General features: G+C 44.0%; 3 protein-coding genes across 3 annotated transcripts in view; 1 reads left to right on the top strand and 2 right to left on the bottom strand.

Moving 5' to 3' along the window:
- Window positions 1-33,424, bottom strand: part of dapk1 (death-associated protein kinase 1) — a 37,009-nt gene extending 3,585 nt beyond the window's left edge. Inside the window, exons 1-23 of the mRNA XM_058071856.2 lie at window positions 33,131-33,424; window positions 32,538-32,712; window positions 23,148-23,369; window positions 19,174-19,312; window positions 17,270-17,399; window positions 16,241-16,289; window positions 16,141-16,167; window positions 12,670-12,822; window positions 12,551-12,596; window positions 12,306-12,395; window positions 11,737-11,829; window positions 10,383-10,502; window positions 10,023-10,121; window positions 6,833-6,931; window positions 6,300-6,398; window positions 5,839-6,036; window positions 5,561-5,758; window positions 5,343-5,441; window positions 3,368-3,445; window positions 2,469-2,688; window positions 743-928; window positions 462-659; window positions 225-363 (exon numbers count right to left, since the gene is read on the bottom strand). Coding sequence (XP_057927839.2) covers window positions 225-363; window positions 462-659; window positions 743-928; window positions 2,469-2,688; window positions 3,368-3,445; window positions 5,343-5,441; window positions 5,561-5,758; window positions 5,839-6,036; window positions 6,300-6,398; window positions 6,833-6,931; window positions 10,023-10,121; window positions 10,383-10,502; window positions 11,737-11,829; window positions 12,306-12,395; window positions 12,551-12,596; window positions 12,670-12,822; window positions 16,141-16,167; window positions 16,241-16,289; window positions 17,270-17,399; window positions 19,174-19,312; window positions 23,148-23,369; window positions 32,538-32,599 — 2,744 coding nt within the window. The 5' untranslated portion in view covers window positions 32,600-32,712; window positions 33,131-33,424. The remainder of the gene's footprint in view (window positions 1-224; window positions 364-461; window positions 660-742; window positions 929-2,468; window positions 2,689-3,367; window positions 3,446-5,342; window positions 5,442-5,560; window positions 5,759-5,838; window positions 6,037-6,299; window positions 6,399-6,832; window positions 6,932-10,022; window positions 10,122-10,382; window positions 10,503-11,736; window positions 11,830-12,305; window positions 12,396-12,550; window positions 12,597-12,669; window positions 12,823-16,140; window positions 16,168-16,240; window positions 16,290-17,269; window positions 17,400-19,173; window positions 19,313-23,147; window positions 23,370-32,537; window positions 32,713-33,130) is intronic.
- Window positions 33,425-34,646: 1,222 nt separating this feature from the next.
- Window positions 34,647-54,281, bottom strand: LOC131128528 (phospholipid-transporting ATPase ID-like). Its single transcript, XM_058071448.2, has 28 exons — window positions 54,162-54,281; window positions 47,873-47,962; window positions 47,734-47,792; window positions 46,099-46,212; window positions 45,821-45,919; window positions 45,006-45,067; window positions 44,536-44,608; window positions 43,623-43,693; window positions 43,462-43,544; window positions 43,242-43,400; window positions 43,073-43,161; window positions 42,393-42,586; window positions 42,120-42,328; window positions 42,011-42,054; window positions 41,624-41,789; window positions 41,351-41,539; window positions 39,555-39,670; window positions 39,321-39,485; window positions 39,145-39,256; window positions 38,853-38,958; window positions 38,502-38,643; window positions 38,199-38,382; window positions 37,886-38,109; window positions 37,623-37,706; window positions 37,295-37,540; window positions 37,081-37,219; window positions 36,839-36,969; window positions 34,647-35,608 (listed from the first exon to the last, which is right to left on the bottom strand). Exons 2-28 carry the CDS (start codon window positions 47,913-47,915, stop codon window positions 35,276-35,278), a joined length of 3,636 nt encoding a protein of 1,211 aa, XP_057927431.2. The 5' UTR covers window positions 47,916-47,962; window positions 54,162-54,281; the 3' UTR covers window positions 34,647-35,275.
- A 3,775-nt stretch (window positions 54,282-58,056) lies between these two features.
- dmrt1 (doublesex and mab-3 related transcription factor 1) lies at window positions 58,057-60,314 on the top strand. The gene is made up of 2 exons (XM_078789540.1): window positions 58,057-58,309; window positions 60,102-60,314. Exons 1-2 carry the CDS (start codon window positions 58,085-58,087, stop codon window positions 60,312-60,314), a joined length of 438 nt encoding a protein of 145 aa, XP_078645666.1. The 5' UTR covers window positions 58,057-58,084.
- Window positions 60,315-71,434: the final 11,120 nt, after the last annotated feature.

The following is a 71,434-nucleotide window of genomic DNA, read 5'->3' as shown; positions in this document are numbered from 1 at the left end:
CTAAAATATATACATACATAAAAATCCTATCAAAAAAGTTGCGGGTCTTTTTTGAGATGAATGACGATGATGATGTGATGTTGACGACAATGATGATGTGATGTTGACGACGATGATGATGTAATGTTGACAGTGATGATGTAATGTTGATGACGATGATGATGATGTTATGTTGACGATGATGATGAGAAAGTGTTGAAAGCCAAGAAGAGAGCGAGTCTGACCTGTTCCTGACTTCCTTGAGGAGCCCCCTCTCTTTGCTGTAGCTGAACTCCCCGGAGAAACATCTGGGAACGTCGGCCAGGTCGGCGTGGGTGGCCACCAGGACCACCGCCAGAGGCCGCTGGATCCGGCCTCCGAAAACTGGAAGACACACGACGATACACGATGATACACGACGACGAGCGTAGAGCTGCGAATGAAGGTTACTGAAAAGCCGTGGAGGCGTGCGTGCCACCCACCAATGTCTTGGCGGGGCAGCGTGAGGGCCTTGAGCAGGTTGAGCCAGTAGGTGATGTGGCTCAGCTGGGTCTCGTACGGTTCCTCCAGGTTGAACAGGACCAGGTGGACGGCCGTGACGTCGTTGGCCGCAAAGTAGTCGTACGAGCAGTAGTAGACCGGGTTCCCCGAAAACTCCCACGTGCTAAAATCGCCCACACCTAAGAGGGGGAGGGGGAAGAAAGGAGTTGAGCCCACTCTCTCTCCCATCACGCCTTCCACTCGCCATGCATGAACGGCTCACCGTGGATGTTGGCGTGCTGGATGTCCACGGCTCTGGTGGCCTGGTCGTCGGCGGTGGACAGGGCGCTGTGCACGGGCGAGAAGACCTCCAGGACTCCTTTGGTCAGGCTGGGCTCGAACATCATGCTGCGACTCCGCACGCTCACGTTCTCGCAGCCCGGGTACAGGTTGGAGATGCTCACCGACACTGGGGGAAGACGAGGAAGAGGAAGGCTCACGAGAGCGCGCCGACTGACATCATCAAAACATTTACCAGGGACATGGAGTACTACTAAGGGAGTACTGTACAGTATTTGTACAGTACATATATTTGCATAGTACAGATGTTTGTGCAGTACAGACATTAGCATATTCGTCATTTAGCTGGATTTGACATTCGCATGTCAGTTACTTGTTTTCAAGAAAAACTTTAAATAGGAAATAAAAAATCTGTTTATTTTTTGGGAAAAGTATAAATATTTTCAAGATTTTTTTTTTATTTTGGGATGAGGGAATGGTATATTTTCAAGAAAAATATGTATTTTGGGGAGAAGTGGTATATTTTTGAGAAAAAAATATATTTTCTGGCAAAAGTGTTATCTTTTCAAGATGAAAATATTTTTTTCTTGGGGAAAAAGGAGCATATTTTCAAGAAAATCAATGTTAATTTTTTTTTGGGGGGGGGGGGGTATTTTCAAGAAGACAAAATATTAGTTAAAAAGGCTATTTGCATATTTCCAAGCATGTTCAGACAAAAGTTTTAGATTTTCAGGAATTACTTCAAAAGGGGGAATATTTTCTAGGAAAGAAGATGCAGACTTTTCCAAGAAAAAATGAAAAGAAAATCAATAGAATTATATGTTTTATGAATAAGTTTCATAAATAATTGACAGAAAAAAAAAGAATTCTTGCATTGACAAAGCATTTATTATTATTATTATTATTATTATTATATGTTTTTTTGTCCTAATCTTCCTATTTCAATAAAGCCTTCCGAATTAGGAAAAAAACCCACATTTTAGGAATGTGTTGGGCTAGGATTGGGTAGGAATAGGTTGGAATGGGTTGGAATGGCTAAGAATGGCTAGGAATGGGTTGGAATGGGTAGGAGTGGTTAGTAATGGGTTGGAATGGGTCGGAGTGGCTAGGAATGGGTCAGAATGAATAGCAATGGGTTGGAATAGATTAGAATGGGTCGGAGTGGCTAGGAATGGGTTGGAATGAATAGCAATGGGTTGGAATAGATTAGAATGGGTCGGAGTGGCTAGGAATGGGTTCGAATGGGTCGGAGTGGCTGGGAATGGGTCAGAATGAATAGCAATGGGTCGGAGTGGCTGGGAATGGGTCGGAGTGGCTAGGAATGGGTTGGAATAGGTTAGAATGGGTCGGAGTGGCTAGGAATGGGTTGGAATAGGTTTGAATGGGTCGGAGTGGCTGGGAATCGGTCGGATTAGGTTGGAATGGGTCAGAGTGGCTAGGAATGGGTCGGAGTGGCTGGGAATCGGTCGGAATGAATAGCAATGGGTCGGAGTGGCTAGGAATGGGTTGGAATGGGTCCAAATGGCTAGGAATAGGTTGGAATGGGTCGGAGTGGCTAGGAATGGGTTGGAATAGGTTGGAATGGGTCAGAGTGGCTAGGAATGGGTCGGAATAAATAGCAATGGGTTGGAGTGGCTAGGAATGGGTCGGAATGGGTAGGGATGGCTAGCACTGGGTCGGAGTGTGTCATAAACTGTCCCGTGTCTTACCGGCGGGTTTGGCGTGGACGGGAGAGTTGGGATGTCGCGTAGCGGCGGTCCCACGGGTGGTCCTGCGCCTCCTGAAGAAGCTGCGTAGGATACCGCACTTGAGAGACTCCAGCAACGTGCTCTTCCCCGTGGCCGAGTGCCCAAAGAGCTTGAGCTTGATCCGCGACTGGAGCGTCTGTGTGGGACGCAGTTGCTGGATGTATCCGAGCTTGTGGTTGTCCTGATGGAAAGGCAGCAACTTATTATTCCTCATCATGGCGTCGAACTGCAACTTCATTCCGCATGACAAAACCTCAAAACTCATTTGGTGGTTTTGGTTCTCATTTTTACGGCTTGAAAAAATATCTACCTCTTTCTTCAATATTTCAACTTGGTGCTACCAAAATGAGATGATTTGGCCTGGTAATATTCCAGCATTAGTTTCATCAAATTACAACCCCACCCCCACATTTTCAAAAAAATTGCCAACTTTATTTGGTTGTGTTTGTCATAATACGCCATCATAGGATCTATCCATTTATTTTCCACTGTATGCTACTAAAATAATTCTTGCTTTTTTCTCTCAATATTTTGACTTTATTCTCCTGACATTACTGATAACATTACATGGATGAGTCCCGGGGGGGTTGGCGTAGGCGGGCTCCAAGAGCCCTCCATACGCCCACCTCAGCTGTCCTCCAATGACAGCATGGTGAAGAAATGTCAACCTGGCTGTGGAATACGTAGACTTCCTGCTCAAATGCTCCTGCTTCATTACCAGCTTCTTGTCAATCCGCCGTACCAGACCTTTACACGTCTAAAAATGCGCCCTCACGGAGACAGGCTGCCAAATCGCCTCTTGCTGCAGACACTTGCTGCCTTCTCCCATCAACCACGACACCTTTCTTTCTTTCTGGTACCTTTTTTAGCTTCCCCAGCAAGGCTACGATGGCGTCGTGCTGCTCAGCTGAAGCCAAGTCCTCCGCAGTCTTCCCGTCCTGACAGAACAGCAAACATAAAGACACAGATGCTTCAAATGCAGACAATAAAAATAACTGTCTGGACCTTGCCGAAGAAAATACAGGATATTGTTAAGTCCTTATTATAAAGAAATTTCTTGGGGATTTTTTTAAAGTGTATTACTAAGAAAAAGTTGTCTGCTTTCAATAAAAAAAAATGTTTATTAAAGATTTTTTTATTAGGAAAAAGTCCTGTTTTTGGAGAAAAAAGTTGTTTACTTTACAAAAAAAACGTGTGTTATTGAGAGAAAAGCTTCATGTTGTTTGAAAAAAAGATTTGTATATTTTATTTGTATGTGTATAAAAGGTAGTTTACTTTAGTATTGAACTTTGTATTACTGAGAAAAAAGTTTCATATTTTTGGAAAAAAACATGTTAGAAAAAAAGTCATTTTGAGAGAAGAAATAAGAGATAAAAAATCAATAAAAATGTCTATTACTGAGAATAAAGTTGCCTAAAGAAGTTATTTAGTTCTGCTAAAAATGGGTATTCCTAAGAAAGGGGAAAAAAGTTTGCCTATTTAAAAAAAAAAAGCGGTGGGGGGATGCAATCATGACGTATAATAACGTAGCATATTGTGGGGAAAAAGAAAAATAGATACATTTTTGATATATCATAAGTTGTATCCTTTCATGTGTATTACTAAGGAAGTATATTTGTTGAGAATCATATATATAATGTATTTGTACATACAGTACATATTTTAGGAAACAGTCAAATATTTTTGTAGTAAAAACCTATACGTACATATTTTGAGGGGAAAGTAGTACATATACTGTATGTTTTAGAAAAGGTGTATATTCAATGAAGGATGTAAAGCTTGCCTGCACTGAACAAATTGATGAGGCGAGCTGTGTTTTTCAAGTACTACTAAGTACTGCGTATTCTTGTGTGTACTGTGTACTATTCCCTCTGCATGACGACCCTCATGTGACATTGACATGGCGCTGGCAGATAGACTGTGACAGCCCACAACTTCCATGCCTCCTTCACTAAGCGGCCCATCTGTCAGTGTGTGGGTGGGTGATGATGATGATGGTGGTTGAGACGGAGCAAACTGGACAGCCCGAGACGCCCACAGAGTGCCGCCCGCCTCCGTCCACGCTGCCACCGGGATGTGGTGGACGTGAAGAAGACGTCCTCATGTTTCATTTCACGACCAGCGAGGGCACATCGTCATAGCGACAGGAAGCCAGCGGCTGCTGAATTATACATCAGCTTGGATGAAGCACGGAGATCATGCAATATTCACAGCTGGAGAAGCCTCCATCTGCATCTTCACCACGTCTGGGATTGAGCTGATTTTTATCGCAACAAAATACTCCATTTTGAGAAAAACTTGAAAACTGCCTTTTATATTTTACAGAAAGCACGGTTGCATTTGAGAGAAAACATTTCCAGATTGGAAAAAAGTTATATGCTGTGTTTAGTTTCAATAAAAATGGCTGTTGCATATTTTGGGGGAAAAAGTAGAGTAGACTACTTAAAAGAAAAAAAAAGTGTACGACTGAGAAAAACAATGAGTATTTCAGAAAAAAGTTATATGCTTCAAATAAAATGTGTCATTTTTGAGAAAAGTATTTTTTTTTTTTAGCAAAAAGGCTTTTTTTGGAAAATAACAGAAAAAAAATTATTAAAAATACTTTTAAGAAATAAAGTTTTGTATATTAGTAAAAATACAAACCACTAATATAAAAAACACATCTTTGAGAAAACAGATGTGTTTTTTTGTGTCATTTTCTGTATGTTTGAGAAAAAAGTTGCATACTAACATAAATGTGTTACTGAGAAAAAAAAATCATAGTTTTGAAGGCTTGATGAAGGCATGATGAAGGCATGATGAAGATGAAGGTATGATGCGTGTGCGTCCACGTACGTTGGTGACGGCGTCTGTGTTTGCTCCACACAGGCAGAGGTGACGGACCACTTCAAGACCACCATTGGCGGCGGCCACGTGGAGGGGAGTCCTGCCGTACTGAAGTAAGACAAAAACAAGATGTGGCTGTAGGCGACCTTCAGCAGCTTCATCCGTCTCTGCATGCGCTTAAATATGTCAGAGAGATGGAGGCCCGGGTGCGGGTGTGCAAGGCTAACCTTGTTGGGGAGATCCAGGATGGCTCTGGCGCCACAGATGGCTGTGACGATGGCCAGGTTGCTGTCCTTGCAGGCGATGTGCAGCGGCGCGTTGCCGTGGCGATCCTGCCGGTCCAGTTGGCATCCTTGTCTGAGGAGGCAGTGGACGACCTCCACCTGAGACCTTCGCACGGCCAGGTGGAGGGCGGTGTGGCCGTCCTGGAGGGAGCAATGCAGTTACTCAAAAGCGCCACCGAAGGAGGACCGAGACTGGACGTGTCCTCCCTCCCCCACCCAACCTTGTCGCTGGCTTCCAGGTCGGCGCCGTGCTCCACCAGACACTCCACGATGTCCACAAAGCCCCGAGCGGAAGCAGTCAGCAGAGCGCTCTCGCCCTCGCGGTTCTTGCAGTCGACGTGGCAGCCGGCCCGGCAGAGCGCCCGGGCCACCGCCGAGTACCCATGCCAGGCGGCGCAGTGCAGAGGGGTCTCTTTCTCCTACAGAAAACCAGCCATGGACTTCACAGCACACCTTACAAATCATGTTCCTCTCAATTAACCGGAGTTCCCCGTCTGGCAGCACTCATGCATCCCTGCCATCTGATTATCTTGCGGCCTCTTTTGTTGCCTGCTATGCAGACATTATAATAACAGCAGTGTGCTGACTCCTTTTCATTGGACAGTAACGCCACACCGCTATACGGGCTGCGCACAGACTACTCTAAAGAGCAAACCCCTGCTTCCTTTCTACATGTTCTTACCCGGTCACTCAGGTCCGGGTTGGCCCGGATGCTGCAGAGGTAGCTCACCACATCCACGTTGCCGTAGCGAGCCGCCACGTGCAGGGCCGTCTCTCCGGACTGCAATCAGCAGCAAAGAAGGCAAGCATGTTAAGGTCACATAACAACAGCACGTCCACAGCCTGGTCTCTCAAGTCGGAATTTGAGCAAGCATGCGTGCTTGTACGTCCACCCATTCCAACCATGATCTCATTGTTGGTGCTGGAGTGGAGCAAAACGGAGCAAGAGTACAAGACAGTAAAACTCAAGAGTCAGGTGGTCAGGTGGAGGACACCACTGGATCGCAGGCACACACTGTGGTCGGCAAAAAAATTCCATGAAAAAACACCCTGAAGCCTGGTTTCTATGGCAACGGCTAGTGAACAGATAAAACGCACCAGTTTTCTCCTTAGATGTGTTCTGCAGTATTTAAGAGTGTGTGTGTGCCTCTCAGAAGATGTGATGGCTCGGCGTGTTGCGGTGGGAGGAGGTTGTGAGTTGTTAGTGCCTTCCACCTTATCTTGGACATCCAGAGGACACTTCCTGCCATGGAGGAATTTCAGGGTGTCGACGTGGCCGTGTCTCGCTGCGTAGTAGATCGCGTTGGCCCCGCTCTGATGGGAACGGGAGTCAGAGATTATTGCTAGGATGAGGAATGAACAAACAATTAGGGGCGCTCCCATCCATCGGCCACCCATCAATATGGGACCATTTCTGTGACAAAGCAGTGTATCGGCCTTGTGTGGCATTTGCGGGGCAGGCACTTGGCAGGGTGTTGTGAGCCATCGAGGCTCACCATGTGATCATCAGTCAGGCGGCGGCTAACGTAGCGCCCGTGTGTGTTCGTGGCAGTCGGAAATCTAATGGCCGACAAACAAGCACGACCGGCGAGCGACTCGGCCACATCTGGAGTCACCTGTACGAGTCTCCCATGGTTTCATAGGAGGACGACAAGTTCAGTGTTCGCTCTGGATGTGAACGCGTCGGCCGCCTCCCGTGTGTTGCGCCCATAAGGTGGATAGCCCGAAAAGTGACACAGCCTGGGGGTCCAACTGGAACGCAATCGAGCTGATCTCACATCAAATTCAGGATGGAGTCAGGACAAAAAATAGGCGATTACTCTTAAAATTAACAATAAAAAAGGAGGGGGCCTCTTTTATGTTTTTTTTCCTGGTTGAACCCCTGCTATTGACGACATGATATGAAAGAAGAAGCCATAAAATCTCCTTACATTAGGCAAAATCATTCTATCAATGGTAAAATGGGACATGTTCAGAGAAGCTGCAACATACAACCAATGTGGGGGAGTATGCTGCATCTGTAACAGGCTACATACAGTGGTGCATGGAGGAGGTCACAGTCACCAAGACGACCATCACACGGGCCAACCAGAAACCTTGGATGACTCGGGAGGTGCGTGAAAGACTAAGAGAACACAATGCTGCGTTTAAATCTGGTGATGAGATGGCACTCAGATCAGCAAGGGCAAATCTGAACCGTGCCATCAGAGTGGCAAAGCGTGCCCACAGCCGGAAGATCCAAAGTTTCTTCCAGGACCCCGGCAACACCAGACAACTGTGGCAGGGCATCCAGACTGTCACTGACTACAAAGCCAGACCTGCACCCTGCCAGGATGACATCAGCTTCCTCAATGAGCTAAATAACTTCTTCGGAAGGTTTGAGGCTCTGAACAATAACCCTGCTAGGAAGGCTACCCCCCACCCCGATGAACAGGTCAAGTTTGATACTGCTGCTGTGTGGAGAGTCCTGAGGAAGGTCGACGTGCGGAAAGCTGCAGGCCCAGACGCCATTCCAGGACGGGTTATCAAGGAATGTGCAGACCAGCTGGCCCACGTGCTCACGGACATCTTCAACACCTCACTGGCCCAGGCTGTCGTCCCCCCATGTTTCAAGACCGCCACAATGTTTCCAGTGCCCAAGAAACCATCTTTTACATGTCTGAACGACTTTCGGCCCGTTGCACTCACATCAACCATTATGAAATGTTTCGAGAGGGTGGTTAAGGACCATATCACCTCCATACTCCCCCCATCACTCGACCCTTTCCAATTCGGGTACCAGCCAAACCGCTCCACAGAAGACGCCATCTCCACTGCTCTCCACCTGAGCCTGGAGCACCTGGAGAAGAAAAACACCCATGTACGGATGCTGTTCCTAGACTTCAGCTCAGCATTCAACACGATCATCCCCCAGGACCTGGTACGCAAGTTGGAGCCACTGGGCCTCAAGACCTCCCTGTGCAACTGGCTGCTTGACTTCCTCACAGACAGAACCCAGTATGTCAGAGTGGGCAACAACACATCCAGTGTCATCTCCCTGAACACCGGCTCACCCCAGGGATGTGTTCTGAGCCCCCTGTTGTTTACCCAAATGACCCATGACTGTCGCCCCAGATACAGCAGCAACCATATCCTGAAGTACGCGGACGACACAACAGCTGTAGGCCTCATTCGGGACAACAACGAACTGGCTTACAGGGAGGAAGTGAAACACCTTGTGGATTGGTGCAAGGCGAACAACCTGATCCTGAATGTTGACAAAACAAAGGAGATCATCGTCGACTTCAGGAGATCCAGACCCAGCCACACTCCACTCAGCATCAACGACACAGCCGTAGAAGTTGTGAACACAACCAAGTACTTGGGGGTGCATATCACGGACAACCTCGGCTGGTCACTCCACACCTCCGCTCTGGCGAAGAAGGCACAGCAGCGACTGCACTTCCTGCGGCGGATGAGAAGAGCCTCCCTCTCCCCTCCTATCCTTACCACCTTCTACAGAGGGACCATCGAGAGCCTGCTCACCAACTTAATCTCCGTCTGGTCTGGGAGCTGCAAGGCCTCGGACTGGACGTTACTGCAGAGAGTGGTGAGGACAGCGGAGAAGATCATCGGGACCCAGCTCCCCCCCATTAAGGACATAGCAAACAGCCGGTGTGTATCTAGAGCCCATCGGATCTGCTCTGACCCCACACACCCCCAGCATGGACTGTTCTCTCGCCTGGCATCGGGGAGAAGGCACTGCAGCATCCGCTGTAGGACGACCAGGTTCAGAGACAGCTACTTCCCCCTGGCCATCAGACTGCTCAATGCCAAATAAGCCCCCTTACTTACATTATTATTATTTATTTAAATTATTTAAATTATTTGGGCAATTTACTGTTCACGCTGCACTTTACATTATGTTGTTCATATTTGGTGTCTATTCTATCTATTTATTCTCCACATTATTATTATTATTATTATTATTATTATTTATTATTACTTATCTTCTTTTGTGTCTGTTATTATATGGGAGCCAGGCAACGACATTTCGTTGGCAATTTCACTACTGTGTTTTTGTGCAATCACAATAAAGGGAGTCTATCTATCTAAAACCCAAGCTGGAGCTCCAGCAGGACTTGCAGGTGGAACGTAGGTGGGCTCCGAGTGAGAGAGTCGGTGAACCCGGTGTTTTCCACCGCCAACATCTCGTAATTCTATTATTTTTCGAGTTATCTGCTTAGCATTCTGACTGTGACGCACATTCAAACGAGTTTGCCTGATGATCACACCTTGGGCCTGAAAAAGCCACCATCCGCTGCCAGGTCCTCCTCCTTCTCATGCCGTATTCAATTCAAGCTTTTTGGATCGGTGGCCCATCGATGGGAGCATCCCTGGTCCAGTCCAAGCTCGGAGTGGTTACCTTGTCATTGGCCTGGATCTCTGCACCTTTTCTCATCAGCACCTCGATGATCTGGATGTTGCCGCAGCCTGCTGCAATCAGCAGAGGGGGGGTCCCGTGCTGCAATGCACACACCGTTGTGGTCAGCTGGCATGAAGTGCATCTTCAGTCATAGTTCTTATGTCATTTGCGCTTTCTCATGCACTCCAAATCATCATCAAAGTGCTTTTTGCGGTGCAGTCTGACAATAATGACAACATTCACAGTAAGTACAGTGGAATTCCACTCCACACACTTAATCACTGCCTGGACAGCAGGGGTGTCCACTTGCAGCCCACCTTAGTTTTTTAGTGCTCCCCCCATAGCAAACATGCCAGTCACCTTGTTGGGCTGATTGACGTCGTAGCTGTTCAGCGAGCCCAGCAGATGCTGCAGACCAGGAACGTTGTCGTCGTTTATGGCATGGATGATGGCTTTCATCACAAAGGAGTCTTCCTCATCCTGGATGGACGGGAAAGACAAGTTATGACACACATCACCCCCCCATGGAATCTACTACACAACAAACACCCAAACACTGAAACATGGCAAGGCTGAAGTCATGTGACCCGTCGAGCTACACCGCTCGGCTGCACAAAGTGACGAAGAGGAGGAGGAAGGCGGGGAGGAGGAGACAAGGTCAATGTGGAGTGAGCTCAGCCGAGCGTGACACGCCGGCTACATTCCAGAGCGTGACCTCCCTGCTGGGGGGGTGGGGGCGGGGGGTGTCAAGGCTAAAGCACCTGAGATCTCCACAACACAAACATGTCCTGGCACACGGCAACTCATTTCTCTCAATATTTATTCTACACTTTCCTTGGAGTTGCTAGGAAACAAATATATTGCACAGCACCGCAGCAACAGAACCAATGTTATGCCAACGTCATAGCGGTAAGGAGCAGAATGCTTAGTCAGCATCGAGGGCGCTGATGAGTATGTTGTAAACAATTATAACAATATTAATAATAACTAAATAAAACATAGAAATAGATACAGCTGCTGGATGCTGAACACTCATACTACACCATCAGGAGGTTGCGTCCAACATGCATTTGTATTTTGGTTCATTTAGTTAATTCATTCAGCCATTTTATGCTTGAAAGGCTTCATTTAGAATGCATCTATTAATACTAATAACCACAAAACAGCATTTATTCATTCTAAATTGTAGCTAGGGATGACATACTGCATGTTTAAGGATATAGAGATGAAATAAATCAGTTTAAGCACATAAACTTGCATGAACGTGTTATACTGTATTTCTCCCCTTCTATTCAGGACCCCCAGGGGGCGCACCGCAGCGTGTTCGCCACCCAGACATGAGGAAGTTGCTGTGCTGTGCCTCATCAATGATTAAACCTCCCCAAAGCCAAACTGTTTACGTCTATCAGCTTTGCTCGCTCCCAAACGTCTCGACAAAAGCCGCCTTTGTGTGGCTATCTGCGAGCGCCGCGTACGCGTAACGAGACACGCAAGCTCCGGACAGGCATTCCTGAAGGTTCCGTTTTTAAGTAACACACAGAGAAATCCCTCCTGACTTGTGGCAATTAGCGGCTAAGAATACCGTAGCTGTAATTTCCAGTGGGGTGAAAAGGTAGCAGTGTGAGGCCAGTTACTCTGCTGCCGTATCATATCACTTTTGTCTGCATTTGGCACAGGAGCAAAAGGTGTGAAGACGGGCAAAAAGCCGTCCTACCAAGGTGTCGTCGCTGCGTGCCACACTCATGTTGCTTCTGGACAGGAAGGAGCGGGACAGGCGGTTGCATAAGGAGATCAGTCGTACGGATTGCTGGAAAACAGGAGGATGAAATGGGTCAGGAATGTACTGTAGAACGGGTTCTTGTCTGCTGGATATCTTCTGACATGTTCCACGATGATGGGACAAAGATCTTTCACACAGAAAGCACAAACATCTGCTTTTTACACAGAACCAACTTTGCACTCGCTAACAATTGTTTTCAACAGAACAGGACCTCAGAAGTGGCGTTGACCCTTGAACACAAGCACTGTCCTGCCTCCGTTATTGCAGAAGCTGGAAAACTGCAGGTTTTTTGTACAGTAAGGCAGGCAACCTCAAGCATCACCACGTAATGTGGGAAGAGCAACAGAGGTGGGAAGACAGCTGTGTGAAAGGGGTGTGATGTTAGACACGCCAGGCGCACCCTGTTGTGGCAAAAGGTAGATCTATTGGCGGGAAACTGCTGTGTGAAAGCGCACGCGTGTCCCACTGCGCTGGGTTCTGTGCGAAAGAGACACACCACTTACCTTCCATTTTCGCCGAGCGGCGAACTTCTTGAATTTTTCCATGTTGACAGCCGACTCCTTTCTGCTCAGCGCTTGTTGTGTGTCTTTTGGCTGAGATACAATAAACAATACACAGAATATCTGACAAATCATTTTGCAAGATACAAAAAAGACTACATACATATACATATACACATATACATATACACTGTATATGTATATACACTATACACTACTAATACACTATTTGTATTTTCAGGGCTCACCTTGATCCAGGGGTGCTGAAGGCTGTCCTCAATGGTCATCCTCTTCCTGTAAAAGCCACACTTAGGACTTTAAACGTCTACGCTTCTTCGAGCATTATTCATCTCTACTTCACACGTACTTGGGGTCTTTCACAAGAAGCTTGGCGATGAAGTCTTTGGCCAGAAGGCTCGTGCTGCTGAAGAACTCCTCGTCAAACGTGTAGTCCACGGCCGACACGTTGGCGAGCGTCTCCTGTTTGTTGTCGCCCAGGAAGGGCGATGCGCCGCTCAGCCTGTGACGAGCAGACGACAACACGTGTTATGGGGAGCGCATTGCAACATGCATGTTCATGCGCTTTGATAACGTCTTGAAGACAACCAGCAGCTTCTCCACAAAACGCAGGAATTGGAAAAAAGGGGGGCTTAGTACATCCATTATGAGAATACATAAAGTCAGAATTTGACAAAAAAATTTCACAATTTTCCAGCATGAAGTGCCTTTTAAGGTCATGCCACAGCATCTCCTTAGGATTCAGCTCAGGACTTAGACTAGGCCGCTCCAAAGTCTACATTTGGTTTTTCTTCATCCATTCTGAGGTGGACTTGCTGGTGTGTTTTGGGGGATCATCAAGGTGTTTTTTGGCAAAACGTCACCAAGTCTGAATGTTCTTTTTGTTCAGCAGTGGTTTTGGTCTCGGAACTCTACCATGCAGGCTGTTTTTGCCCAGTGTCTTTCTAATGGTGGACTCATGAACACGGACCTTCACTGAGGCAAGTGAGGCCTGCAGTCCTTTGAATGTTGTTGTGGGGTCTTTTGTGACCTCTTGGATGAGTCATGGCTTTGCTCTCACTGTGGTTGGCTGGAGTCCCAAAACTTTAGAATTGGCTTTATAACGTTTTCCACACCGATTGATCTCAATTCATCACTTTCTCATTTCTTTCTTTAGCTCTCGGAATGATATCTAGCTCCTGTGGATCTTTTGGTCTCCTTCACTTTATCCGGCAGGCCCTATTTAAGTGACGTCTTTATTGAGAACAGGTGTAGCAGTATCAGGCCTGGCTGTGGCTAGAGAAATTGCGCTACATTGCCATTGGGAATGATTTTTCCACACAGGGCCAAGAAGGTTTGGATTTTTCTCCTCCCTAAATAATACAAAGTTTCATTTGAAAACGGCATTTTGTGTTGAGTTGTGTTGTCAATGACTAACCTTTAAATGTGTTTGATGATCTGAAACATTTAAGTGTGAGAAAAAATCCGAAATCGGGGAGAGGGCAAACACTTTTCCACACCACTGTATTTAAAAAGTCCTAATGTTTTGAAAGAAGGCTCTTTTCAATACAAGCACTGGCATCGGGGTTTAAGATTTTAAAACCTTCTGAGCTTTTGAAACAGAAGCAAAATGAAGCAAATGATGAACCTAAGCAGTGCCTAAGTAAGGCTTGATGTCGTTGACGTGCACTACAACACACATTAAAAAAAGTAGAGAGAATTAACGAACTATAAATGGCGGTGTAGCACACAAAGCACGATGCAGCTCAAGCTTCCCTCTCCAGCTCGTCAGCACCAGCCGCTAATTAACACGCCAGCTGCAGCCGACATGGAGGCGGGTCACGGTCACGCTCCAAGGCCAGCTAGAGTGGAAATGGGACGGTTGATCCAGTTTATCACATGTGCGTATGTGTTAACATAAACAAGGCGGAGGCTCACAAGAAGTCGATGGCGAATGAAGAAGGAGGTTTGGAGACACTTTTTCTTGCAAATGACAAAGTGTCTCCAAACCTTTGACCGGTACTGCAAGATGTGGACAACGGGAATGTCACCATGGCAACATAAAACAGTAGCAGCAGTGCCTTGAGAGGACTTTTGGTGATACTTCAGAGAAGAAAGCGTCACCACCACAAGCTGGTGCAACACACAAGTCCAGAAAGTCTTTACAGACAAATTGGTTGGAGCAGGAGAGCGCCAAACCCGCCTCACCACCCAGCAATAACATGGAGAGCATAAGCTATTCCATTTTCTCTGTTATGTGGGCGGAGAACATTTAACGGGCGCATTTGCATTAGCGACGCATTTACATAAGACAAAATGATGACATGCCATAAAATGTTCATCTTGCCAGTTATTGCGTAACAACCGCCACTAAATGGCTTCACTTCACAACACTTCGACCTCTTCCTTCTGCTTCTGCGGACAAAACGCACTTACAGGAAGTGTACACACTTCTGTGTGTGTTTGTGTAGGTGTCTCCTCCCTGAAGGCTAACGTTGTGCGTGGGAGCCGAGCAGGAGGCCTCGGAAGGAGCACAGCTTTAAAGAGGGAGTCATCGCCTGGCCGACAGCGGTTGAACTTGACGGGCGCCAGCTTTGACTCCGCCGCTTCAACTGAAGCATGTTGACGTGTCTGCAGGCAGCTTATGCCATGATTTTCTTTTCACAATTTCGAGAATGAAATACGAGTGAGTGACAAGCATGATGCGTGCAGGTATTGCTTCTTGGTTACAAAGGAAAAAGTAGCATTGTATGGTAGAAACGTGTGATAAATAAAACGGCAACAAAAAGTCACTGAATTACAGCGATTAAAGTTGAAATAAAATACATCTGCCCAGGGTATGGAGCCAGAGTACTTAAAAAAACCTTTGAACCCTGTGGCTTATACAGCAGTACAGCTAATTTATGGCTAAATTCTAACCTGGCGATATGATGACGAGCTTGTCAACCCATTGGAAATCACAGGTGGTCATTAAAATATACCATGATACCAACATAACAGTATGTGGCAACACTAAATTCATCACAAAGCAACTTAAGACTTAAAAAAGGTGTGCCTGACAGACATACAAACATGTCCCAATATGAGTTTTAATAAATCCCAACATTGTAAAGTTTTCCTGTCTGAGAAACTCATTCATTGGGCTGCTGCAATGACATCAGCCTCCGTCTGGGCTTTGGGGTCTGAGTCCTCTGGCTTCCTCTGGTGGACAGATGCTGCTTCACAGCGGCCATCCACCATTTTCTATGCTCAACAATTATTTTTTTTTCCCCCATTTTATACTCGCACTGGTGAATGTTTGTATATTTCTGAGGTTGCATGTTCATGTAATTACAGCTTTTCTACAATGCAAAAAAAAGTAAAGTTGTACTATATTTTTCAAATAATTAGATTTTTGTTATGTTCCAAAGGATTAAAAAAAAGACCTTTCATTTTATTTAGTGCAGCAATGTTGCCAGAATAAAGTCGTCATAGGACCACAATTTTAATAATAATGTTATCAGAAAAAGTAGTTTTTATTATTATTATTATTTTTTTTTACAGAATGTTGACATTATTCGACCATAATATGCCTCAAAAATCCTCACAAAAACTTGGATTAATTATAGCTGGCATGTTTAATTACCTAAAGCGGCTCTCATTATTGGAAACAAGCTATAATTGGAGAGAGGCTGTTATTTCTGAAACTTGACATAACCAGGAGGTTGTCTACAGCCACAAAAACAATAAAATCACATTAAAAGAAAAAGTCAAAATTTCAAGGTCCACAAACCAAAACAAGTCTGACATGTGCTTCATCCTATTGAGAAATGAGAAAAGGAGCCAAAGGAGCCATACTTACAGAATGTAGGTTATCACGCCAACGCTCCTACAAGAGAGGAAGCAGTGAAGAGTTGATGATTACGTGCAAGAAATGTTGACTTAATGTTTACACGACATACCACATGTCGGCCTCCAAGCCCAGAGGTTCGTAGTTCACCACCTCAGGAGCTGCAGGGGAAAATGTGCAGAGTTAGTGTTGTTAAACGTCCCCTACGAGGCCGAAGGGACTTTTTGATGATGCTGTAAGAGTCATATACATCCAGAGGTCCTGTTTATGAACACAAAATGTGAGAAAAATATAATCGCCATTACTTTTGAAAACAAAAAACAAAACATGCCTTCACTACACATCTTAAAAAAGCTTTGCCAACTATCCGTCAGTCAGCCGCAGACATGGGAGCTTTAGATTGTATAGTTTACTCTAATAGGCTAACCTAGCATGATGTTGCTGTAAAATGTGAGCGTAAGACAGACGCAGCTCCTTTGCATTAAAGCAGGGGGGTCCCCAAATACAGCCTGGGGGCCATTTGTGGCTGGTGGTAGATTTTTTTTATAGGCCCGCTGTATATTTAAAAAAACATTTCAATTTCAAAATAATGTCCGCTATAATCTTGACAACAAAACAAAGAACAAAGTTGGACGTTATGGAAAATTAGGTTGGTAAAAAGTTGGGATGTTACAAGAACAAAGTAAAAAAAAAAGAAGAGAGCTTAAATTATTATAAAATTGAACAGAACGGCCAAAAATAGAAAAACGAGTAAAAGTAATCCAGTTGTCCCTTGCAGTTCCGACATCATTCTCTCACCCTATATAGTTAAAAAATAACAAAAAAAATAATAAATGCTCGCAGTTTTGTGGTTGACTTTTGGCTGCTTATATTTTGTCCTTCTTCCACACTCAGTTTGAAACCATTAGCAATAACATAACATTCTTATGTTTAGAATAAATAAATACACTTCATTTGCTGTAACACAGTCTATCAAGATAACGTGCTCCCCACTAGGACTTACTAAAAGCATTTTTAAACTGTCTAAATAAAAATTCCAGAACACCGCCGTTGTGGACTTTCAATGCTTCCCACACACGTCTTCCAGACAGAGAGACAATTTGCAACAGCAACAACCCTGAGCTCCCGGTGGGATACTCACCTACAAATTCTGGAGTTCCAAAAATGTTCTTAAAATCATTTCCGAAATCGATCTTGTGGGCCAGGCCAAAGTCAATGAGCTTGATGCGCGGGTGAGGCACTGAGCGGCTGAGCAGCATGATGTTCTCCGGCTGCAAAGACAGCCAGAAGGAAAGAAAGACAACATTTGGGGAATGCTTCTTTGCAGATTGTCACTGTTAGCCAGAGAAAAGCAACACAAGCCAAGGATACGTTCCTTTGTTGAAGACGGCAAAGGAAGCAACACATACTGCAGACGAGGGTGGCGCTCACACAGCTTTTCCAGACTGAAGTTTAAGGATTTTGCACAACAAAAAAGGGTCTTATTTGAGACGGCAGGTGAATGAGAGGTTGTTTATCAACATGGACGCAGAGTGCAGTGGTTGGTAAAAGCTTCGACCATCGATTAGAAGTGCTTGGCCCGCCGGGCACGGAGCTTTTATGATGTCCTGCTCCAAAAATATACACCATATTTATGGTCTGCAAGCACAAAAGTAAGTCTGGACTCTTTCCAACAGCGCCGTGCTCATCATGTGCATCCTGTATCCATGTCGGGAACAAGCCATCAATGACAGACTCTCATGTCATCAAATAAACACCAAAGAGCAATCTACAGAGTCGCATCTCGCTGTCCTTTTTACTGCTGACCGAGGGTGTACAACTCCCCGAGCATAATCATGACCTGGTGTTGCACCATAAAAACATTAGTCATGCTCATCAGCCCGCGGTCAATGAATAGAAGATGAGAAAAAAGTGGCCGTGAATGCGATACAAGCCTGCTGGTTCACATCAAGCAGCGAAAGCTGACCTTCAGCAAGAGGATGAAATCGTTCAGGGGCAACGCTTCTCTTTTAAACGGGCCTTGGGAGAAAACTGCCCGGATTCTTATTACTGGGAGTCTCACAATCGTGAAAGAAACGCGCTTTCAATGGATTTTATGGTGAAGGTTCGGGTCTGTCCAGGCTGCTCAGCACAATGAGGATGACAATAACATTGTTTAATGTTATTGCCAAAAATGATGCATCTCTTTTTACATATTTCCTTTTCAAGCCTAAAAATTGCTACATGAAGTAAAACAGAAATACAAGCATTCTAACTGTGAATGTAGCGTTCTACCTTGGCCACTAGGTGTCAGTAGTTATTCGGCGAGAGAAGCACCAGACATGTCCGGAACAGGCATTTGTTGCAGGTTTATAACTCATAACAAACACAATAATAATCATCATAATAATTACACGGGCTACTGTTGATAATCATCATAATAATCATCATAATAATTACACGGGCTACCCCCCACCCAAGCTAAAACTCAACTCTGAACCTCCAACGTCCCTTCCTGTCCTGTCCTCCGCCACTAAGGCCCCTGGGGGAAAACATTTGCTGTGATAATGCTCAAGCAAGAGTTTTATTTCCTCCTTATGTACTGTTATCATGTCTACTAGCTTGGGTGATCGGAGTGTAAAGCCATTTAAAGCCACCATTACAATATATTGATGAGATGGTAGCCACCTCAGGAAGCTTGTTGTCCTTAGAAAAACCACAAAGAACTGATAATGTGGGAGATTTATGTGTAATGTCTTATTTTCTCTTGAATAGTGGGTAGTAGGAGTGTAAAGGTGACTATTGGGCTGTTATTACATGTTGAGAGGGCTCTAATCATGTTCAAAACTGTATTTAGAAGACTGTAAAAAGGAAAATATTCCATTCATTAATATCGAATCCTATTGTGCAGCAATTCACTTATTGCGGTGCAGTTCCGAACTAAAGAACCATGATAAGCGAGGGACGAGTAGATGTGGATGTGGAATGGAATGTAAGCAGAGTCCAAGGGAACTAGCGCATGCAATGTAAATAACACAAACACAATCTGGTGTTGCATTCAGGTACCTTAAGGTCAAAGTGAGCGATGTGTTTCGAGTGCAGGTAGAAGACTCCATCGAGGATCTGCTTCAGGAACTGAGTGGCTTCCTCCTCGCTGAGCGACTCCTTCTCTGCCAGGAAGTCAAAGAGTTCGCCTCCGGCCACGCTGAGGAGGCAAAAGATGGAGAATGAAAATGGCGGGAAATCTTGGCTGAGAGGCGGCGATAAATCCCTTTTTAATGGAGCTGAGCCGAGGTAATCTAATCACCCAGGTGCATTAAGAGTCCCGTCAATTTATACGAGCTTTTAACCAGCTCTGCTATTGACGCACCGCTTTAGACGGCTCGTTGAACCAAAACATTCAGGCTGGAAGATGTCTGCATTAGGGATTGTTTAAGTGCTGTCATCGTTTGCACTGAAAGCTTCATGAAAACGTTTGTGTTTGGATATCCGCTTCGACAAGTGTGAGATCGGTAGCAGCCTCATGGATACAGAGGAATCCGCTGTAAATCCTGAGATGTATTGGGTTATCGCAGGACTAGCCACCGGGTGACTGGTGACGGGTCTTAAATGAAAGAATTGACGGAAAAACCTCATCCTCGTGGATATAATCCCGACAGGCTTCACAACACATCTTAAAAGCCAGGAGGACTAAATAAACAGCCAGAGGAGGACTATTTAAAATCTCTGTAAAGGTTAGATATCATGCTATACATGCCCCTGTATGGGTGGAAGGATAATGCTGGGATTAAGGTCAAAGATTACACAGATAAATATCTTGCTCCCCTTTTCCAGTGCGGGTGCTCCCTTTTATTGATTAAAGTGAATCGGCCACTTCGACGTACGAGAAGCCCTGTGCTAATCTTGCTAGCACGTGCCCCCATTTGGTCAAACATCGGGATTATTGATGTCATTCATCTGGTGCCGAGATTAGAAAATCCACACACCTTTGTCTTCCAAAGGAACGCTTTTCATGACCTCCTTTCTGATGGACATAACCCCCCACCCCATATTGAGTTAAAAAAAAGAGAGATCTTAAAATAGCACCTGCTTATAGCTACGAACATGGGAGCTGTAAGTTTGATATAATTTTTCTTCAGTAAGTGTGAGTGTAATGTTAGCTGCCATAGCTCTGCTAGCGTCGCTGACGTTGGTGCTCTGTAACTCATTCAATACCAAAGACATATTTATACCTTTCCATACCCACAACGTGTTGATTCGTCTTTTCCGTTTTTTCCGTGTGAGAGGCAAAACGAGGTGATGATGCAACTCTCCCCTAATGCATTCAAGTTCAGAGCAATTTGAAGCCGTAAAAACGGCCACAAGGTGGCAGCAGTGCATCTGATGAGAGCTCGGCAGGAGTCATGTGAATGGACAAATTACACATGACAGGAAGGAGCAAGTGAGAGAGTGTGGGGGAGTGGAGCGTGCAGAAGGTTACGCGTTGTGGGGACATAACGCATGCGCACACACGTGCATGCACATAGTTCAGTTCCAAATGTGAAAAGTGTACATAGTTCATGTTGTTATACTGTAACTATATTGTTTATGTTGGCATAGTTATTTAGATACTTCAGCCGTCACAAAAACAAATAATTTGTGTGCGAACAAAAAGATGGTTTCCTCCCTTTTTTAGTCAGGAACTGATATTTTCCTGAAATATCTATATATCTGAAATATAATGTTCTACTGCTGATTACAAAAAAAAACAGAAAAACGTAGAAACAAAGCTTTATTTTCTGAGGAAAGAAGGTAGGTTTCTTGGTTTATATAGCCCTACAACACAATCTTCTGTGTGCCTTGAAAGATCAGTCAAAGTGGTCTAAAATGGACGCACTTTTGTGGAAAAATGTCTGGGATTGAATTAGTTCCTGCTATCATTATCCGCCATTTCTTACGGGACCCTTGATACGCCACAATTCCATTCGACTTTTTGGTATTAGGCCCGATTAAGCCGGATAATTCCAGTATCGCCGCTCGCTAATCGCTACCAGGGCTGTGACCTTTCTGCTAATCTGTCCAAACATAAAAAATGCGGGTGGCCCAGATTATGCCATCAATGCCTGGCATGAGTCAGGCCCTTTGATGCTCAAATGGTTGGTACCAGCCTCTTCGTCATCGCGATACGATAAAACGGAAGCTGTTTGAAGATCAAAGGCCCGCTGCGAGAGGAAGCGTGACAAAGGGAGCTGAAGAACGAGGACATGGAAAACATGGAAAACATCCCTGGTTAGCCCATGTGCCAGGCGCACACGAACAAAGTGTAGCTGTGATTTAGTCAGATGTGGGTGGACTTTTAGTGGCTCATCTTAATGCAGCTCAACATCCGGAATAAGTAACAATTAGAGGAACATTTTTTGAAATATTACTGGCAGAAATTTGAAAGAAAATAGGTATTCATGTTTTAATGAAGGCCGAGTGGTTAGCGCGCAGGCCACACAGCTAAGAGACCCGAGTTCGATTCCCCCCTCGGCCATCTCTGTGTGGAGTTTGCATGTTCTCCCCGTGCATGCGTGGGTTTTCTCCGGGTACTCCGGTTTCCTCCCACATTCCAAAAACATGCTAGGTTAATTGGCGACTCCAAATTGTCCATAAGTATGAATGTGAGTGTGAATGGTTGTTTGTCTATATGTGCCCTGTGATTGGCTGGCCACCAGTCCAGGGTGTACCTCGCCCCAAGATAGCTGGGATAGGCTCCAGCATACCCCCGACCCTCGTGAGGATAAGCGGTAGAAAATGAATGAATGAAAGTTTTAATGAACTGTGCAAATGTTTGTGTCTGTTCCTGCTAGTCACATGACCTAATTCCTAGATAGCAGGTCTGGAGGCGTGAATTATGATTATTATCAATTATTATCACAATTATTAGGTGGGTGATTGGTTCCAGACCTGAACGTGATAAGTGAAGTTCTGCAAATATGGAATATTTTCGTAGTTATGCCATAAAAAAAACTGTTTACAATTTTCTCGTTACATTTTTTTACATGATTAGAGTCCTCTAGACATCAAATAACAGCCCTACAGCCCTAGTCATCTTTGCATTCGTATTACCCAATTTAGTGGATAGAATCAAAGAAAATCATCCATTTAAAGGGGTCGCGTTCCCTCATGCGTCCTGTGAGCCCGGTTCTGGTCGGATTTCGGTGAACATAGTACCGGTTCGTTGACGGGCCAGTTAAGTAAAGCGGTTGGCTTCTCAAAACAACATGCGTTCAAAAGAGAACATTTACATCATAAAAACGCCTCCTCAAAAACATGGACCCCACAATCGCTGGGCGTTACTTTCTCTCCTGTCGTATCACTGGGCGTGTTTACATGCGCGTTGTGGCCTTCAGTCACTGTGGAACACATACACAGCAACAAACGCCCAGTGATACGACGGGAGAGAAAGTCTAGTTTGCTCTTGTAAGATTACGTTATTTTTTCTTGTAACATCGGGATCATATTTCCATGAAAAACAGCCTTTAATCCAGCCTTTAAGTCAGGGTGCAACCTTGTCAGGTTGTTGACTTGTTGGAGGTATTTTTAGGGGAATGTGCACTTGAAGGACATTTCCAAGTGGACGTGTTGTCGGAGTCTGGCCAGATAAAAGTGTCCTGCAATGACACAATGATTCTAACTCCCGGACAAGAGATAAGACGAATATAAATAAATATTACAGTTCGGTTGAACGGGCCAGCGTGAGAAACGGCCAGTGAGGCTCCTTGTTGGTTTCTTTGTGTTAAAGCAGCGTGATGTAAGACTTTCATTTCCCAACATTTCTTCATGAAATGCAGCACCAGCATTTGCACGTTAATGAGACAATGCCTGCACTGTATGCTTGGACTGTTTTTTTACCCGATGTCATCACCTGACTGGAATGCGGTCTAACAGGTGCGACCCGAAACCTCGTAGTTGCTGTTTTGGTTTTTTTGGTTGCAGTATTAAATATCATGTAAACATCAGCGGCCTCGCTGGCCTGTTGTGGCTGGGCTGACTGCTGCTGACTCGGCACTACTCACAGCTCCAGGATGAGGATGACCTCGGCCTTGTTCTCAAAGACCTCGTGGAGCGTGATGATGTTGGGGTGCTGGATCTCCTTCAGGATGTCCACCTCGCGTTCGATGTCCTCCCTGGTGACCCCCCGGCGGCTGGACTTGCTGCGCCGCTTCTTGATGAACTTGGCGGCATACTCCACAGCCGTGCTCCTGTGACGGCAGCGTCTGACCACCGCAAACTGGCCGCTGTGGACGACAGAGAGCGAGGACAGGGTTGTGAGTCAGGGGCGTGCTGCGGCGTCAAAGTCAACCACCTGGAACATCCCATCATGACTGACAAAAGGAGGGAAGATGTGTTTTTCAACTAGAACTAGAACTGCCAACTGTGCGCCAGCGTGCCTCGAAGAACTGAGTTCTGAAGGCAAAGGGGTGGTCACACCAAATGACTTGATTTACATTTCTCTTCCGTTCAATATGACTTTTTGTAAATAAATATTGCCTGCTTCCATTTGACGCGCCATCCCTGCTGTGCTTCAGCTAAATAAACAACCTGGCTATAATTAGCACAGTGATGCTACATGGACTATAGATACAAATAAGATGTCTCCTTGCAGCCTCAGGACCGGAACACTTCTCCTCGGCTGCCTAGCGGCCTCATGAGCCGTGGCAGCCGTGAAGCACTCATGAAGCAAACGCCCACAAAGCCAAGAAGAGAGGGACAGAGCAGAAAAATACAACAAGAACAAAAAACCCCAAATGCAAGACCAAAATTGTCCAATATCTGGCACGAGAGCTCCTGCCTTGGCAATAAAGCGCTCTGCTATTATCTGCTTCCTGCAGCCGTGCCAAGACGAGAGAGAGCGCAGTCGCCGGGCAGCTGCTCGCCGGTAGTTGAGCTCCAGCATCCCCAGTGTTATAGCCATCTTGGTGTGGGACCCATCTCAGGAATGGGAGCAGAAAAAGGGTTGAGGAGAACACCATGTCTTGGCGTCATCTGCTAACAAGAAAGTACATTGCGTGCCGACCTGGTATTGCAGGAAGTTTAACCACCAAGAGTTACTCGTTGGCTGACTTAACTCGGCCATCTGGTGGAACATAGAATAGCCATTTCTGTCTCAAGAAGCCGTTGTTACATAACGAGCCAACTACGCCAAAGTGTGTTAGTTAAACAGGCATGACTGATTGCATCCACACTGACGTAATTGGCAGCTGAGACAGGGCGTGGAAGGAGCCCGGGAAATAGTAGCTTTGGTCAGAGGCTGTTGAAGGCAGCAACTGGCTGGGAAAAACTTGCTTACGAAAAGAACAGGAACCAAACTCACTTTCTTAACTCTAATAATGCTCTGGAGTGCATGAGAAAGTGGAAAGGAAAACCCAGCATCAACAGAACCAATGTTGTAATAGCGGTAAGGAGCAAACTGCTCAGCCCGCGTTAACACGATGAGGTAACAACAGTACGACAGAAGCAAGACGCACATGCAGAGCTAGATAAAGCTGACTGCTGATCACTCATGCTACTTGAAATGAAGCTAACAATAAGGTCGCTTTCATGTTGTTACATCGATATGATGTTTATTTACCAACAACGGCAAGAATGGGAAATCCCTTCCTTCCTTCTCTTTGGGGGGCCAGGGGGTACTTCAAGGAGACTAGCACAATGCTGCAGAGACCCGGGCCAGAACCAAGGAGGAAGAGCCCTTCACGGCATGGGCTAACAGATAAGAAGGGGTGAGGCTGTTTTCCAAGAGCTGCTCTCCTCTCAGGCCAGATAGCAGGAAGTGGGATCGAATTGCGCGGGTTTCTTTGTTGTGCTTTAAAGCGCAGACAGGGCTTCCCGCTTTTGGCCTACATGCATCTCTACAAAGCAAAAAAAACCAAAACAAAACAGAGGGGGGTGCTGGGAAAGGGGTGTTATATTACTTAACACTTGCAGCCGCTAACAGAAGCAGCAAAGCATAAATCGTTGGAAAAGTCGATTTATCCATGACCTGGACAGGCCTGTTCATGAGGAACAGTTTAGGGCTTCAAACTAAAAATGAAAGTTTGTATTACCTGTCAGTGTAATACCACAGGATAGTGACATGGCCGTATTCCAGCTAAAAGTCAACTGTGAATCACAAGTCAAAGTGTGAAGTTGACTCTAGGGGTGTTATTTCATGTCTAGAGGGCTCTAATAATGGCAAAACATGTATTTAGAAAGTTATAAAAGGGTTTTCTATGCTCCGACTAGAAAAATATTGCATTTCTTAAGATGAAATTGACTTGGAAGCAATTAACGGCGCTAAAGGAAGGATTACTGTATATTTAGGGCTTCAATCTGGATTGTGCTGCGAGCGAACAATGGCAACAGAAGAGAGAAGGGGATGATTCAGGAGATTAACCTAATCTAATAATTACAACAGTAATTTTGATCTCAAAACGTTGATCCAAAATTGGAAGAGAACGTCAACGTCGAGCCTGGGGAGCAGCTGTGTGTGAAAAATGTATTTGAGTAGTTTTCTGTCCGCATTAATTACTGTCTGTTTTCCGCCATTTGCTGCTGTTTCTCTTTGACCTTCTGACTCGGCAGCTGAAAAAGACCAAACCTTTGCGGCATCCAAGTGTTTTTAGGAGAAACAACTCAAGCGAAAGAGCTCGTCATGCCACTATTGATTGGCTGCTGGTGCTACTGTGAAAAAGGAGAAGGTGCTGAAAAGCTGAAAAGTGTTAATATCAAGATGGCTGGCTGTCTTCACACACATGAAGAAGGAAAATAGCTCATCAGTCAGTGGATGCAGGCTGATGATGGATGACAGGCTGGTGGTGGGGGGTGGGGACAAGGGGTGCACAATGAGTGTGATCTCACCTACAGCTGAGTGTGATAGTGCTTTGTGTTTGAAGCACTGCCTCATCACAAGATGCAGCAGCTACTTCACGCACCCCTGCTGCTCCTAATCTCAGCAAAATACCTAATGTCCGCCGCTGCCTCGCATCTGCCGGATAAATCCCACACACTTAAGCAGAGATGTGCCCCCCCCTCCCGGTGCAACGGCTGCCGTTAAGAACAGATCGACATCTCTGCTGCATGATAAAAGCGAGGTGCTATAATCTGGCCGTGTCAGCCTGGTGACAAAGCCGATTTTGTGCAGCTTGAGGCTTTGGTTGATGGGATCAGTGATCATCACGTCAGGACGACAGCGGGGAAAGCCGCGTCCTAATGGGACATCAATGGCGGTCTGGATGCCGTGCGTATGGCATCATGTACTCGCTGTCTATGTTGGGTGTCTTAAGTCTCAGCGAGACCGCTCCAGTTGGCAATCAACAGGCAATCATTGCTGGATAGGCTGCTGATTCTCGATTTTTCTTCCTGCAATTTAATGGACAATAGAAAACAATAGAAAAGAGGAAAAACAGGTGTACAGTAAGATATCTTTTTAAAAACGATAACCAATTTCAAAACATTTTTGTTTGAGCGTAGTTTGTGCAGACCTACATGTAAGGACTCCAGCAAATTAGGATTTGACCCAATCAACTACTGTATCCTGACATTACTACCAGCACATCTCTACCATCAGGAGAACCAGCTGACACGTGCTCCATAAGCCGGTGTGCCGCTACGTACCATAAGTCCATTTCCGGAAAGTACAATTTCACGTTAATAAAATGTATATTTTGCTAGTGAGAGCATAAGAAACTTGTTTATGACTCTCTAAATGGGTTTTAGCACTATTAGAGCCCTATAGACATGAAATAACACCCCTATAGTCACCTCTACACTTACATTACCCAATATAGTAGACATAATAATATAAAATAAGCCCTTTGTCATAAGATAAGATCACAAGCTAGCATGTGGCTACATTAAAGCACAAAGCAGCCATTTTTTATGAATTCATTAATTTTTCAAAAACTGCTAGTAGGACAGGGCGATATAGACCAAAACTCATATGTCGATTATTTATAGGTTGAATATCAATATATATCCCAATATTTTTTCCACAAAGTGTGTTTAGGCAAAAGCCAAAGCCAAATATGAGTGCAAAGTTTGACTAAAATGTAAACAATCTTATAGGAAAAATAACCGCTGAAATAAAATAGTATATTATCTTGTTAAAATAAATATAGAAATCTTCAGAGCAACCATGCTGCAGTCAAGGTAGTCTCTGCAGTCGGGTTAGTCCCGTTAGCGCTTCCATCTCATGTTCCCATGACGACAGACGGTAAAGATGGTTGATAGCGTCTTTACACAGCAACCTTTATACCGTCTTTTTGGCGCTTCACTCCCGCTAGGCAGCCTCTCCGCAGGGATCTCCCTCGCTCGGTGTAGCAAAGGCGTGCTACAAACAGCTGCTCCCCGAGTGGAAACAATGGAGCGAGAGGCGAGCTATGGACGTAACACTTGCTGGAGGGGTCGGTACGGTACAAAAAACAAGTCAAAGAAATATCGATATTATTAAAATATCAATATTTGGCCCAGCCCTATGTGATAGAGTGAGAATGTGATGTTGGAAACCGCGATGCAGCGAGGGGCCGCTGTAATTTGCACAATGTCGTAATGGAGTAACGTTTTAAAGCGCATACAGGAGGTACTGCCATCTTGTGGAGTTGTTTTGAATAAAAATACCTACATCAGGGATTGCCTACAGCCACAGTTTTCAAGTAGACCACAAGTACTTTCCTGCCCCTTTAAAATAAACCGTATTCAGTGAAAGACGCCCCCACTGCAGACTGCATGCTACTTGGGCAACATTTGAGCTGCTGACAAAGCAGGAAGTCAAACAGGACACGGAAGGGTTTGTGAAGAAAAAGCCACGGGATCTTGAGACGGAGACCATGCATTATTTGACTGAATGACTTCATGCTCGTCACTACATCAGTAGACCTCAGAGTCACCTCGCCAGAGTAAAATGTACATTTCAGAAGCCGCCACACTCGTCTCCGGGTCAGGGCCCCCCCTGTTGTCCAACGTGATCCTGTGAGAAACCCGCCCCCCCCCACGGTGTGGCCAAGCTTTTCATTCAGCGCAGTGTGGGAGGGCGACGCGGAGTGTTCCCGGCCCACTCCAATACAGTGTGGGCCACAAACGTTACGCAACCGCCGCGCCATTGTGTATCGTGGAAAGGTAACCACGACGACGGCACTGAGAGAGAGCGAGAGAGAGAGCAGGAACCAGCACTGCTTGGAAGATAGGTGGTAGATTATTATCCCACCAAAATAGTGTGTGTGTGTTTGTGAAGAAATAAACAACAGGTTCCTATCAGATTTCTTGACTTCATTATTACCATACAGGCACATTTCAGCAAGCCTTTGTCTTGACAAAGACAAGACATTATAGACCAGCAGTGTCCAAAGTGAGGCCTGAGGGCCATTTGCAGCCCACAACTGTTTGGTATTTGCTCGTGGCACATTCTAAAAATTGAAGAAATTCAACAAGAAAACAGCAAAAAATGAAAAAACCTGCAGTAACTTTACAAGAATACAGTCAAAATATTGCAAAATATTAAAGTACATTTACAAGAACAATTTAAGAGCCTTTGATTTAGTCAAAAATGGAGGGTGCGCCTTATGTGTGAAAGCAACGAGGCCTTGGCCGGGGTCCCACAAGGGACCCATTTGTGGCTTCCGCCCAAAGCAAGCGAACACGCTGACGGACGGAGAGCGGAGTGAAAGCTCAATGAGACGTAAGGAGGTGTTTGCGCTGGTCTCCTGGCCACGGTACCCGGCCATTGAAGGCATCACAGGAATGTCAATCACCCTCCTTCCTCCTGTGCCAACAATGGGGGGCATTGTGCTCAAGAGGTCAGCTTCCTTTACCATCTTCAGGGTTGTTATGATACACAGCCGCCATGGTTCCCCGCTCATTGACACATTCCGGCCGCCGCAATGAGTCATGTCCCAGTGGAGGATCCTTCCTTACGATAAAAACACCACCGCCAGAGTCTGTCTGCTTGATGGAGATAACCATGCCGCTTGTCTTGGTGGTGACCTTCTATCTGTGTATGTTCCTGCTCTCGGAGAAGGATAGAGGGGGGTTGTGGCATGCTTCAGGACTGACTGGAATGCCTTCAGACATGTCAGGGTCTCGCCGCACAGTAGCGACCCCAATGGCCGGCTCACAGCGAATCACTGTGACTCGTTTTCTGGAGCGGTCTGGAACCATCATATGGTTGGATATGATGGATATACAGCTGCAACTATTAATCAACGATTAATCAACAAAACGCCGTAACTTTTTAAGACTAAAGTAAAAACATTAGGAGAAAAAATAAGTTCGAAAAAAAATATTTAGAAAATTTTTTAAAAGAGCAAACATGGCAAAAACGTGTGGACACCGCTGCCCTTCGACAGTGCTTCTCCCACATATGAAATACTATTGAGAAGCTGATAACTATTTATTTATCGTACTGTGCGGACTCGCCTGGAAATTGAAAGCAGCCAAATGCAGGAAAAAGGAGAGCAGTGACGCATGCCAGCGTATTGACGAGTCACACTGCATGCTCACTACGACTAAGTCATACATGTTGGTGGCTTAACGGTGCTCAGACAGTGTTGCAGCCGCACGGATGCATCGGAAAGCAGACCGCCATCGTGCTTGGGCTGACATGAGAACATCACGTCTCCTTGCTCGCTCCTTGCTCGCTAAACACAGAAGCCAGCGTGGTTATTCCGCTCTGCACACAAATTGAGGGAAGTGCAAGGTTGCGTCTTTGACAACTGAAGAAGATGTGGTGCTGCTGGTGGGAGGTGAGGAAGGAGAGAGGAGGAGGAGGAGTAGGTGCTCTTCAGCTGGTCCATCTATCATCTCCCGGTTTGTGCTGATATTCAGGAGAAACAGACATTCTGTTTTTCTTTTTACGTGCTTTTGTGATGTCACCACAAACAGGCGGTGCACACACACACACACACACGCGGGTTTAACATGCAATGAGATCATGTGACACACGGCTTAATCTCGAGTGGCAGTGGGTTCAGTGTGTCCTAGACTCGCTAATAACCACCAGGACCATCTTTTCCTTTCCACTTTCTCAGGCACTCCACATCATTATTAAAAGTTACTCTCTCCACCATCCTCTTTTGCAGGCAAGCAATTCCACACATGGCCACAAGTCTTAGAAGAAGTTGAGAAGAGCAGACCCACACTTCCCTCACTTGACTGACTGTCCTAATTAACTACAAAAGGATGTGCCTTCCCCTCATAACCCTTACACACACACACATGCGCACACACACGCAGACCCACACAAACACAGAGCATGCCTCGCCAGCCATTTACCCACTAACACAGTTGGCAGGGATCCAATTATCCTCCCAAGCCCGCACACATGAATTGAAAGTATCCCCCAGGACCGCCAGGCTCAATCAATTGGATTTGACTGGTAAGGCCTGACGGGGACCACAACAAGGTCAAATCATTAGGTACACCTGCTTGCACCCACTAACACGATACATCAACTACAGCACTATCTATACAGTCCAATGGGGGGACAAGGTTGGATGATTCGGAAGTGGAACGAGATTTTGGATGGAAAAAGGTGAGCAGGAAGGAAAACCGCTCATATTCACATGTGGAAAAATAAGTTAACCGCTGTTGAGTGAAATTTACTCCGGTCTAAACTTTAACAACGTAAGGCAGTGATGCAAAGCAAACATCCATGGCCGAGACGAACATGCTGAGATGGACGCGCCATGGCCGAGACGTGTTATGGCCCAGAGGGGCGCGCCATGGCCCAGAGGGACGCGCCATGGCCCAGACGGACGCGCCATGGCCGAGACGGACGCGCCATGGCCAGTTAATTCATATTGAATCCTACTTTCTACTATCCTCCAGTCTGGAACCAATTAACCGCCATAAAAATGTATTGCAAAAATGTATATACATTTTGGAAACATGGGTCATTATTTTCTTTAAAAAATAATATTCAGTGACTAATCCCCTAGTGAGCATGTTTATGTTGCTTTGTTTGGGCAAGCTGACACACACTTTGTTTGACGGTCCTGGAACGTGCCACAGTTGGATGAGTGTGCTAACTTTCTCCCACGGTGCACAGATAGACTACAAGACTTCATTTTTTATTTCACCTCACTTGAGTTTTGAGAGCTTATTTGTTAAGAGTTGTGCTGTTTTTAAATGATGTGCTGCAAAAATGCTAGTCAAAGATCCTCTATACGACAGGAGCATTGCTGTTTTTAGGAATCGCTTGCAAAAACTGCTCATCAAATCTTCAGTAAGACAGGAAAACGCTGCTGGTTTTAAGAATCTCTTACCAAAACCCAAGTCAAAGATCCTCTATATCATGAGGTTTTCATGAAGTACCTATTGCATCCTCTACTTCCATACTTCCATACACTTCCATAAGATCCTCTATTTGACAGGAGGACGCTGCTGTTTTCAAGGACCTAGTTCAAAAATAGCAGTCAAAAGGTCCAATTGGTTGCAAAATGTGCTAATCAAAGATCCTCTCTTTGACAGGAACGCTTTACTGTTTTTAAAGGGGACCTGTGATCCTTTTTCCACTTTGCTGCCCTATAAATGTCATTAGAATGTTGGATTGTGGTGTTAAACCAAGCCAAGTGTCAAGTAATCAGGTTTGCGCATTTGGAAGTGATCCCTGAAAGACGTTTGGGATGGCTCCAAACGCTCGGTTTCAGAGGGCGTTGGAAAGCTGTACTTTTGTGATGTCACACAAGGACGGGCTTCCTTAAATGGGCGTGGCTGTAGACGAGATACGCATGCAGGAAGTGCTGACTGCACTGTTCCTTGGGTTGGTGGGGGGAGGTTTAAGAAAGAGGGGGTTGGATGAGTGACATGTCTCGTCCAGGCCAGTCCACCCCTCCATCCCAGTAACGCCAGCGAGGGTAGTCGGGGGTAGATGTAGGTCAGCGGCTGGGACACAGCTCAGCTCGTGCGGCCATCTTGGTCCCGTCTTTTCTGCTTGTATTATCCTGCTTTGCATTCATAGAACATTCTGGTCTTTGCAGTTCCACTTTTATGCACTTGATGCTCATTTGCATTTCAGACGCCATCCACACTTCCTCATCACGAGGGCATGGACACACACAACAACACAAACACCAGTGTGACATCCATGCAGATCAACAACAAAGGCAGTGCAATCCAACTCCCAAGGTGGAACACAATCCATTCTGTGACTGGTCGACTTCGAAGTTGTTCTCATTTCAAAACTCAAATCACTCAATCATCTGTTCCGGGGTCAAGCTGTCGCCATCCATGAAACAAATGTGACCAGCACTGGCCTGGCCTGGCATGGACTGGCCTGTGTGGAAGAGCTCCAGGGAGAAGCATCCTCGGGAGCAAGCGGTGCATCATTGACAAGGATACATCATGGCCTGCACCACTGAGTGGGGTGGGGTGTGTGTGTGTGTGGAAGCATGCTTCTTTTTTGGAGAGGGGGTCGAAACCCTGACAGTACTCACCTGCCCAGCTCGTCTCCAATTTCATAACACTCCTCGACATTCTCCTGTTTGAAAACAGTCATGTTGCTGCTCTTCCTGGAGGGGGGGGGGGGCTTGTCACAGGGGCGCCATGCCTACCAGCAGCCTCCCTTCTGGGCACGGTCACAGCCGGCAACGTCCCCCTTCATGCTCGGCCCTGGCGAGAGGTGACAAAAACCCCAAAAGCTAATCACACTGCTTTTCCAACACACGCTGTGACGACTCTTAAAGATGGCAGTTTTGCTCGTTTTGTGTTTGATTGGAAGGGGGTGGGTGCTGGTCAAAATGTGGCCGAAAGGGGCGACAGATGAGCGGGCTGAGTGTCGCTTGGCGGTGTCGCCATGGGAAACAAGAGCGGTACTACTCCGCCTTCTTACGTCTCTCTGGCGAAAGTCAACGATATGATTTTGAGGGTGAAATCATGTTTCCAAACAAGCTCGTCTATGCTACAAAACGAAACCATATAAAAATATGACATTTTGCTTGCGTGGAGGCAGCCCGAGCGGCAACATTAGCAAGGAAACGTCGAAGCTAAATGTGTTCAATTAAGAAGGGAACAGCGTGAAATATTTTACCGGTGAGCTGGAGTGTCCCACGGCCGAGTCAAGCGATGTTTGGGTGGGTTGAGTGCGAGCAGGAGTCGCCGGTTGTCTTCTACCGGAGGACAAAACGCCGCCTTGGAAGAATCAACATTAACAATGTAGGGCTACCGATGGTGCGTTCAGGTGACCGTGGGGAAAACTGAACGACCACGACGCTCAAGCCAACGTCAAAACACCCCCACCCCCACGAACAAAACCACGCCCCTCAATCCGTGTTTTGTCGCTATAAAAAGTCGAATGTCGACAAATGAGGCGCGAAGAGATAGACAAGTGGAATTTTCAAAGCCAAGGCTGTGATCTCAAAGGGAAGCTACGAATTAACGGCTATTGCATGTGTGCCATAAACGCAGCACCACAAGACAATGCACCCGCTGGACACTTCATTAGGTACACCTGTGTAGTCTCTTCACAATCAAATGCATCAAATGCCTTGATAAGAATATTCTCGTATTTATTTAAAACACTTCCGTTACGTCATTTCAAATGTCATAAAATAATAATGCAATGCATTATTTGCGTCACATTTTATTGCCTTGAAAAAGCCTGCCTGGGGGGGGGGTATTGAGGTAAATTAGGAACTATATAAATGTGTCATTAAATAATAAAAACAATCAATATTACTATTTAACTCAACCTTATACATTAGCTGTCTCATAAAAAATATTCATTTATTAAAGACATTAAAATTAATAGTAATGTCACAAACCCCATGTCTTGATAAACTGTTCATTTATGCTATTATTTTTGGTGTGGACCTTTCTGACAAAAATATTAAATGCATGTTGAATTTAAAAATGCTTTACCAATTCTAATGAATTACAAAAAAAGTTGCTTTAGAGGGTTATTCTGCCCTCTGCTGGCCAGAAGTCATAATAAACAAATTATTGCAGAGGTTTGTATTTTTTAATGCAGTTCTTGCAGGTATAAAAAAAGAGCACAGTCACATGATTTTACCCTCAGGGTAACCACCCGTCCATAGTAATGCATATAAAAGTTCCAATACATTGATTGATACATACAGCAGCGTCTATAGTGGCATTGAAGAGCTAAACGGAGCAAGGCAAATATGACATCGCATACTCAATTGGGTTATTTTTGGATTATATGTTACATTCAGGGCGGCACGGTGGTCGAGCGCGCAGACCTCACAGCTAGGAAAGCAGGGTTCAATTCCGCCCTCGGCCATCTCTGTGTGGAGTTTGCATGTTCTCCCCGTGCATGCGTGGGTTTTCTCCGGGTACTCCGGTTTCCTCCCACATTCCAAAAACATGCTAGGTTAATTGGCCACTCCGAATTGTCCATAGGTATGAATGTGAGTGTGAATGGTTGTTTGTCTATATGTGCCCTGTTATTGGCTGGCGACCAGTCCAGGGTGTACCCTGTCTCTCGCCCGAAGACAGCTGGGATAGGCTCCAGCACCCCTGGCGACCCTCGTGAGGAAAAGCGGTAGAAGATGAATGAATGAATGAATGTTACATGTCTTCAGATGTGACATTTTTAGGTCCTCAAATGCATCGTGAGGCATTCAATGCATCTTCCACGCATGGATTGGTATTGTAGACACCCTGTCATGTTGAATGGTTTGCTTCATCAGCACCTTTTTTGCTTTTATTTCCAGCATGAAGAAGAAAAGAATGCAGCTTCTTGGTCCATCCATCCGTCCATCCATCCGTCCATCCGTCCATCCATCCATCCGCCCATCCATCCGTCCATCCATCCAGCCGTCCGTCCATCCGTCCGTCCGTCCGTCCATCCGTCCGTCCGTCCGTCCGTCCGTCCATCCGTCCGTCCATCCGTCCGTCCATCCGTCCATCCATTCAGCCATCCATCCATCCATCCATCCATCCATCCATCCATCCATCCATCCGTCCATCCATTGTGTGGAATTGATTATTGATGTCTGAAAGCCCCAGCATGAGGTTAGCTTAGTGCATCATGACTCAATCGGACACTCTTCGGGAAAGACGAGGTTCTCCTGTGACTTTAAAATACATAAAAACGTTTTAAGGCAACATGGCTTTGAAGTTGTGGACTTCCAGGATTTCCTAGCTTGTAAACACGGTGCCACTTCCTCTTCTAAGATTCCTCCATCTTTGGTTCTTCCAAATCCCCTTTTGCTCAAAGAGCAGCATCCCTGATGGTCCTGTACATCTGCAGCGAGGTCACCTCCACCTCCTGGGCCTTCTTCACGTTCTGCGCCCGCCCCGTGGGGCTGTACCCTGCCGAGCGCCCCATGGGGCTGAAGCCCGTGGTGGCACGCCCCGTGTGGGAGAAGCCCGAGGGGCGCGGCACGGCCGGGCGCCGCAGGAAGCGGCCCGACGTCACCAGGTCGCCGTAGCCTTGCGCGTGGGAGAAGGCGTAGCCGGAGCGGCGGGAGCTGGTGCGGCGGATTCGGGTGCGGCGAGGCGGTGGGGGAGGCGTCGCCTTGGCCTGGCGGACCTTGAACATCACCTGAGAGAAAAGGAAAGATACCAAAGTCATACCAAGTCTTCAGATGGATTTGGAATCTTTGTCTGCCATCTCTCCCTGTCCTTTCCTGTCTAAGAACACTTCCATTAAAAAAAATAAAAATTTATAAGCTGAAGCTCTGCTGCCCTCTAGTGGTTCATGGAGTGCGGGTGTGGAGATGGAGATTTATTACAGGATGACAGTACATGAAATAATACCTGAATGTATTCATAATGAGGGACGATGGGAACAAATCTACCAAATTGCATCATAAATTGACGTCTATTTTTCTTGTAGATTTACAACTTTATTCTGGTAAACTTATTTACCATTTATACATTTTACAATATATATACGTACATATACAATATACATTTTTTTCTCATAAATGCATACGTTTTTTTTCTTATAAATGTACAACTTTATTATTGTAATCTTAAGACTTTTTTCTTGTAAACGTAGGACTTTTATCATAAATGTATGACTTTATTCATGTAAATGTATTACTTTTTTCTCCTGAATTGACATATATTTTTCTTGTAGATTTACAACTTTATTTTCGTAAACGTATTACTTTTTTTCTCATAAATGTACAACTTTATTATTGTAAACTTAGGGCTTTTTTTGTAAACGTAGGACTTTTATCATAAATGTACGACTTTATTCATGTATTTGTACTCATGAATTTACATCTCTTTTCTCAGAAATTTCAGGCTGGGTTTTCGATTTTATATTATTATTATTATTATTTTGATACTTATTTTTTCCGACTTTATTCTCGCACAACTTTATTCTCCTAAATGTACAACATTTTTTTAACTGTAAATCTTATTCTAATAAAGTTTCTCTCATTTTACGATACATATATACGATATTTTACGATATATCTCTCAACTTTACGATAATCTTTTCTCTTAGATTTATGACATTATTCTCGTAAATTTGCATGTTTTTTCTGGTAAATTTATAAAAAATGTTCTGGTAAATGTATGACTTGTTTTGTCATACATGTATGACTTTTTAATGGTATATTTATGATTCTATTCTCATAAATGTACAACCCTTATTCTTGTAAATGTACGCCTTTGTGGTGATGAATTGAAGACTATGCCGACTTTATTCTGCTCATCTTAGATGTTCTTTGAGGGTCCGTGAGGGTAAAAGAGGTGCAAGTGAATTTGCTGATGTAACCGTGAAGAGTCCGGGTGGTTTGCAGTCTGTGGGGCGGCGTACCTTGTCGTTGATGGTGGGGCGGAGCTGGATGAACAGGAAGCGGTATGTGAGCACAGGAAGGATGCAGAGGATGGAGGTGAGGACGATGGTCAGCCACACGTTGGGCTGGCTTAGGGAGTTCCTGGCCGTGCCTGATCACATTTGAAGGAATGACATTTCAACAGCATTTTGGAGGTTGCCTACAGCCACGGCTGTAAACGGTAAGTGAATGGGAGAGCAGGGGGGAAGTAAGCGGGCCTCACCTACGAAGGGGAAGGCGGCAGGCAGGATGAGGAAGAGGCCGTTGCTGTGCATGGTGAAGGTGACGGCAAAGTACATGAGCAGGCTTCCCGCCACAAAGACGGTGTTGACGGCCGTCCAGTAGGACATCTCCAAGCCCAGCTACAGCGACAGCACACAGCCTTACGTCATCGACACACCCTTACACCAACGAACACAAACAACCCAAAAGAAAACCTGGATGGTGACGGCAAAGAGCAGGCAGGTCTGTGTGAGGACGGCGAAGGACTGGTAGTCCGCCACGTCCTTGGCGTCGCCACGCACGGCGTCGTTGACGGCGGCGTAGGGGATGAAGAAGAGCACCAGCGAGCTGTAGCAGCTGTGCAGGGCGCACTTGAAGAAGGCCGTCTTGCTGAAGTAGAGGTTCTGCTGGCCGGGGACGTACAGCTGCGGGTGCTGGAAGCTCCACATGTCATTCACATCCTGACCGGCAGGGGAAGACAAAGACATGAGTTCGCCTTTGTCTTGTCTCGTCCAAATAACAACGTTTGCTTTGGCACAACACCTGATCAAAGAGGCTCATTCCCAGCACAGGTAAGGCCGTGTACACCAGGTTGTAGAGCGTGATGAACCACTCGTCATAAACTGTCTAAAAAAGAGCAAAGAGCTGAGATGAAATAGCGTACTATGGTATAGAAGATGGATGGATGGATGGACAGTGTTCAACATCTACATGTGTTCATCAACGTTGCATCCCTCCATTTTCTTCCAAAGTGGGACGGCCCTGACATAGATTTTGCTGACATAGAATCAGAGTTGGTGTCTTACCTGGGCGGAGAAGCCGCAAAAGAAGGCGTACCAGAAGTGGACGAAGGTGAAGGTGAAGTTCTTGTAGAAGAAGTAGCGCAGGAACTTGCACATGCGCAGGTAGGACCAGCGGCCGTGCACCAGCAGGAGGCGCTGCAGGAAGCGGAACTGGGCGAAGGAGTAGTCGCTGGACAGCACCGCCTGCATGCCTTCCTGGCCCGAGATGCCCACGCCGATGTGGGCCGCTGCGGGGGTGGGGGTGGGAGGGAGGGTTATCATAGAAATAAACTTGCCTGCATCCACCAGAGGGCAGAACGACAACAGGAAGTCAAACCTTTAATCATGCTGACATCATTGGCGCCGTCGCCGATGGCCAGTGTGACGGCCTGCTTGTACGTCTTGACCAGCTCCACCACCTGAGCCTTCTGCAGAGGGGTGACACGGCAGCAGATGACCGCCTTGCACATGCACGCTGTCCTCAAAAAGTCCAGCTCCATGCTGCGCTCCAACGCGTAGGCCTGCCACGCAAAGCAACCACTTAGACCAGACTGCATTCATGCAGTAGAAGGTCAGAAGAAGGTGGGGGTGGTACAACCCCAATGCTCCAACTAACGCCTCACTCGGCGCCAACGCTTACCAGACTGTGCCCGTTGATGACCAGGCCGTACTCTCCGTTCACCGCCTCGTCCGTGAGGGCCACCACGCTTTTAGCAAGAGTCCGAGGTGGTAAAAACACTGGATCCTCGATGGCGTCGGGTTTCATGGAGGTCCGTGCGTTTCTGCAACATGGAACAAATCCAAATGAATGGAAGCAGGGCCTGTGACGTCAATAAAAGTTGAATCTCTGCTGTCATCGTCAGGAGAAGGAACCATCTCAATCTCATCTACACAAAGCTAAACGTTCACAAACGACATTCTAATCGTTGTTAGCCAAGTTAGCCAAGCTAGCCAAGCTACATCCAAATGATATCTCTCTAATACGTCTCACCTCAGCTCCTGCCTGACGTCCTCCGGCGAGTTGCCCGAGACGATGAAGACATCGTTCATCTCCTCGCGCAGTAAATTAGCCGAGTAGCCAATGTTTTCAGCCGTTTCTGTGCAAAAAGAAAATACCGTGTGCTTTATCTCTTCACGGAACAGAACGACGACCGACTCTGTGTCTGTCTCTGATGAGGTGTTCAAGCGCACTGTGTATTTCACAGCCCATTGTTGGAGGGTGCCACAACTTTGCTAACACTGAGTAGCGCATGCAGAGCTAGACAAGGCTGACCCCCAGCTACCTTGCTTGTCCCCAGTCAGCACCCAGATCTTGATGTCGGCTTTGGACAGCTGCTCAACGGTCTGAGGAACGCCGTCCTGCAACTTGTCCTCTATAGCGGTCGCCCCTAGCAACTGGACACACGTCGATTACATCCTGGTCCGAACCACCGTGTGCGCCGGCGCTCACGCCGCCTACCAGCAGGTCTTTCTCGATCTCCTCGTACAGCCGGTCCAGCTTGCCCTCGCGGTCGTCCAGTGAGGTGCTGGCTTCGTGGTGGCGCTGTTTCCACTCTGTGAAAAAGTCCTGGTCCAGGTCCCTGTAGGCCAGAGCCAGAGTCCGTAGGCCTTCCCCCGCAAACTCCTGCAGGGAGCAAAACACATAGGAAGCCGTGCAGGCCAGGTATGTCATGCAACGCTTGCGGGGACTCACATTGAGGTGCTCCGTGGTGACGTCCATCAGCTTGCTGCAGGACTGGTGCAGCCTCTCGTAGATGATGGTGTCCGCCCCTTTACAGTACAGGGACAGCTTCCCCTCCGGGCTGCGAACTGTCCGCAAAGACCACACAGATTGGTGTCAACGCCGTTCGCGGGGACTGACGCTGTTACAAAAAAAACATCCTCTTCCTGCCGACTCTCCCTGTCCTTTCTCTGCTGTGTGTGGCAAAGCATAGCCTTCGGCCCGAAGTTAGTGCAACCCAGCCCCCCACAGTGCAACCCAGCCCTTGACCAACCCTTGACCAACAGAGCCCAGAAGGTAGATGTTAGAATAAAATGTAAATACAATTATATTATAGTATAATTATAGTGGTAGTTATCACCCTTATATCCATTTGCTTAGATAATAGAAAAGTGTCTTGAGTGTTTTAAGGGAGGAACATTCCGTGACCCTGACCAGCAACTCCCAGCACCACTAACCTTGGAGGTGCCAAGGAGTGCCAGCAGTGACCTTGAAGATGTTCCTGGTCATCAAAAAAAAATGTGCCAAGATAAGAACACATGCACAAAAAGTAATTACTCTCACATGTTGCATGACCATGCAGGGACCACCTAAAGAAAATAAAAAGTGTGTAGACATTGAAAGGGTGAAGGAAAATACATTTCTGGGGATCACAATAGATGAAAATATGAGCTGGAAACCTCATATTACAAATATACAACATAAGGTGGCCAGAAATATTTCAATATTGAACAAAGCAATATTTGTTCTCAATCAGAAATCACTCCACACTTATTGCTCTCTGGTTCTACCATATCTTACTTATTGTGTGGAAATATGGGATAATAACTATAAAAGCAATCTTCACTCGCTAAATGTACTGCAAAAAAGGTCAGTAAGGATAATTCATAATGCCGCCTACAGAGAACATACTAACTCCTTATTTCTAAAATCACAAATACTTCAACTTGCTGATATAGTTCATCTTCAAACAGCTAAAATAATGCATAAGGCTAAAAATAACCAATTACCTAAAAATGTCATCCAATACTTCTCTACAAGAGAGGAGAAATATGATCTCAGGGAAGAACTAAATGTGAAACACTTATATGCTAGGACTACGTTAAAAAGCCATAGCATTTCAGTATGTGGAATCAAACTATGGAATGGATTGAGTAAGACACTCAAACAATGCACAACGATGAGCCAATTCAAGAAACAATACAAGCAGTTGATGTTTGCTAAATACAAGGATGAAGAGTCTTGAACCAGTCATGATGTGCTATATATATCACTATATTGACACTTACTATGGTACCCATTATGTCATTGGATGCTCATATCACCTCGTACTTCGGTACGTGACAAAAAAAAAACTTCAACTACATTAGGAAAGCAGGAAGTGAACAAATGTAACAGTTACGGATTGTAAAAGTAGCAGATGGAGGGGTAGGATTTAATAAGCTTTGCTTCTTCCTACTCCTTTTGGACATGTGGAACTGTGAACTGATTATGGGATGCACTCAATTGTAATCTGATGCATGTTCAAATGAAATGAAACCATGACCATTACCATGACCAAAAGAGAGGAGCATGAATGGCATATTATTTCATTCTCCTCGCTCCGAGAAACATAGAATTTTATTGTCTGTCTCTTCTGTAATTAAATGTTTTTAAAAGTGTCACAGGAGTTAGAACCTGACAGTAGAGCTCCCCTATTGGCTGGCATGCCCAGGTTTTGCATAAACAGGAAGATGTACCACGCCCGCAGACTGTTTCAGGGTATTTACCAATGACGGACATCCTCTTGCGGACGTTGTTAAAATCCAGGATGGCCAAGAGCTCATAGGTGCGCTGCTGTCCCATTTCCACGATGGAGACACTGTCCGGCGTCCTGGAGCGGAACACAAAGCCAAAGTTCCTTGCGGCCGTGACGAGCGCGCCCTCATCAGGAGACTGGGCCTGGTAGAGGAGGTCCCCTGCAGGACCAGCGAGGATGCTTTTGAACGGGTAGAGAAAAACAATGTATGGTGTCAAACGTTCCCGACCCCGTCCCTCGTCACCTTCTTTCTTCTCTTCTGCCATGACGGTGTGGCAGAGGGCGAGCAGTCGGAAGAAGGCGTGGACCTCGGGGGTCTCCAGCTTGACGGCCTCCACCAGGGCGTGATCGTGGAAGGTGAAGCGGGGATCGGCCAGCGGGTTGAAGGAGAAGTCCACAGTCTCTGTGTGCTAGCAGACACAAAAAGGGACAACAATGGCCGACCATCTTGACGACCAAAAGCATCAAAGAACGATGTTGATGACAACTAACTAGGCCAACAAAGCTTTTGGGCATCAAAGCCTTACCGCTCACAGCCACCAGGGGGCATAGAAGCCCACAAGTCAACCTGGAAGTCAACTAGTCTTAAATGATTCTTACAAGATCAAGAGATTGAAAGAGCGGACCTCACCTCATTGACTTCTAGTCTTTCTCCTTTGTAGTCCAAAACATCACCTGGGAAGACACACCATCAGACAAATGTTCTCCCTCGCCTCCACGGCGTCTGCTGCTTTGCTTACCGTACGACTTGCCATGGATGGAGCACTTGTTGAAGGTCATGATGTTCTGCGTGAGCGTGCCCGTCTTGTCGCTGAAGACGTACTTGATCTGGCCGAGCTCCTCGTTCAGCGTGGTGGTGCGCGCCTCGGCCGGGGTGTCGCTGCGGGCGTGGTACATTTTCCTATCCCAGTCGATGTAGAAGCTGTTCCCCAGGCGAATGATCTCCACGCTGATACGCACGCATCATCTCAATGCTACAAATCACACAAATACTCCCGTGGCCGGGGGCTTACCTGACATAGAGCGAGATGGGCACCACGGTGTTGAGGATGATGAGGTAGGACCAGAAGGTGAGGAAGGAGGAGAAGGCGGCGTCATCGCCCTTTTGCCTGGGGAGGAAGGCCGTGAACGGAGCGCCCTCGTCCAGCTCCCAGCAGTAGTTCCCAATGGCCAGGATGGTGCACATGAAGGCCAGGAAGCCAAAGATCTGCAGCGACATCAAGGCGCGTTACATTTATGTGAAAAATGCAGCCTTGTGATGGACGGGGTTAAATAAAAATAAAAATAAAAATAAAAATAAAAATAAAAATAAAAATAAAAATAAAAATAAAAATAAAAATAAAAATAAAAATAAAAATAAAAATAAAAATAAAAATAAAAATAAAAATAAAAATAAAAATAAAAATAAAAATAAAAATAAAAATAAAAATAAAAATAAAAATAAAAATGTTTGTATGAAACACTAAAGTAGATAAAATGATAAAATAATAAAAACTATATAATAATAATAATAAATTCAATCATTTTCTGTACCGCATATTTCACAAATTGAAATGAAATTCCCCCAATTGGCCATAAAACTAAAAGTAAAACTGACCAAATAAATAAATAAAACATTTTCTATGCTGCTCCCAGCTTCCTGGGGGGAAAATGAAAAGGAAAAACACAAACGGACAATGGTGAAAATGCTCACACAGAGGACGAGCACGTTCAGCAGACGGTCCACGCTGGTCCTCTTGAAGGTGCTCTTCCCGCAGTTCTGCATCAGTTTGGTTTCTGGACCTGCAGGAACGGGGAGGGTGGGAGTGGGTGTGTGTCTTCCTGTTGGGGATGATTGCGATGATGGGAGTCCTAGGTCCCACCTCCAAAAAGCACCAAGCCAAAGCACCACTCCGTGTTCCTCAGGGTGCAGCCTCGCAGCAGGATCTTCTCGTTGTCCAGAGCGTACTTCTGCCCCGCGTAGCTCAGCGTCCCCGTGAAGCGGTCCAGGCGGTTGTTGGGGGGCTCGCAGTGGACTTCGCCTTCACAGAAGGGTTGACACCTCAGGTCTGGGACTAAATCTCGAGGATAAATCTCATGTACCGTTAAAGTCTGCTAGCTTGTTGACATCGTCGCAGAGGTCGCCCGTCACCGGTAGCGCCTGCCGCACCTTCAGGTTGGTCTCGCTGAGGGAGGGGGAGGGACAAAGTGGCACACAGGAGACCAGCTGGGGGGTGGCGGGGACCGGCAACAAACGTACGTACCCATCCAGCTCGGCTGTCTCGATGTACACTAGGTTGAGCGGTTCACTGCTGGACAACAGCAGGAGGTCGGCCTGGAGGGTGGAGGGTGGTTTTGAATTAGTGGCTGTAGGCAACATCCTGCCTTCAGCTATGCTTACAGTTACAGTTATCTTCCAACATTGGTTCTGCTGCTGCTATGTTGTGCAGTACTTGTTGATAAATGAGCATGTGGTTTCCACTTTCTCATGCACTCCACATCATCATTTGAGTTAAAAAATGAACTTGTAGACAATGGTAGAAGATGTATTCATTTTTGCCCTTGCTGTACGGCTGTATGACCATGTTCGTGTGCTGGATGACTTGGTCGGTCTAAAGTTGGGGTGTCCAAAGTGTGGCCCAGGGGCCATTTACAGCCCGCTGCGGCTCCTTTTCATTGGCCCCCGGCACATTCTCAAATATGATTAAACATGATACTCGACAAAAAGGAGCAGTAAATTTACCAGAAGACAAAATATTAAGAAATACTAAAGATATTAAATAAATATAATAAATATATATAAATATATTTGGAAAAAAACTGAAAAAGTGACAATATGAGAAGCAAACAATTTTAGTGAAAATTAGGTAAATGTTATCATGGTATGAATATAAAGTCAAAATATGATGAGAATAAAGTCATATGAGTATGAGGGAAAAAATGTAAAAGAAAAAGTAATGTGATGTAATTATGAAAAATATGCTATATAAAATCAATAATGACTACATATTTTTCTAGTAAATATGTGTTATGCCTAAATATAAAAAGGATATAAAATATAAGATAAAAAGTTGAAACTTGATTTTGGTCTTCTAGAGCGGGGGCCACCCCCCACTGGGGGACACAGGGCATACGTCAGCTGAGGGGAAAAAAAGAAAACAAAGCAAGAAGACTCACGGTGACAAACTGGTTGTTTTCCAGCTTGATGATGTCCCCCACCTGCACGTCCATCCACTTCTCGCTGCGCAGCCTGGCGGGAGGAAACAGGACGTTGTGTTTGTGCTTCCGCCCAAATATGGACGGCGGGTAGCAAGGCGGTATTGCCCATTTCCCCCCATTGAAAGTTTCCTGAATGTCTTCCTGATGTAAGTTGGATGAAATGCTGAAGAATCGGCGTCAGCAATCCAACATGAAGAGGATAGGCTGGCCTTGGATTGTCTCTTATTTCAGGCCTAGAGGGCTCTAATGATGTTAAAAACACATTTAGAAGGCCGTCAACGGCTTTTCTTTCCCCACGCTGTTTGTTGGGGGGGGGGCATTGTAAAAATACATAAAAACAACAACAACAACAACGGCAAAAATGGAAAAAGAATAAAGTCAAAAATGTGAATTAAAAGTTGCAATTATTACGAGAATAACGGGCTTACCTTCCATCGATGAGGACTTGGACCCTCCGGTTGTTGACGTGATTGTCACTCCTGTGGCGATTCTGCAAGCGAAGCAAAAACCAGCCATTGTTTTTAGAGGAAAAGTCCACTTTCCACTTGTCTGTGCTTTCTAAAGATATCAAAACAGCTAAAAAGAGGCAGCTCTTGAACGCACGTAATGGGACGCACCTAATCCGCCTTGGAACACCTCCAACAAAGCTTTATCGTTTTCTAAGCGTGTAGTACATTCATGGTAACATGTAATGGTGACGGTATTTTGCTACGTTTGGTCATTTTTAAGCATTTCTACATAGGAACAAGGAACTTTACACCGCAACTCCAAAACAAAAAGACAGTAGCAATGGCGGCAGCTCCAATATGTTGCATTACCTTTCGATCGTGAAGCTAGGCGCTAGCGGGCTAGTCGCTAGCCAGTCTAGTCTAAATTCGTCAGGTACGTCATCCCTACCAGCACCACCATGGTCTTACGTGTTAACGTTTAAGCTAATCAAGTTAATGAGTCTTTTTGCGTAACCTTGAGAGCCAAAGTGGCTCCCATTCTTTCTCAAGTGCTTTGTTTGCGCTCTGAAGTCATTAGCAGTAAAACACTAAAACGCTTTGAAGGTCAGTCGTGGGTGTCCAGAAGGGAAACTCAAGCATTTCTTCACCCGTGTGACAACATCAGGCACCACAAAGAAAAAGCAGAAGGAGCAAATTGCCAAAGTGAGGGTGAGGAAATAGCTGAGGCGAATCCCACGGGTCGGGCCATGGATTTCTTTCTCCAAAAGATGAGGTTTCTTGGCAATTGTGCTCACAATGTCATCGGTGGCGTCCTTGGCGGCGGTGACGGACAGCACCAGGACCAGCGGCACCACGGTGGTGAACCAGGACAGCGAGGAGATCTCGGGAATCACCTGAAACATAGACGGCGTCCTATAAACTATCCAATCATCCTATAAACTTCATCTCACTTCATCTATCGCCGTGTTGGTCTGCGATATGACGTATCTACACGCCCCCACAGAGAGGAAGCGCGCCGTCACACATTCATGTTGACGTCAACAGACAGTGTGGTGTTTTTTTGATGACGTACCTGGAGCACCAGCAGAAACAGGAAGTAGGCATTGGCGATCCTCTGGAACTGCTCGAAGAGGTTGAGAGGTAGGAAGGTGAAGAAGTTGTACTTGGAGGTCTTGATGGCGTTGGTCTTGGGAGGAAAAGGAACCTTGTTGCTCAATGCTTTTCCCGTAAAGGCGGACCTTGGCTGGTCGGATGTTGAGGCCTATCAGCGTATCTTTTTACGGAAACACCAGCTGCTTCCAAGCAACTAAAAAGCTGCACTTTGTTTGCGGAGCTCTTGCAAATGTTTAACCGGCGGGACACTTAAATGTCCGTAAGCTTCTGATGAGGACAGCCGGACTGTCTCTGGACCAACTCCAGTACACGCTCCAGTACACGCTCAAGTACACACTGAAAAAACTCTAGTCACACTTCCTCGGGGGGCTCTGCTGTGTCTCAGCAATACTGCAAAATCTTAAGTCAAAGATCTTCTATGTGACAAGAGTTGTCTGCTGTTAGGACCAACTGCAGATATGCTAGTCAAAGATCCTCTATAACAAATGTTCTGGACGGAGTGATCTGCTGTTTTTTAACAACTTCCAGCAAAAACATTGGTCAAAGGTCTTCTATATGACAGCAGGATTCATCGCATACGCTAGTCAAAGATCCTCTATGCTGAGTGACAGGACGGTTATGCTGTTTTTGAGCATCTACTGCAAAAATGGAAGTCAAAGATCTTCTATTTGACAGCAGGATTCATCGCATACGCTAGTCAAAGATCCTCTATCCTGAGTGACAGGACGGTTATGCTGTTTTTGAGCATCTACTGCAAAAATGGAAGTCAAAGATCTTCTATTTGACAGCAGGATTCATCACATACGCTAGTCAAAGATCCTCTATGCTGAGCGACGGGACTGTTATGCTGTTTTCGAGCATCTACTGCAAAAATGGAAGTCAAAGATCTTCCATTTGACAGTGGTATTCTACGACAAAAGTGCGAGTCATAGATCCTCTATAATGGATAGCAGGACTGCTGTGCTGTTTTCAAGTTCAAATTCCTCAAACGGTGTGCTGTTTTTGAGCAACTACTGCAAACACACTAGTCAAAGATCCTCTATATGAGAAGATCTTTCTGCTGTTAGGACCTACTGCAAAAGTGTTTGTCAAAGATCCTCTATAATGAAAAGCAGGTTTGCCCTGTTGTTTTTGAGCAAATACTGCAAAAAGGCTGGTCAAAGATCCTCTATATGACAAGAACATTCTGCTGTTCGGACCTACTGCAACAACTGAAGTCAAAGATTTTCAAATATGACAGGAGTATTTGTAAAATACACTAGTCAAAGATCCTCTATAAGAAATGACAGGAACACTCTGCTCTTTGTTTTGTTTTTTAACAACTACTGCAAAAACGCCAGTCAAAGATCCTTTTTACAGAATGTAAACAGAGTGTTCTGCTATTTTTGCAAGAAAGTTTGAGTCAGAGATCCTTGCTATGACAGGCGTGTTCAGCTGTTAGGGCCTACTGCAAAAACACCGGTCAAAGATCCTTGACGGGAGCAAAGACGGGAGCAAAAACAGCAAAAACTGTTGCAAAAACGCCCCTGAAAGATTGTCTATATGAAAGGAGTGTCCACTGTAAAAATGGTCATCATGTTGTACGGAGACTCACTGCATATTTAAAGGAGAGGTTGTATCCTCGGTCGTTGGCCCTCAGCTTCCTCTCCAGCTCTGAAGTGAAAGCAAAACACGATCACGAGTCCTACAGAGTATCACAGTGTTGAAATAAACCCACCGCTGGAGCGTCTTACCTCGCTCTTTCTTCCTGACACAGTCCCGGCCAAACAACGACATCTTGTCTTCTTCTCCTGCTATCTGTCCATCATCACCATCCTTGTTGTCTGTGGAGAGGTATCACTCCTTCAAAAACCACGTGTTAGCTGTACTTGTACTGTAGACGTCTTTACTTGAGGTTTGCCTATTTCCCCCTGACAACCCATCCATCCATTTCCTATGGATGCTGGAGGCATGCTGGAGCCTATCCCAGCTGACCCTGGACTGGTGGCCAGCCAATCAGAGCCTTAAAAAGCCTGCAATGATATGTGTCCCCCCCAAATATTTCATGAATGTGTTCATAACGCCATCCATGGCTGTGACGCCATCATGCTTACGTATACACTGCACCTTGGAGAAAACCAGATCAGGAGAAACCATCCAGGTTGAATGTCATTAAAAAGCCTTTCAGAGCGAGGAGGAAGTCAAGCGTTAGCTGAATGAGGATCACAAACGTGAAAGCCCGATGCGTATCTACTTCCTGTCGCTGGACGAGCGGGTAGTGTACGTAAGGTTGTTGTTCCCCCGTAGGGCAGCGGGACTCCGAGAGGAGGAGGCCATGGCGTTCCCACGCGGCCATCTGATCCACACACAAACACGTGGTCCCTGAGGAACTCCACAGTCCACCATCTTTACTTCGTCTTCTTTGTCATCATTGGCTGTCACGGTGACATCACGATGCATTCAAGGACCGAGGACCAAAAATCATGTAAAGGTTGGGAGACAGGAGTTGTTGTTGTTTTTGGAAGGGGTGGGGGTGGGGGGTTGGGGGGAGGTGGTGGGGGCGTTGGTTGCCAGGGTGAAGTCAGTCAGCGCTGGAGCTATTAATATCCACCACATGTGTTTGGACAAGAATGTGGCTTTAACAGGAATTCCACACACACACACACACACACACACACTGTATATGTGGACCAGACGCTGTGTTTGGGTGCTTAACATCCACCCCCCAAAAGCTGGCCAAGACAAACAGTGTTCTATTCACTGACTTGTGTCAAAATGAGGCGCCACACTTGGGTGACGCAACGCTGATGTCCTGAAAGGACATTTGAACTCACCACGTAACCAAGGTGGGGGACTCCTGGGTTTACGACATAACACAAAGCCTTAACTCATGTTTTTGGTCAAAGATCCTCCACGTGGCAAGAGCGCTCTGCTGTTTTTAGATGCCTACTGCAAAACCACCAGTCAAAGATCCTCTATACGACAGTTGTGCGCCGCTGTTTTTAAGAACCAAGTGTCAAGTGGCAGTCAAAGATCCTCTATATGAGAGTAGGACTTTCTTCGCTACAAACACGTTTATCAAAGATCCTCAGTCGGACAGGAGCACTTTGCTGTTTTTAAAGACTTACAGCAAATATGCTAGTCAAAGATCCTCTATAGGGCAGGACCTTGCTGCTGCTTTTAAGGATTTACTGTAAAAACACCAATCAAAGATCCTCTAGATGACAGGAGCACTCTGCGGTTTTTAATAACCTATGGCAACAACACGAGTCAAACATCCTCTAAATGACAGAGCCAAGTGTCAAAATGCCAGTCAACGATCCTCTATAAGACTGGAGGACTTTGCTAACTGGTTTCTGGAGTTTTTAAGGACTAACTGCAATCAAAGATAGTCGGTATGACAAGAGCACTTTGCTCTTTTTAAAGACCTACTGAAAAATTGCTAGTCAAAGACTTTCTACACAACAACAGCAGTCTGCTGTTTTTGGAACCCACTGTAAAGAAGCCCACTCTAACTTTTAAAGGACTTTCTGCATAAACGGCTAAGTCAAAGATCCTTTATATGAGGGGAGAGTTCTGCTGTTAAAGTCCATCTGCGCAAAAGTCAAGGATCCTTGATATGACAGGAGGGCTCTAGCGTTTTTAGGAATCTGTGGGCCGTTGAAGAAAGGCTGAACATGACGACAAAGCAGAGGGTGGAAGGCGATCCCACTTGTCCCATTCACCTGTGAGCGGCTGAAGGGGTCAGAGGTCACGCGCATGAATGGCCGTTTTGTGCGATTCGAGATCTCTGGTTTCCACGCTAAAGACTGATTCCATTATCAAGGCCCAGAAGAAACACAGATGCTTTGTGTTTACATCCTTTATCTGTGCTCTTCTGTGAGCTGCATCTTCAACCACTCTTTCTCAGAAAAGAAGTTTTGGAGGTTTAGGAGGTCTTTGAAGTTTACTTTGCACCGAACAGGAAGTCACTGTGTGTGTGTGTGTTTTTTTTAATGTGCAGTAGTCATGTTTCTGTTGTTGTTTCATGATGCTTAGCAATAATGACGTTACCAGTTCTACAACACATGTTGACATAAAATGACCTAGGAGGTCTTTGAAGTTTACTTTGCACCAAACAGGAAGTCACTGTGTGTGTGTGTTTCTTGCTATACATTCATTATGTTTCTGTTGTTGTTTCATGATGCTTAGAGATAATGACGTTACCAATTCTAGAAGACATGTTGACATAAACAAACCAAGGAGGAGGAGGAGGTGAAGCTTATTTTGCACTAAACAGGAAGTCACTGCCAGTGAGTGTTTTTACTCAACAGTAGTTATGTTGCTGTTGTTGTTTTAATGATGCTTAGCAATAATAACGTTACCAACTCTACAACAAATGTTGACATAAACAGACCTGGGAGGAGGCGGTGAAGCCTATTTTTCACTAAACAGGAAGTCACTGTGTGTGACTTTTTTTAACTTACAATACTTATGTTGTTGTTGTTGTTTCAGCAAAAACTATGATGTTACCAATACCAAGACAAAAAGTTCTCTGAAGGTTATTTTGCACTGAACAGGAAGCCACTGTCTGTGGGTTTCTTACTGTATGTCACTGTTGTCTTTTCATGCTGCTTCACGTTACCAATGCCACAACACACGTATACATAAACTGACCTAGGAAGTCTTTCAAGCTTACTTTGCACTGAACAGGAGCTCACTGTGTGTGTATTTTACAAGACAGTAGTTATGTATGTTGCTGTTGTCATTTCATGCTGCTTAGAAATAACTAGGATGTTACCAATACCACAGCATGTCGACATAATTGGACCTAGAGGTCTTTGCAGCTTACTTTGCACTGAACAGGAAGTCGCTGTGTCCATGTTTTAATGCTGTGTAACTGCTGCTTAGCGATAACACAGAAGTTGACAACACCACAGCATGTCGACATAAACGGACCTAGCAGGTCTTTGAAGCTTACTTTGCACTGAACAGGAAGTCGCTGCGTGTGTGTTTTCTTTTAAATTTACAGTAGTTATGTTTCTGCTGTCATTCCATGCTGTGACGTTTTCGATCGTTTTTAGTGATAAGAAGAAGATGAGGGAGCGGTTGGCTGACATAGACGGGTGTCACTGGAACAGCGTTGCATTACTTTCATCCGTTTTAAAATAATCTAAAATACGCCTTTGGAGGGACACGGCTCACTTGTGACATAGCCTGCATATAACCGCGCCTGCAGTGGTTTTGATCTGTTTATAAGAGAAAACATGTCCTGTTTTTACTTCCCTCAGAGGTCATCAACTTCCCGATGATGAGTGTGGTCATCCTGGCACGCTTCCACTCTTGTAAGGACGTCTATTAGACCTGCTGCATTAACTCAAACAATGGTCTACAGTGCCTGATAAGGCAGCAGCTGTGTTTTCCCTCCTCGTGTTTCTTCTGTTGTGTCTCACAGCAAACCCAAGTGAGGAATATTAGAATATTAGAAGGCCTCTTTCAGGGAAAAGAAAGCTGGCATTTGAGAACGCTGCATGAGAGAGAAAGGTGGTTGCCCAAATGTTGGACTTTGGTCTCTTTCCCAGGGAAAACCTATCCATGAGCTCACACAAGTACACCTAAAACTCCCCCAGAACGAATCTGCTCGGCGATAAAGTCCTTTGGCGGGAGGTAGCGTCGCAATCACCTCCTTGTTTTATCAGGACGCAAGCTAATAATACACACAACACAGCTTTGGGAGGCTCTACGCTATCAGCAAGAAAGGCACAGTTAGAAAATGTAAAAAACAGTACAGAATGAAGCCAAAATATTAGAGAAAATAGTATTCTCACAAAAAATATCATAAAATATTTTATTTTCCTAAAGTTAAATGCAGTATTATCACAAGCAAACAAAACCAAATAAAATTGTATGTTTTTAGAAAATTACCTTTCAGAAAAGTTATGATGTTATGTGAATTAAGTCAAAAAATGATGGGAATAAAATCATAATATTACACAAAGAAAATGAAGAAAGTTGAAAATTGTTGGATAATAAAAAAAATACTTTTACAAGACTGAAATAAAAATATTCTGAGAAAAAAATCATAAATATAATACTACTAATAATATCATAATAAGAAGAATATTGTGAGGAAAAATAAATAATCTTAGGGCCCTGAGGGCGCGGCCTCCAACCTTGCCCGCCTGAGGAGGAGCACTCATTGTCGGACACACTTTGTCAGAGGCACCTTTGGTGCCATGAGGGTACCATGTCGGACCCACAGCGTGTCCCACATTAATGAGAGAGCGTTTCGGTGCCTACAGCTACGCTCATATAAGGAAGCCATTGTGACATCACAAAGGAACAGTTTTGCCACGACTTCTGATACCGAGCGTTGCGAGCCATCCCAAAGTTCTTTCAGGGCTCACTCCCAAATGCGTAAACTTGATTATCTGAAACGTTGGCATGGTTTAACACCAGAATCCAACATTGGAACTACATTTATAGGTCAGAAACGTGGAAAAAGCATCATAGGTCCTTTTTTAGGTCTTCAACCTGTATATTCACTGTACTCAGACACAAAGCAAAAAATAAGCCCAGTGATTGGTCCATGAAGCCACAAAGGTGGCGGCACAAAGCCACGCCACTCTCAGCGGGTCGCACAAGGAGACATGAACAATCAAGCTCTGAATTATTCACCTGACCCCTCGTGCCCCCTTCTTATGTTACTTGATAAAACCCTGACCTTTTCACTGACGCGTCAGACTGACACATGGTTTTTGTCCACCACCTTCATCATCACCATCATCATCCTCGTACTATTTGTATCCTAAAATTCTGCATCTCTTCTTAGCTGGGACATATTCTGTTATGGAGATTCCCCTTGGCTACTAAAATGACATTATTTTTCCTCATAATATTTAAAACTGCTAAATGTTTTCTCCTTAGAATACAATTTTTTCTTGGAATATTTTCACTTTGTTCTCAAAAAAATTGCAGTTGTTTTTTTCCATTTCTGTTTGTCCAACTACTTAAGCTTTCTTCTTATAATATTCAGACTTTATTTCATATTTTTATTATATTTAAATTTTTTTCTTGTAACATTCTAACTTTTTCCACAACCTAATTTTCCAATGTTTTGGTTTTAGTTGCCATCATATTAATTTTTTGTTTTTTTTCTCATTAGGTTCCAACTTTTTTCTCAAATATTTTGACTTTGTTCTTGAAAAATGCAAATCTTTCAATGTTTGCTGTTTTTTTTAATTTTCTTGTTAACTTCTGTTTTTGGAATGTGCCGTGGGCCGCAAATGGCCACACTTTGGAACCCCCTGCTCCCGCTTGTCTTGCGGTCTACAAACGCAAATCTACCTCTGCCTGCGCTGTAAAATGTGTGCATATGTGTAAGTCATTGGCGGCTATTACAACATCAGTTCTGTTGCTGAACTGCAATATCGTAGCTGTAATCCATGGCTGTGGGGTCAAAGAGGGGCGTCCACTTTCTCATGCACCCCGAATCATTAGTAAACAAAGAATTTCTCCAATTATCGCAGTTACAATTTATGTTGGCGTTTCAATGGTTTAGCTAGCATTGTGCTAAAGCAGTTTACCGTACAATAGTAGATTAGCGTTTTTCCGAGAAAGGGTGGCCTTAACTTCTGTGAAAAGATAGCATTGTTTGCCGGAACAGCTAAATAACAACAATAAAGACCTTTAAAGAGGTTTTTATTATAAATCATGCCAGCATAGGCCGATGCGTTGTGAAATGTGTAAACGTTGTGAAATGTGTGTAGTTGTACTTCTACACTTAAGATATGTGAAATGTGCCCCCCTCCCACTCAGACTTTAAGGAAGTCAACTTCAAGGAAAAGCACCAGCCCAAACGCCCAAGAAGAGGAGCGAGAGGCGTGTGAAAGTCGTTGAGGAAAAGAGAAGCAGCAGCTGATGACCTCAGCCTTCCTCTCACAAATTCACACCGTTACTCTCTAGATGAAAAACACTCACACCCACACCCACACCCACGCACCCATGCAGCTCACCCTTTGACCCCTACGACCACGACAGAGGAGACTGCGGAGGGCGGCTCACCTCGCGTCCCGAGCCGGGCTTCCTGGCTGATGAAGTGACGTCCTCCGTCGCAGAGAGGGAATTAAGGAATAATGTTTTCCTTCTGCTCTTCCACCAGTGGACACGCCTCCTCCTGTGTTTCCTCTCCGGTCTCCTCCCCCTCCTCTCCTCGTCTCCTCCCTCCTCGGCGCCAGTGCTTTAAAATGTACTCCAGGCACCAAAACACGTCAAACACCGAAAGAAACCGGGACACAATGATTGTGTTTTTACACTCAAAATGGAAAAAAATCAGCAGTTGTTTTACGAGGGAAATATAAAGAAATATATTCCAAATATTTGTGGGACTAAAAATACAATTATGTGAAGAAGACTGACAGGACAAAATATATATATATATATAAAAACAACTACAACATAAATTAAAAAAAGTTGTATTATTTAAATATCATAGGGACAAAGAATCCAGAAAAATACTTTTTACAATTTTAAAAGTTGTAATATTATGAAAAAAAGTTAAAAATAAAGTTGGAATTTCTGGAAAAAATTATATTATTATATACAGCATATAAAGTCATAATATTATACAAAGAAAAAAACAACAATATTATGAGGGAAAATAACATCATTTTAGTAGCATAAGATGTTAATATTATGGGAAACAAACTGATTGGAAATTGGAAAATGAGGATGTGGAAAAAGTTACAATGCCACAAGAAAAAAAGTCCAAATATTACGGGCATGAAGTCAAATTTACGTGAAGTTGAAATATTTGGAAAATCAACCCAAAAAAAACCAGAACAGAAATGAAAAAATAATCCTGTAATTCCAGGACAATAAAGTCAAAATATCAAAAGAGAACAATCTAATGAGAAAAATGTTGGAAAATAATGTAAAAAAAACAAAACAAAAAATATATATATATAAAACATATGCCGTTTATTACAAAAGTTGTAATATTATGAGAAAAAAACATAACATAATCTTAATAGAATAAAGTTGAAATATATAAAAAAATCTATATAATATTATGACCAATAAAGTGGTTGGAAAATTAGGTTAGGGAAAAAGTTGTCACAATCTGCATCGCCTCCGGTGTGACAGTTTTGTTTTTCACGTTGTTTGCCTTGGTTCCGGTTTTCATGCTCTTATTTTGTAGTTTTTCCTGTGTTCGTCTGTCCTGTGTTTCGTTACTTTTACACTTTCTTCTACGCGCACCTGTTTCCAATTTGTTTCTTGTATTTAGTTCAGCCAGGTGCGTCTAGTTTTTGTTGGTTCATTGTTTGTCTTTTACTACGTGTCGTATGCCTGTGCTGCATTGGCCGTATTTAAAGAAATAAAAGCGAAGCTTTTACCTGCACCAGTCGTTTCATCTCTGCATCCTGGGGTCGCATCGCAACACCCGCATGACGAGCCGTGACAAAAGTTCTGATAATAAATTCCAAATATTATTAGTGAATCATAATTACGAGAAGATAGTTCGCAAGAAGAAAGTTGAAGAGTAATAATAAAAAAACAACAGCGGGATTGGAAAAATCTGCTGACATTTTCTGAAAATAAAGTCAAAATATGAAAGAAAACACTTATTCAATAATGAACTCACATTATTCCTTCATTCATTCTCCTCACGAGGGTCGCGGCGTGCTGGAGCCTGCCCAGAAGCATTTGCCCAAATTGGCTGAAGGGCCAGGAAGCCAAAGGCAAGGCAGCAAGAGGTGCGGTCATTGACTCTAAGGGAAACACCACCCTCTAGTGTTTTGGTACAGAATTGCTAGCCAAGCCCAACGTAGGAACGTTTGTGGCCTGTGTCTATTTTTTTTTTTATCAGACCAAAATATATAGTAAAAGTTAATTTTGAACAAGAAAGATAAAAAATATAGTTTTTTACAAGAATAAAGTCAAAATATTAAAAGAAAAGATCCTCAAAAGTTATAATAAAAAAAATTTTTTTTTTTAAATTCCAGCCTCTCACCCTAAGACAGCTGGGATAGGCTCCAGCATGCCTGCGACCATAGTGAGGATCACCGGAATAGAAAATGGATGGATGGATGAATTAGTGAACATCGTCAAATGATGAAGAAAAATAAAACTTTACTATCAGAACGTTGAAATTGATTATTTGTTGTTTCACACTTTTATTTATATTTCATTTTTATTGCTTCTTATTTTTCAATATGCTTACTTTTGCCTTTTGTAAGTCATTGTTATTTGTAATTATTATTATTTACCATTTACTTTATTATGTATTACTATTTTATTTTATTAGTCATTTATTTGTTTATTTTATTATTATGTTGATTTCATTTTTACATTTGTATTTATTTTATTATTTTGTATGTGTATATTCAAAATCATTTCATAAATGTTTATTTTTGAGACTTTAAGCTATTTTTATTTATGTTTTACTTTTTGTCAATCATCGTGATGTTAATTCAATTGTGATTATTTTTTCACACTTTCATTGTCTATAACAATCTTTTACACTTTCACTGAAGTGGGATTGAAAACCACATTTCGCCGAAGACCAGGTCACCGAAGACCGCCACCCAACACACAATGCACCAGACCCTTATGCATGCCCCCGTAGGTGGTGGGTCTGCGAGGGGGAGATCCCGTGTGGCTTCTTCAGGCTGGGCTCGCCCGGCCCCACGGGTGAAGACCCGACCACCAGGTGCTTGCCTGCTTACCCCTCCCCCAGGCCTGGCTCCATGTGAGGCCCCGCTATCCCACATCCGGGCGAGGTGCGGTTCCTCCTCTTTGTTGTCATCATAAGGGTCTTCTGGTCTTCTGACTGATGTCATTTTTATTAGAATTTATTTTCTAAATGATTTGTTTACACTGTTATTTATGTCATGTTTATTTGATATTTCTTTATTTATGCAATCATATGTATTTTTTTAAGAATGGTGGACGAAGTGGTTAGCACGCAGGTCACACAGTGAGGAGACCGGTGTTCAATTCCACCCTCGGCCATCTCGGCGACTCCAAATTGTCCATAGGTATGAATGTGAGTGTGAATGGTTGTTTGTCTATATGTGCCCTGTGATTGGCTGGCCACCAGTCCAGGGTGTACCCAGCCTCTCGCCTGAAGACAGCTGGGGTAGGCTCCAGCACCCCCACGACACTCGTGAGGAAAAGCGGTAGAAAATGAATGAATTAATCAATGAATGAATAATAAATGCTCCAATGGCAGCATGGCGGTAGAGTGGTTAGCGCGCAGACCTCACAGCGAGGAGACCAGGGTTCAATTCCACCCTCGGCCATCTCTGTGTGGAGTTTGCATGTTCTCCCCGTGCATGCGTGGGTTTTCTCCGGGTACTCCGGTTTCCTCCCACATTCCAAAAACATGCTAGGTTAATTGGCCACTCCAAATTGTCCATAGGTATGAATGTGAGTGTGAATGGTTGTTTGTCTATATGTGCCCTGTGATTGGCTGGCCACCAGTCCAGCACCCTGCGACCCTCGTGAGGATAAGCGGTAGAAAATCAATGAATGAAAACCAAACCAAAAGAAAACATTTCTAGAATAAAATATACTCACTGAAAGAAAAAAAGTGATATTCTATTCGGAAAAAGTCCCAATTTGATGAGATGAAAGTGTCAAGATTATTGCATTGAATAATTAATTTTAGTAGCATGGAGTTGAAATAGTGGTAATATATAAGATCAATGAAGTTGACTAGAAAACGGCCCTGGCCTCACGAAACCTGCCCAGTGACGAACGCCACTGCAAAGCTAAATCCAACTTCTCTTCCATGATTGAATGATTCCGTGGCCACTGATTCCGTGAAGCCGGAGGAGATGGAATGAAAGAGCTGTGATGCCAGCTCCATTCCTCCCGCTTCCTCCCACGCTTAAAAAGGCCAAAACAAGGCAGGGCGGGGGAGGGACGCTGACCTCCAGGCTCGGCCGGCGGAAGCATCCCTTTCATTTCCGTCTTCTCTGGCCATGAGCAAGCACTCCCAGAAGTCCAGGCACGCGTCTCCGCCCGGCGAGCGGCCCCCGACCTCGACCAAAGGGCACAAAAGCCAGCGGATGCCCAATTGCTCCCGATGCAGGAACCACGGCTTTGTGTCCCTCCTGAAGGGCCACAAGCGCTTTTGCAAGTGGAAGGACTGCCAGTGCCAAAAATGCAAGCTGATCGCCGAGAGGCAGAGAGTCATGGCGGCGCAGGTACGCACACGCACGCACGCACACACGCGCACGCGTACGCACCACAAATGCAGCTTAACGCGTTGGAAAGCAAAGCTCTTTCTGGCTCCATCCATTTGCCAAGGCTCATTAAGCCACTGCCCACTTTTACTAATTAGGATTCTTTTGACACTTTCATTCATTCATTCATTCATTTTCGACCGCTTATCCTCACGAGGGTCGCGGGGGGTGCTGGAGCCTATCCCAGCTGTCTTCGGGCTGGACTGGTCGCCAGCCAATCACAGGGCACATATAGACAAACAACCATTCACACTCACATTCATACCTATGGACAATTTGGAGTGGCCAATTAACCTAGCATGTTTTTGGAATGTGGGAGGAAACCGGAGTACCCGGAGAAAACCAATGCATGCACGGGGAGAACATGCAAACTCCACACAGAGATGGGCGAGGGTGGAATTGAACCCTGGTCCTCCTGCCGCCTCTTTTGACACTTTTTATTGTTTATTTTGATCATCTTTTACACTTTAAATCATCCCTTTTCATCAGGTCAATTTTATTGTTTGTTTTCTTTTCTTATTCACTTTCAGTTAGCACTTTTTATTTTTTAACACCTTTATTTAGCACTTTTTATTGATTTGCATTTTATTTACAGTCATTATGATTGTTTCTGGGCTGCACGGAGGTCGTGTGGTTAGCGCGCAGACCTCACAGCTAGGAGACCAGGGTTCAATTCCACCCTCAGCCATCTCTGTGTGGAGTTTGCATGTTCTCCCCGTGCATGCGTGGGTTTTCTCCGGGTACTCCGGTTTCCTCCCACATTCCAAAAACATGCTAGGTTAATTGGCGACTCCAAATTGTCCATAGGTATGAATGTGAGTGTGAATGGTTGTTTGTCTATATTTGCCCTGTGATTGGCTGGCCACCAGTCCAGGGTGTACCCCGCCTCTCGCCTGAAGACAGCATGGGACCCTCGTGAGGATAAGCGGTAGAAGATGAATGAATAAATTCATCACTTTTTATCTTTATTTCACATTTTTTTATTCATTTGTTTTTATTTATTTGTTTTTTCACACTTTTATTGAAGTTATTTTCATTTTTTTCAAATTCTTATTTAACATTTAATTTTAGTCATTGTTATGTTGATTTAATGTTTACATTTTATTTTTTTTGTATTATTTCTTAAAGTGTTTATTTAGGTCATTTTAATTTGATACATTTTTATTTTTGAGACTTTTAAGTAATTTTTACTGTTATTTTACTTTCATCTTTATTTATTTTGCATTTTTTAACGCGAATGAGGATGAATAAAGTATCTACCAACTTCCCTACCAATGTACTTAAGTCTTAACCTTTTAATTTCACTTTTTTAATTGTTATTTTTGAGACATTAAAGTATTTTTATTTATTTATGTTGTGTGATGTTGATTTATTTTTATTATTTTTTTTCACTTTTATTCAAATCATTTTCTCTTATTATTCATTTGTTATGATTTTTAAAAAAACACATTTATAAATGTCATGTTTATTTTATATTTCTTTATCTATGTATTTTTTCCAAAAGGCCATCTTTGCAAACCCGAATGCATATAGTGAAATGTCCAAAGAGCATTTTGGAGGAAATGAGGTAAAGGAAAAGGAAAGGAAGATGACTAATATTGCTCCATATTGCTCCTCCATCATAAGTGGCCTGCATGAGTTAAAATATGAAAACATGAAACGACCACCCGGCCAGAACCACGGCTCCATGGGACAGGGGTGCCCGTCTGTCTGTGAGGGTCTACTGTTACTGCTATACTACTTCCTGTCCCAGGTGGCCCTCAGAAGACAACAAGTCCAGGATGAGGAGCTGGGGATTTGTACTCCGGTCAATCTTTCCAATCCCAGCCTGGCCATGAAGACTGAAGACGGTGCCAACTGCCTGTTCGCCGTGGAGGGACGACCCCTGACCCCTGGCTTGCCCTCGTCTTCCTCGCTGGGCGCCACAGGTGAGACGACCCGTGGCGTGTCGCTGGACGTGACATGATGGCTCCCTTGTCCATAGCAGCGTACGTGTCCGTCATGCACAGCTTAGAACAAAGCTGCTCGCCAGTCTGGATCAGGGGGGTCCAAGATGTGGTCCGAGGGCCATTTGCGGCCCGGAATAATGAATTCAATAAAGTTATGGTTTAAGTGCAAAGACGTTATTTAGCGTTCATCTGATTATTAATTTAACTTTTTCCCCCATTTTTGTTGTTTTTCTATCATTTTCCCCAACCTAATTTAAAGTTTTAATATAATAATTGTTATGTCATAAAGTCATTATAATTCAACCGTTTTCCATAAAAGGTCAACTTTAAATTACAGCGATTTTTGATGTCGTTTAAAAAACGATTCCAACTATGTCCTCTTGTAAATATGATTTTTATTCTCATAATATTACACCCTTTTTCACCATCCTCATTTTCCAAAAATGACAACTTCCTTTATTTTTTTCCTTAATATAAGATTTCACACTATGCTACTAAATGACATTATTTTTACTTATAATATTACAAGATTAATTTGGGAAAACTTCAACTTTTTTCTTAATATTTTGATTTATCGTAAAATTATAGCACTTTTTTTCTATTTCTGCTATAGTTAGTTTTTTTTTACATTTTCCAAATATTTCTTCTTGTTAATTTTTTCTCATAAATATGACTGAATTATCCCAACCTAAATTTAAAAAATTGTCAATTTTATTTAGTTTTTGTCTCGTATTACAACTTATGACGAATGAACATATTTCTTCCTTAATATATTAACTTTATGCTGCTAAAATGATATTACTTTTACTGATAATATTACCAGTTTATTGTTGTAGAATTGTGACATTTTTTCTCATTAAAATCTCATTAAAAATTTGTTCAAAATATTTTTACTTTATTCTCGCAATATTACAGCTATTTTTTTCCATTTCTGATGTATTTTTTTTTTAATTTTCTTGTAAATATTCTTCCTGTAATTATGACTTTATTCCCAAAATATTTTGACTTGAGGCCATTGGAAATTTTTCCCCAACTTAATTTTCCAAATATGTTATAACAACTTGAAAATAATCTTCTTCTCGGCTATTTCATTGTTATGCTGCTAAAATGATGCTACAGTTCCTCCTAATATTACGACCTTTTCTCTTACCGTTTTGACCTCATTGTTGATCAGTCTACAGTAGACAGTGGTCATCATCAGCTAGCTAACAAGTCGATGGCCTTGGCGGGGGTCCAGGCTGGGTTTGTGTTTGCTACAATTCGTCCAAGCAACAATGCCAGGCGAGGTCTTAAAAGGTGACGTGTGTGTTAAAAGTACACTGATACATTTTAGGAGGTGTGCAATAACAAGTCAAGGCTACCCTCCATCCAACGCCAGCGATAACGAGGGCGAGGCGAGCGGGAGAAGCGGCTGTCGGCCGGGATGCACGGTGTCCAATCACAGGAGAACGCGGCCTTGGGAATAAGACCAAAAGTACAGGGAACAGCGTGTAATAGTGATGATGATGATGGCGAGAAAGGTCACTTGTTTGTCCTGGAAGTGCAAGTGCAGGACACGCCTCTCTGTTGGACGTGCAATGCAGCATTCAGCCTGTAGATGCTGCTGTTGGACAAGGGCTTGGGAGCTGAGGCCTGTTCAATTGTCTTCTCATTTCTTTTAGCCTTCATGACAACCAAATCTACCACACGTCTTTTTCTTTTTCTAAGCAATACCGATACCCATGGCGTGTGTGCACACCTGGAGGTAAGAAGGATCTGACTAATTATAATCAATTATCATGACATGACTACTCCCACATCACCACCATCAGGAGACCCAGATGATAGAGGGGAGGAGCCACCTGCTGTGGCCCAGCAAGGTGCACTGTATTCGGGCACACGCTGCGAGCAGCCGGTGCGACGCCATGGAAGTCAAACCGTTTACACTTCCAAAGGTTTTTTGGGTGTCCAATGGGTTTCTTTTCCTGCAGGATTTTGGAATGTTTGTTTCAAGCGACTTCAGGGACTTTACGACAGGCCTAATTGGAACATTTTTTTAAATGATCGGTGATCAGACCTGTTTTTAATGTTATGGGATTTATCGGCATGACGTCATAATTCCCTCATATCGGCCCAATAATTATGTAATTTTTTTTATATGGTAAATATTAGGGCGTCATGGTGGTCTAGTGGTTAGCGCGCAGACCTCACAGCTAGGAGACCAGGGTTCAATTCCACCCTCGGCCATCTCTGTGTGGAGTTTGCATGTTCTCCCCGTGCATGCGTGGGTTTTCTCCGGGTACTCCGGTTTCCTCCCACATTCCAAAAACATGCTAGGTTAATTGGCCACTCCAAATTGTGAGTGTGAATGGTGGTTTGTCTATATGTGCCCTGTGATTGGCTGGCGACCAGTCCAGGGTGTACCCCGCCTCTCGCCCGAAGACAGCCGGGATAGGCTGGGATCGCGAAACCTCGTGAAGAAAAGCGGAAGAAAATGAATGAATGGGCCATAATTACATAATTATTGAGCCGATATGAGGGAATTGTGACGTCATGCCGATAAACCCCATAACATTAACAACATTGACATGACAACAATATATATTACAACATATATGTATATATATATATATATATATATATACCTGCGAGACAGGATTGTCTTGAGGCACAAATCTGGGGAAGGATACAGAAAAATTTCTGCTGCTTTGAAGGTCCCAATGAGCACAGTGCCCTCCATTATTCGTAAATGGAAGACGTTTGGAACCACCAGGACTCTTCCTAGAGCTGGCCGGCCTTCTAAACTGAGCGATCGGGGAAGAAGGGCCTTAGTCAGGGAGGTGACCAAGGCCCCGATGGTCACTCTGTCAGAGCTCCAGCGTTCCTCTGTGGAGAGAGGAGAGCCTTCCAGAAGGACAACCATCTCTGCAGCAATCCACCAATCAGGCCTGTATGGTAGAGTGGCCAGACGAAAGCCACTCCTTAGTAAAAGGAACATGGCATCCCGTCTGGAATTTGCCAAAAAGCACCTGAATGACTCTCAGACCATGAGAAACAAAATTCTCTGGTCTGATGAGACAAAGATTGAACTCTTTGGTGTGAATGCCAGGCGCCATGTTTGGAGGAAACCAGGCACTGCTCATCACCAGGCCAATACCATCCCTACAGTGAAGCATGGTGGTGGCAGCATCATGCTGTGGGGATGTTTTTCAGCAGCAGGAACTGGCAGACTAGTCAGGATAGAAGGAAAAATGAATGCAGCAATATATAGAGATATCCTGGATGAAAACCTGCTCCAGAGCGCTCTTGACCTCAGTAGACTGGTCATGTACCTTGACCATATAGACAGGAGACATTATCACACAGCCAAGATCTCAAAAGATTGGCTTCAGAACCACTCCGTGAATGTCCTGGAGTGGCCCAGCCAGAGTCCAGACTTGAATCCGATCGAACATCTCTGGAGAGATCTGAAAATGGCTGTGCACAGACGTCTCCCATCCAACCTGATGGAGCTTGAGACTTATTGCAAAGAAGAATGGGCAAAACTGCCTAAAGATAGGTGTGCTAAACTTGTGGGATCATATTCAAAAAGACTTGAGGCTGTAATTGCTGCCAAAGGTGGATCAACAAAGTATTAAGCAAAGGCTGTGAATACTTATGTAAATGTGATTTTTTCGTTTTCTATTTTTAATAAATTCAAAACATGTCAAAAAAACCTTTTTTCACATTGTCATAATGGAGTATTTTGTGTAGAATTTTGAGGTAAGAGATTAATTTAATTCAGTTTGGAATGAGGCTGTAACATGACAAAATGTAGAAAAAGTGAAGCGCTCTGAATACTTTCCGGATGCACTGTATATATATATTGGCACGGTCTTTGTGGTGATCAGCGTATTTATCAGCGTCATATTGACGGCACGTTGTGTGTTTTTCAGATGCAGGGAGTCGCTCCATCCCGGCAGACTGGCCTCTTGCAGATAGAGCATCCGACCTGCTGCTGGAGACGTCCTACCACAGCCTCTTGCAGTACCAGGTGACTGGGCGGATGCTGTAAAATGGGGTGGGGGTGTCTGGTATATGGAATCTGGTATCTGGTATATGGAATCTGGTATATGGTATATGGTATATGGTATATGGTATATGGTATATGGTATATGGTATATGGTATATGGAATCTGGTATCTGGTATCTGGTATCTGATGGTGACAAAGATGACTATCATCCATTTATGAAAGCTTCGTCCAGATTGTTGCAGCGTTAAGGTGGAAAGTGTGATGATAACCTTAGACTCATACATGTACTGTAACTCATTGGGGTGGGGGGTGGAGGGTGGGAGGGGGCCTGGGTGCTCAGGCCAATGGGAGCATAACTGCACCCCCCATAACCAACATTGTTGACTTCAACATGTGCTAGGCCTAGCATAAGAAAGACACACAACAAAGACATTAGAGCAGCATGGTAGCATGTAGACAAGGAAAGGAGGTGCAGTACTGTTTCATTATTGGTACTTTTGGTATTACACTTTCTACACAGTAAATACTTCTTTAAAAAAAAGTATTTTCTTTATTTTTCTCAAGCTGCAGCACCATCCATTTTTACTTTCCTGACATTAGACTTTGGATCTTTTTGTTTTTTCTGGCCGCATACTGAAAAATCAAAGGATATCACTCATCATTATTTCCTCCTTAACTACTTTACTCATTAGTTATTATTAATTCATCTGGAACTACTCTAAATGTATGTGTCTTAGTGATTAGTTCTTCATTAGTCCCTCAGTAACTACTCATTAGTTCTTCATTAGTTCCACAGTAACTACTCTATACATGAGTTATTCATTAATTCATCTGGAACTACTGTAAATGTATGTGCCTTAGTTATTAGTTCTTCATTAGTACGTCAGTAACTACTCTACTCAGTAGTTCTTCATTAGTACCTCAGTAACTACTCTACTCAGTAGTTTTTCATTTGTTCCAAAGTAACTACTCAAAATGCATATGCCATAGTGATTAGTTCTTCATTAGTCCCTCAGTAACTACTCTATCCATTACTTCTTCATTAGTTCCACAGTAACTACTCTACTCATTAGTTATTCATTAATTCATCTGGAACTACTCTAAATGTATATGCTTTAGTTATTAGTTCTTCATTAATATGTCAGTAACTACTCTACTCATTAGTTCTTCATTAGTTCCAAAGTAACTACTCTAAATGCACATGCCTTAGTGATTCGTTCTTCATTCGTCCCTCAGTAACTACTCTATTCATTAGTTCTTCATTAGTTCCACAGTAACTACTCTATTCATTAGTTCTTCATTAGTACCTCAGTAACTACTCTACTCATTAGTTCTTCATTAGTCCCTCAGTAACTACTCTACTCATTAGTTCTTCATTAGTTCCACAGTAACTACTCTACTCATTAGTTCTTCATTAGTTCCAAAGTAACTACTCTAAATGTACGTATGTGCCTTAGTGATTAGTTCTTCATTAGTACCTCAGTAACTACTCTACTCATTAGTTCTTCATTAGTTCCAAAGTAACTACTCTAAATGCACATGCCTTAGTGATTAGTTCTTCATTAGCTCCACAGTAACTACTCTATTCATTAGTTCTTCATTAGTACCTCAGTAACTACTCTGCTCATTAGTTCTTCATTAGTTCCACAGTAACTACTCTAAATGTATATATGCGCCTTAGTCATGTGTCTACTGGGTAGCTGAGTAGTTACTATTTCCTGACACAGGGGTGCCCGTCTGTCTGTGAGGGTCTACTGTTACTGCTATACTACTTCCTGTCCCAGGTGGCCCTCAGAAGACAACAAGTCCAGGATGAGGAGCTGGGGATTTGTACTCGGGTCAATCTTTCCAATCCCAGCCTGGCCATGAAGACTGAAGACGGTGCCAACTGCCTGTTCGCCGTGGAGGGACGACCCCTGACCCCTGGCTTGCCCTCGTCTTCCTCGCTGGGCGCCACAGGTGAGACGACCCGTGGCGTGTCGCTGGACGTGACATGATGGCTCCCTTGTCCATAGCAGCGTACGTGTCTGTCATGCACAGCATAGAACAAAGCTGCTCGCCAGTCTGGATCAGGGGGGGTCCAAGATGCGGCCCGAGGGCCATTTGCGGCCCGGAATAATGAATTCAATAAAGTTATGGTTTAAGTGCAAAGACGTTATTTAGCGTTCATCCCAGCTATGTGATAGACATAGCTAAAAAAGCAGATTATTAATTTAACTTTTTCCCGCATTTTTGTTGTTTTTCTATCATTTTCCCCAACCTAATTTAAAGTTTTAATATAATAATTGTTATGTCATAAAGTCATTATAATTAAACTTTTTTCCATAAAAGGTCAACTTTAAATTACAGCGATTTTTGATGTCGTTTAAAAAAACGATTCCAACTATGTCCTCTTGTAAATATGATTTTTATTCTCATAATATTACACCCTTTTTCACCATCCTCATTTTCCAAAAATGACAACTTCCTTTATTTTTTTCCTTAATATAAGATTTTACACTATGCTACTAAATGACATTATTTTTACTTATAATATTACAAAATCTCAACATTTTTCTTAATATTTTGATTTATCGTAAAATTCTAGCACTTTTTTTCTATTTCTGCTATAGTTATTTTTTTTTACATTTTCCAAATATTTTTTGTTAATTTTTTCTCATAAATATGACTGAATTATCCCAACCTAAATTTCAAAAATTGACAATTTTATTTAGTTTTTGTCTCGTATTACAACTTATGACGAATGAACATATTTCTTTCTGAATATATCAACTTTATGCTGCTAAAATGATATTACTTTTACTGATAATATTACCAGTTTATTGTTGTAGAATTGTGACCTTTTTTCTCATTAAAATCCAACTATTTGTTCAAAATATTTTTACTTTATTCTCGCAATATTACAGCTATTTTTTTCCATTTCTGATGTATTTTTATTTTAATTTTCTTGTAAATATTCTTCCTGTAATTATGACTTTATTCCCAAAATATTTTGACTTGAGGCCATTGGAAATTTTTCCCCAACTTAATTTTCCAAATATGTTACAACAACTTGAAATCGGCTATTTCATTGTTATGCTGCTAAAATGATGCTACAGTTCCTCCTAATATTACGACCTTTTCTCTTTGTTTTGACCTCATGGTTGATCAGTCTACAGTAGACAGTAGTCATCATCAGCTAGCTAACAAGTCGATGGCCTTGGCGGGGGTCCAGGCTGGGTTTGTGTTTGCTACAATTCGTCCAAGCAACAATGCCAGGCGAGGTCTTAAAAGGTGACGTCTGTGTTAAAAGGACACTGATAGTGGAAGTACATTTTAGGAGGTGTGCAATAACAAGTCAAGGCTACCCTCCATCCAACGCCAGCGATAACGAGGGCGAGGCAAGCGGGAGAAGCGGCTGTCGGCCGGGATGCACGGTGTCCAATCACAGGAGAACACGGCCTTGGCGATAAGACCAAAAGTACAGGGAACAGCGTGTAATAGTGATGATGATGATGGCGAGAAAGGTCACTTGTTTGTCCTGGAAGTGCAAGTGCAGGACACGCCTCTCTGTTGGACATGCAATGCAGCATTCAGCCTGTAGATGCTGCTGTTGGACAAGGGCTTGGGAGCTGAGGCCTGTTCAATTGTCTTCTCATTTCTTTTAGCCTTCATGACAACCAAATCTACCACACGTCTTTTTCTTTTTCTAAGCAATACCGATACCCATGGCGTGTGTGCACACCTGGAGGTAAGAAGGATCTGACTAATTATAATCAATTATCATGACATGACTACTCCCACATCACCACCATCAGGAGACCCAGATGATAGAGGGGAGGAGCCACCTGCTGTGGCCCAGCAAGGTGCACTGTATTCGGGCACACGCTGCGAGCAGCCGGTGCGACGCCATGGAAGTCAAACCGTTTACACTTCCAAAGGTTTTTTGGGTGTCCAATGGGTTTCTTTTCCTGCAGGATTTTGGAATGTTTGTTTCAAGCGACTTCAGGGACTTTACGACAGGCCTAATTGGAACATTTTTTTAAATGATCGGTGATCAGACCTGTTTTTAATGTTATGGGATTTATCGGCATGACGTCATAATTCCCTCATATCGGCCCAATAATTATGTAATTTTTTTAATATGGTTAATATTAGGGCGTCATGGTGGTCTAGTGGTTAGCGCGCAGACCTCACAGCTAGGAGACCAGGGTTCAATCCCACCCTCGGCCATCTCTGTGTGGAGTTTGTATGTTCTCCCCGTGCATGCGTGGGTTTTCTCCGGGTACTCCGGTTTCCTCCCACATTCCAAAAACATGCTAGGTTAATTGGTGACTCCAAATTGTCCATAGGTATGAATGTGAGTGTGAATGGTGGTTTGTCTATATGTGCCCTGTGATTGGCTGGCCACCAGTCCAAGGTGTACCCCGCCTCTCGCCCGAAGACAGCTGGGATAGGCTCCAGCACCCCCGTGACCCTCGTGAGGAAAAGCGGTAGAAAATGAATGAATGGTAAATATTAGTGGTGGGCCATAATTACATAATTATTGAGCTGATATGAGGGAATTGTGACATCATGCCGATAAACCCCATAACATTAACATCACAACATATATATGTATATATATATATATATATATTTACCATAAAATTTATATATATTTTTTAATAATTTTTTATGGTAAATATTAGTGGTGGGCCATAATTACATAATTATTGAACCGATATGAGGGAATTGTGACGTCATGCCGATAAATCCCATAACATTAACAACATTAACAAGACAACAATATATATTACAACATATATATGTATATATATATATATACATATATATACACATATATATATATATATATATATATATATATATATATATACACATATATATATTGGCACGGTCTTTGTGGTGATCAGCGTATTTATCAGCGTCATATTGACGGCACGTTGTGTGTTTTTCAGATGCAGGGAGTCGCTCCATCCCGGCAGACTGGCCTCTTGCAGATAGAGCATCCAACCTGCTGATGGAGACGTCCTACCACAGCCTCTTGCAGTACCAGGTGACTGGGCGGATGCTGTAAAATGGGGTGGGGTATATGGTATACGATATATGGTATATGGTATATGGTATATGGTATATGGTATATGGTATATGGTATATGGTATATGGTATATGGTATATGGTATATGGTATATGGAATCTGGTATCTGGTATCTGATGGTGACAAAGATGACTATCATCCATTTATGAAAGCTTCGTCCAGATTGTTGCAGCGTTAAGGTGGAAAGTGTGATGATAACCTTAGACTCATACATGTACTGTAACTCATTGGGGTGGGGGGTGGAGGGTGGGAGGGGGCCTGGGTGCTCAGGCCAATGGGAGCATAACTGCACCCCCCATAACCAACATTGTTGACTTCAACATGTGCTAGGCCTAGCATAAGAAAGACACACAACAAAGACATTAGAGCAGCATGGTAGCATGTAGACAAGGAAAGGAGGTGCAGTACTGTTTCATTATTGGTACTTTTGGTATTACACTTTCTACACAGTAAATACTTAAAAAAAAAAAGTATTTTCTTTATTTTTCTCAAGCTGCAGCACCATCCATTTTTACTTTCCTGACATTAGACTTTGGATCTTTCTGTTTTTTCTGGCCGCATTCTGAAAAATCAAAGGATATCACTCATCATTATTTCCTCCTTAACTACTTTACTCATTAGTTATTATTAATTCATCTGGAACTACTCTAAATGTATGTGTCTTAGTGATTAGTTCTTCATTAGTCCCTCAGTAACTACTCTACTCATTAGTTCTTTATTAGTTCCACAGCAACTATTCTAGTCATTAGTTATTCATTAATTCATCTGGAACTATTCTACTCATTAGTTGGTCATTAGTTCCACAGTAACTACTCTACTCATTAGTTATTCATTAAGTCATCTGGAACAACTCTAAATGTATATGCCTTAGTGATTAGTTCTTCATTAGTCCCTCAGTAACTACTCTACTCATTAGTTCTTCATTAGTTCCACAGTAACTACTCTACTCATTAGTTCTTCATTTGTTCCAAAGTAACTACTCTAAATGTACGTATGTGCCTTAGTGATTAGTTCTTCATTAGTTCCAAAGTAACTACTCTAAATGCACATGCCATAGTGATTAGTTCATTTGTCCCTCAGTAACTACTCTACTCATTAGTTCTTCATTAGTTCCACAGTAACTATTCTACTCATTAGTTGGTCATTAGTTCCACAGTAACTACTCTACTCATTAGTTCTTCATTAGTACCTCAGTAACTACTCTACTCATTAGTTCTTCATTAGTTCCACAGTAACTATTCTACTCATTAGTTGGTCATTGGTTCCACAGTAACTACTCTAAATGTATCTATGCGCCTTAGTCATGTGCCTACTGGGTAGCTGAGTAGTTATTTCCTGATATTATGCTTTCTATCTTTATGGCAGATATTGTGATGTTACGCGTTCATATATGGATATTAGTTTTTTCAACTTTGTTATATTATGCTTGTGTCGTGGCAACGCACACACACGCAGACACACGCAGACACACACAACACACACAACACACACACGCTGACCCACACACATTTCTGTGTAAATGTATCTCTATTGTGTCGGACGGTGATGAGGCGCTGGTTGAGAGGAATGAGCTCTATAACTCCTGGCTGATCTCACATGAGGCGCTTTATACTTGATGATAAATATTTATCGTCCCTGGCCGACCCCCGCTGAGTGGTAACATCAACTTTTGGGGTCAGCGCCCCGGCGTCGGCGCCTGAATTGCAAAGGTTAATGGTATTGTCTGTCGGTTGGAGGGGACACACCGCTCCGCCTCAGCGCTCGGAAGGGGAGAATGCGAGCGCGTTAATGCTAATCAGTTAGCGCTCTTTAGCATAATTTTGCCATCCTCCCCCGGTGATTGATGGTATTTTTAGCGGAGCTGTCATCGCCTGAGAGGCCACGTGCGCCGCTTATTCAAATTTTATTATTGGCTTTGGAAAGTGAAGGCGCCTCAGAGGCACACTTTGTACACTTGCGCACTTGCAGCAGGAGGGGTGATCTTTACCTTCGCTTTTTCTTTAGCTTCTGCTGGGACTTTCTTAATCACATTTCTGCCGGTCATCTACATGGGAAATGGAAGTTC

The sequence above is a fragment of the Doryrhamphus excisus genome, linkage group LG3, assembly GCF_037039965.1.
Source record: "Doryrhamphus excisus strain RoL-2023G ecotype Guam linkage group LG3, RoL_Dexc_Guam_v1.1, whole genome shotgun sequence".
Lineage (NCBI taxonomy): Eukaryota > Metazoa > Chordata > Actinopteri > Syngnathiformes > Syngnathidae > Doryrhamphus > Doryrhamphus excisus.
This window is presented reverse-complemented; position numbering and strand designations above follow the sequence as displayed.

Coding starts and splice junctions, on each gene's coding strand:
- LOC131128528 (XM_058071448.2), bottom strand. CDS start 47,915: ATGTCGTTGTTTGGCCGGGACTGTGTCAGGAAGAAAGAGCGAG. Junction 39,486..39,554: donor TCACCACGGAGCACCTCAAT/GTGAGTCCCCGC, acceptor TGCTCCCTGCAG/GAGTTTGCGGGGGAAGGCCT. Junction 35,609..36,838: donor GCCCCACCATCAACGACAAG/GTACGCCGCCCC, acceptor CTTTTCTCTCAG/GTGATGTTCAAGGTCCGCCA.
- dmrt1 (XM_078789540.1), top strand. CDS start 58,085: ATGAGCAAGCACTCCCAGAAGTCCAGGCACGCGTCTCCGCCCGGCGAG. Junction 58,310..60,101: donor AGAGAGTCATGGCGGCGCAG/GTACGCACACGC, acceptor TTCCTGTCCCAG/GTGGCCCTCAGAAGACAACA.